Raw genomic sequence first — 72,089 nt, 5'->3', positions numbered from 1 at the left:
TTCTGCCTGTTCTGTTCACCACTCTGTCTGTGGTGAAGCCTCTCACCTCCCACACCTCTGGCCTGTACCCCAGCTCTTCATGCATAAATAAATAAATCTTAAAAAAACACTTTCCATTTAATTTTGTGATGACTATTTACTCAGATTTAAATAAAATAACCTTTCAATTCATTTGTGTTTTCTCATACATCAAATATTGAAAATTTTTCTGATATTTTGAGTTTATGGTGCAAAAGGTAGTGATTGCATTATTAAAGGCAGATTAATATGATAAAGTCGTTTTAATGTAGTAAGTAGACATAATAAACTATTTTTTGGGATACATCCAGAAAACATGGTGAAATAAATGTCAGGAAAATACTCTTTGAGGTATAATCAGAAATCAACTAAATATCTCATGCATCTTGCACCAATTGATCATCGGAGCATGTCTGATTGCCCATACACCTGCATTTTTGAATGGAGTCACTGACCTAGATCATGAGGCCAATAAGCATGGCTTCAGGAACTGACCACAAGATGATACTGTGTTCATTAATATGAAACGTGAGGATGAACATAATGACTTCCCTTGAGTGTCAGCAAGATCAAATTAAATATGATCATAATGGGATAAATATGAGTGATGTACCATCAGAGAAGATTCAATGAAAACACAGATTTAATTGTGTGTTATTCCTGCTAGGGTTTTCTTGCAAGTAACAAATATAATTGTGAAGGAATAAAATAAAACCAACCCAAATTGATGGACACTCTACCAAATTGGCCAGTAATCTCCAAAACTGTCAAAGTTACATGAAAGTCGAAGCAAGACTGCAGAATACTAAAGAGACATTACAACTAAATATAACATGATACTGAACTGGATCATTTTGTATAATGAATATTATTAAGAAAACAGATGAAATAGAATGTGGTATACTGTTAGATGATTGTAATAAATTAATGTGATTATCTGATCTGTTGGTTAATATCACTGTATGTAGGAAATTCATACTAAAGTATTTAGGATTATAGGTTACCAGATCAGGAACTTCCTATCAAAATGATTCAGGAAAATAAGTTCTTCATACTGTATTTGTAAATTATCCATGTGTATAAAGGTAAATATAGAAAATGTTAGTATATAAAGTACATTTCAAATATACAAATAGAAAAGTAAAACAATGTATAGTTTAACATACTAACCTAAGGAAATATATAGAATGTGTTTTAGATGAACAGCTGTCACATCCCAGGAAACACTAGGTTGCAGAAGTTAGGAGGCATTCTTGTTTGTGCATCATAATAGTTCTGTTCTGTTTGACTGTATAAAATGATAATATATTCATAAATTATTTACATAAAATGGGAAGGAAGACATAAAACTATCAGTCTTTGCAGATAATATGATTATATACTTGGGAAATAAAAGCAACTGGAAAACTACTACAAGCAGTAAGAATTCAGTAAGGTAGCAGAGTAGAAAATTAATAAACACAAATCAATAGATTTCATATATACCAGAAGCAAGGCAGGAAATGTAATAGAAGGGAGAAAATCTCATTTCTAATTGCAACAAAGAAGAGATAATTTCTAGGGGGAAAAATAATAAGATCTTAGTTCTCTCTTAATTAATTTAGAAATGTAATGCAATCTCAAAATTTCCAACAGGAAACTTAAAAGTTTATATGGAAAAATAGTTTGGGAAATTCCAAAAAAGAGGAGCATTGTAAAGTATCTAGAACTATCAGGTGTTAAAATAATGCATTTTTCTATAATGAAACAAGTAAAGTAGAGGTGTAGTAATAGACAGTAGAACAAAGTCAATACGGAATAAAATCAATATCTGGAGACAGGCCTATATAAACTTGAGTGGCATTTGAAATTATTGGGGATAAGATGCATTTTTCACCAAGTGATATTGGAAAATCTAGATAGCCATCTAGAAAATAAATACTGTTGGTTCTAATCTTACATTCTGTAATATGACAGATTCCACATGGATCAAATAAGTAAGTGCTTTAACAATAGTAACTACTAGAAAAAAAGTGAGCAAATTTCTTTGCAAACTTGGCATTAGGTCATTCTAACTATGATTCAAATTATAAAAGCAGGGAAAATGGGTACATTCACTGACATAAAAATGAAAGTCCCTACTCAGAAAAGCAATAATAAGAGAAGTCAAAATATAAGCAATGAACTGGGGATAGTGTCTACTATTCATACTAGAAGCATAATATAAATCTTCCTACTATTTAAAAAACTTCTGAAACTGCTAAGAATAAGACCCCCATTAACAGAAGAGGGGAAAGAATTGAAGAGACTCTTATGGTAAAAAAAAAAAAAAATTCTCGTTAAATGAGAAAACTCAAAGCTTTATTTATAAAAATAGATATGTAAATTAAAACCATTTTAGAATACTACCTTCACCTTATCACATTGGTAAAAAATTCTAATCATTTAACAATATATCTTAGTGAAGCTATGGGAAAATGGAATTTTCATTCAATGCTTGGGGGAAAAATCTGCTCTTGAGGAAAAAATCTAGTAACTATCAAAAGTGAAAACACATTTACCATTGAGCTTAGCAACTCCCTCTCTGAGAATATATCCTAATCAAAACTCTGAACACATGACATGTCAGTGTGATTCTCTACACTGCTTACAATAGCAAAGGATTTGCCTGATAATATGAAACTCATATTTAAAAATATCATCCTGGGGCCTCCCCGGTGGCACAGCTGTTGAGCGCTGGGTTGCGAAGCTGTTCGCAGTCTCTGCAGGGTCTGTTCGATCCCCGGCTGCTCCCCGGCCACCGCAGGAGGGTCCCACATGGCGCACAGACCTCTCCTGCCGCCCGCTGCTCCCCTCAGCAGTGTACTTCAGTCCTTCTGCCTGTTCTGCTCCCCGCTCTGGCTCTGGTGAATTCTCTCACCCTCCCATGCTTCTGACTGTACCCAGTGCTTGTATAAACAAAACAATCAAAGAAATAAATAAATACATAAATAAAACATGCCCCTATTAAAAAAAAGGGACTATTTAAAAAAAAATATAAAAAAAAAAATATCATCCTGAAAAATCCATCAATTGGGGTTGATAAAATAAGTCATTACCGTCTTACAATAGAATACCTATGTAATAGTACTTATAGAACACTAGAACACTTGCTAAAGAAAAAATGGAGGGGTGAGGGACAGGAAGCAAGGGATACATAAAATAATTTAAAATTATTTTAAAGGGAAGGCAAATAACAGTGAATTTGTGTGATATTGTGGTTTATAATGAAACCTATATATTTGATCTGTATCTGTTTTTGGCATAGAGCTTCTAAAACCCTTGGTATTCATTAAATTGTAGAACAACCAGTTGATGAGGGAGAATAGCTTCATGTGGGGTGTCAACATTAATATTCAGAACCTTATTTAAATGAGGTTAAAGAGTAGAGAGCTCTGCACTTGAGCATTTCAGCAAACTCCAGAAGTCATACCTAGCATTTTCCTATTGTTTCTTCCTCCAGACGAACTGTGGGGATGGGCTTGTGGAGGTTGTGTAGGTCACCTGAGAAGTAGAAAGAGAACACTCTCTCTAGCTGTTTTTTTCTCTTGTTTTATTTCCTAACAAACCCTGTCTTAGGGTTTGATTGGCTGATTGCCTTTGGAGCTGATAGGAAAAAAAAATCAAACTTTAAAACTGGTATCAGAATCATAAAATGGTATATTTTGTGATAAAAGATAAGAAAAGAATATATCTTTAATGTATTTTGTAAAGATACTGTGAAATGAGACACAATAAGCCACTAAATGGAGCATTAGGTTTGGTTGGAGATGGACATGGGAGCAAGTTTTCCCTAAATTACTAATCTGCTTAGCCACCCCATGAAGTACGGGGTTATCCTATATGAAACTGGTAATATTTGACCATACTGACCTGCAACAATGGCAACTTGTAATTGTTAATATTACTATTTCCATTTTATAGATTTGAATATATAACATTGTTGGAGGACATATTGGGGTGTTTTAATGTAACTAATTGCATTAAGAAATTAAGATTTAGAAATATGTCATTCAAGGAATTAGCACATTTTCTTTAATGGCCTAATGCTGGATTATCAGCTCTCATTTTGCCTTACATAATTAGAATCTCAAAAGTCTATTGATATTTTAATGGTTGTTGTGTTTTCTCTTGCTTTTTTATGTGTATGTTCTTAAAAGTCATGTAATATTAAGTTTATTTGTAAAACATAAAATAATTTATATACAAATAATTGTAGCTTGTATACCTGGTGATCTTCTCTATTTAGGGGATATGAAAGACCTAACTAGTAGTGGACTGTACTCTGATAAATTAACCCTTGAGTTCATAATCATATAAGAGTTATTAGAGGTCACTGAGGATACTATAATTAAAATATACACAAATTTTTTTGTTGCTATCTGGATCTCTGAGATGTTTACCTGATCTTTGGAGTAAAAACAGAAAGACAGAGGAGACAAGCTATATATTAAGGAGAACTCTGGGAACTAAGTGAAGAATGTGAATTAAACGTGAGTAAAAATACAGGTTGGATCTCCAGCTCAGGGGACTGGAGAGACATATAATCCAACTGAAGGTTTTTGTAGATTTTCTATGCCATGATTGAATTATTTTATCAAAATGACATCATATGCAAGATTGGAATAGTAGATCTCCCAGAAAGCAATAGATAAATCTCAATTTGAGAAATACTTCCCTCTCCAAGTTTATAATAACTCACTTCTATTGATTGTTAACAAAGTCTACTTTCTTTATTGTGATGTTCTAATTTTACCATTGGTTATGCCCCACTATCAAAATCCAAGTGATGTATAGGCTGAAGCTGCCTCCTTGCCTGATGTCATCAGTAGTCATCTTGTCAAGATAGACTGAGTCTTTTTCAAGTTCCAGTAAAGAGTATGGAACCAAAGAGTAACCTCTCCCAATCTTTCTTGAATGACAATGAAATCAAGGGAAGGGACCAGGGAGAAGAAGAAAGAATATAGTGAACACACAAAAAAAAAAAAAAAATAGGAAAGGATCAACGAAAACTATAGGTCTGTAACCTGTAAGCAGAAAGCCACTTAATCTGAGATAACTTTGAGAAGAGATTCTGGGTCTCCTTTTTACATGACAAACTCAAAACAATAAAACTACAACAACGAAGAAGATCGGAGATCTACTAAGCTTAAATGTAGATGGGACATTGATACATTGTATTGCATGAATCTACAATATATATAGTTATCACTGAAAGGCCTTTCCACAAATCTGAAAATAAACATTTTGGAAAAGAAGGCAAGGAATGAGTGGTTGCCTGGTTGGAAAATGCAAAAAAGCAGATGTCTGATCCAGACAGAAGGAATATAGACCACATGAGGCACATTTAATTTACAGATTAGCAAAATGCTGCAGCTTCATCTGCTTGCTCTGCCGACTTTTCATTACCAAGACTTCTAGCTTAGGAAGTTGGTTCAATATGCTTTTAAAATAATTATATCTTCCTTTAATTGATCTGACTTTGTCCACTACTTTTTTCTTTACTAATCTATGGTCTTGAAAGTCATTATTTCTTCTAAGGAAACACCAGAGGATTTGCCCTTATGAAGTAAGAAATTGACAACTGCAAAATTTTCAATAAATAAGATCACAGGAAATTACTCAATGGTGGACAACTGTCCCCTAGATGAGAACTGATCCTACTATAAATCAGTCCATTGGGCTGGCTTGCTTTTTACAGTTCTTTGAGTAAAAAAGATCACAATGGGAATCTAATTTGTTCCTTACTTTCAATTTTCAGTATGTAATTTAAAGACAAGATCTATAGTTTACAGAGATTTGCGAAGGCTGAAAATAAACATTTTGGAGAAGAAGGCAAGGAATGAGTGGTTGCCTGGTTGGAAAATTTATTCAGAATGAGCTGAATAAATTCTTATTAGAAGTTTGAAATATTACATAATAATTATTCACAATGTCAACATTTTATGTATAATCACTACAACAAACAACACTTGGCTTTTTCTCAAAAACAATTCAAGCCCATTTCTGATTTATATGATTGTAACATACATGCTTATCCTCCATTAAAAATAAAAGGAAGAGCCTCCCTCGTGGTGCAAGGGGTTAAGATGTAACCTATGATGCTATCCGTAGCCACTACAGCATGAGTTTGATCCCCTGCCAGGGAGCTACCCACATGGCGCAGCAGACCTCTCCTCACTTTCCCACTGCTCCCCTCAGCAGTGTATTTCAGTCAGTCTGCCTGTTCTGTTCCCTACTCTGTCTTTGGTGAATCCTCTCACCCCCACACTTCTGGCCTCTACCCCAGTTCTTATATGCATAAATAAATAAATCTTTAAAAAATATAAAAGACAGAAATTAAAATAAACTCATTTACACAAGTAACGGAGAGAACACCACAAACTTTTATACTGGTATCTCAAGGTCCTTTGTCCTGGCTGTCCCATTTTACTAGGAGGAAATCAAAAGCCTTGAGAAGTCCCATTCTAACTGAAGGAGAAAGTCATTAAGCACAAGGATACCCAAAGGTTTTGGCCAACATCTGCTCTAGGATTCAGCTGATCCATTACGGAGAATTAAGAGTTTACAGCTAGATACAAAAGGCAAAGTCAACTTCTGAGAGTAGCCCTGTCATTCAAGTTTAGTGATTCACTGGAAGCCTTTGGCAGTGTGTAGGGTAAGGAAAAATATCAGGCTTTTCTGCCCTCCTGCCATCAGGATAGATGAGGGAACCCTGTGGTCCTGAATACATGCCTGATGGCGGGCACCTGGAGAGGGTGTGGCATAGGTAGATGGACTAAGACTGTGCTTTTAAGGGTGGCGTCATGGGGATAGCAGCAGCAGCCTAAAGAGAAGCCGAGAAAGAAGCAGCAAAAGCCGAGAGAGAAACAGAGAACACCAGAGAGCCCAGATAGAGTGAAGATTTGCTGGGGGCTGGGAGGCTTGCCAGCCTCACCGCCCCCCCAGTGCCCCTGCCTACCATATAACTGGTAAATTCCCAATAAAAACCTGCAAAATCCCTGAGGGCTCCAGAACTCCTCCTTTACTCAGTTGCATGGGATCATAGAAAACCTGCACTGTGGCCATTCCTGACCCTACAAGTGTTAGGTGTGAAATAATTTCCTCTTGTAGAAAAAAACCAAAAACCAAAAACTATTTTAGCCTCCATTATCTCACTGTCTGGGGTATGTCAGTTTTTTTTGTTTTTTTTTTTTTTTTTAAACTTTTTTTTTATTTTTTTATAGAGGCATGTTTTTTTATTTATTTATTATTTATTTATTTGTTTGTTTGTTTTTTGTTTATACATGCACTGGGTACAGTCAGAAGCACGGGAGGTTGAGAGAATTCACCAGAGCCAGAGCGGGGAGCAGAGCAGGCAGAAGGACCGAAGGACACTGCTGAGGGGAGCAGCGGGCGGCAGGAGAGGTCTGCGCGCCATGTGGGACCCTCCTCCGGTGGCCGGGGAGCAGCCGGGGATCGAACCGGCACCGCAGAGGCCGCGGGCAGCTTCGCAACCCAGCGCTCAACCGCTGCGCCACCGGGGAGGCCCGGGGTATGTCAGTTTTTATGAAGTTTATAGTACATATAATTGAAGTTGTAAGGCAAGGTTGAAAGGGGTTGGAAGTGGGGAAAAATAGTTCATTTAGGAAAAATAAAACTGAATTAATAATACAAAATTATTAGAAAACTGAATACTTATTTCAAGCAAGAAAAAAAATTATGACAAATTACAAACTTAAAAGTTGACAAATATAGACCTCACAGTCAATATAAATAACGATGTTTTTATTACTAAATTGCCTGACACATTATATTTCTCCTTTTCCTACAATTTGTTTTGGCTGCATTGAACACTTCTTTATATTGACAGCTTTGAAAGATATTATCTCTTCAGAGGTAGCAAAAACAAAACACAGAACAAAAATAAATAAATAAAGGGGTATCAAGAAACATAATTCAGTCTGAAATTTGTAACTGATGAAATTTGTGTTATAATACTGAGTGTACTATAGTATGATAGTGTGACAGTTTCACAACTTGTTACTGGTAATAAGTACAGCATGTTGAGGATGTGGTATGACTTCACACTCAGTAGTCCTGTGTCTAACTGCCACAGGTTTTGTGCTCTTCATACATAGAAACGTTAATAAAAATTCTATCAAAAAAGAAAAAAAATCCATTGTGTATTGATAACTGTTTATGGCACATTGAGTACATTCTTACATAGCATAACTTCCATATTATCTAGGTATTAATGAGAACTGAATTCACCTTTTGCAAATTTACACATGTGAGAGTTGGAAGACTTTTGCACAGGCCATTCAACTGTATACATTTCAAATGTTTACCCTTCATTACCATAGACTTCAATGCCAGATGCAGTATTGTCAGGGGAGTTACCATTTCCCAACCCCATTTACATGCAGCCCCCTTGGACAAGAGCTATTGGAAATTATGAGTGGGGCTGAGTGGCCAGGTGAAGCTATTATTATATAGCATGGAAGGCAGGTGGGCTAAAAAAAGGGTGCTCTTGCTTTGGTGGCTCAACTCGCACCCTGGTACTGCTGGGATGGAGCCATGGTAGGAGACACAGAAAGAAGAGACACGAGTGAGAGACATGTGGGAAGGATGTATTGGAAGAAACTATGACAGTCATTACGTTGATTCATATTTTTGCACCCCTTCTTCTGTTTCAGTCTTGCCCACTGTTCAGTCTGTGGTTCCCTGCCAGAAGGCAGCTTGAACATGTTGCAAGATTTTGGACTTCAGTGACCCCACTTTTTGGCTGAGCATTTTTCAGTAAGGAGATGGGTAATTTGGGGTAATTTATTGGGACATTAATATCCTCTTTTATCTTCTTTTTCTATGCACACTAGTTCTATTAAAGATCTTTCACATTGGGGCTTCCCTAGTGGCCTAGGGGTTAAGTCTCAGTACTATCACCAGGACAGCCTCATTTTAATCCCTGGCCAGGGAGGTACCCACAAGGCCCAGCAGAACTCTCTAATCTTGTCAATGCTCTCCTCAGCAGTGTATTTCAGTCAATCTACCTGTTCTGCTCCCCACTCTGTCTCTGGTGAATCCTCTCATCTTCCCCTGCCCGCTCCCCCCACACCTCTAGCCTGTACCCCAGCTCTTGCATACATAAAATAAAATAAATCTTTTAAAAAAAGATTCTGCAAATGATGCATAAAAGGAGATTTTTATTCTATATCCCTATTTGATTATCTCTATAAGGTTCCTTAGCATCTTAACAATATGTTATCCAAAGCATAGAAAGAATTCAGAAATTACAGAAATGACATGGACATTTATAATTTCTCTTCAGATGCTAACAGTCCTCAGATATTCATAAATAAAGCTGACTTGGTTGTTCAGAGAGCAAAGAAAGAACACATCATCCAGTGACTATAATAAAGTCTTCCCAGGATAGTAAACCTGACATTAAATAGAAGAAAAAGAGAAACTACAAAAAGAAATATAAACTTAGTTTATAAAGTAAACAGTTTATAAAATAAAGTAAGAAGTAAAAGGTCAGGCTAGAATGACAACATGACAATAAAAATAACCAAAAAAATTAATGGAAATTTTAAAAAATTATAAAGATACCCCATGTTTTCATCACTGGTATACCTCAGGGAAATGCAGCTGATACTCTGTTTTCTCTTTTACACTCACTCTTTCACAGAGAAAATAGAAACAGAAAACCCTTCATTTTCCTACCATCAAACTTACGAACCTATCATCATCTGCTCTGACCCTCCTATCCGTCCCTCCCCTAAAAAACTGACCAGAGCAACTATCTTGTCTCTTTATTTAAGGTACTTGGTGAAGAAAGTGAGTGACGCATGTGTATATATAGAGGTGAAAAGTTGTACTCCCCAAATTATAAATTATGTAAATGACTGACAAACTAATAAATTTTGAGAAAAACAATACAAATAACAGAAAGTGGAGAGAAGCAAAAGGGGAACAAAATGTGAAAGGGAAATACAGGAAATATCAAAACAGTAGCTGTAAATTCAAGCATATTAATAACAACATAATTTGTGTAATGTGTTTACCATTTACACATATCCCTTAAAAGCTGTTTAGACCAAATTAAAAAGTAAGACATAAATAAATGTCATTACAAAAGATTCACTTACAAAAAACACTGATAGGTTGAAAATTAGAGTAAAATATGTGCACCTTGCTAAGCTTTAAAAAGCTGGTAAGCTACATTAACATTACTAAAGTAGATCTCAGAATATTGTCATAGATTAAAAAGGACAATTTCATAATGATAAAAAGATGGATTAAAAAATCATCACCTATTTATGACAAAACTAAGCAAGGCAGGGACAGAAGAGAACTTCCAGTCTGTAAGTCATCTATGATAAACTATAGTTAACACCATACATAATACTTAGTGATAAAATAGTAAATATTTTCCTCTTTATTTCAATGATTAGACTGATGCTTGCTCTTATTATTTTCATTCAATATTGCACTGGATATCCTAGACAATGAGTGAAGACCAAGGTATTAAAGAAATAAATTTCTACTGTCATAGGATTAAAAGCTTATTTATAAAATTCTATGGAGTATACAAACAAAACAAGAACCTCAGTAGAACTAATAAGTGAATGCAGAAGGTTATAAGTACAAGATCAATACATAACTTGTATGTCTATATATTAGAGCAAAGATGGAAACAAAATTATAAAACTACCAGCATTTTGGGCCTCCCTGGTGGCGCAAGGGGTTAAGATACAACCTATGAGACTCGCCACAGCCACTGCAGCATGAGTTCGATCCCCAGCCAGGGAGCTACCCACATGGTGCAGCAGACCTCTCCTGACTTGCCTGCTGCTCCCCTCCAGATGTATTTCAGTAGATCCGCCTGTTCTGTTCCCCACTCTGTCTCTGGTGAATCCTCTCACCCTTCACAGCTCTGGCCTGTACCCCAATTCCTGTATGTCTAAATAAATAAATCTTTAAAAAAAAACTACCAGCATTTCCACTTCCCACTAGTATTTAGATGATTGTAATAGCCTATGATTTTCACACTAATAACCAAAATAAGTCAGACAAGAAACAGTGCCATCATTATTCTAAACCCATCAGAGAACTAAGGGGAAAAAAAGTAAGCAAAGAAAGCTCCAGAAAATGGCTTACTTGTAGAAGAAATCCATGACAGTATTCACCTCTTGTGAAATGGCAGGGTAAAACAGAATCTGCCACAGACTTAAGGTGAACCTAGGCAAAATTAAAAACAAAAAAACTTACTTAATGGCTATGTGTGAACTGGAATGTCAAATAAATTTGAATTCTGAAAAGTCACAGTCACAGATTAAGTCTGGCACCAACCAACCTTCCAAATCTTTCCAATAGGATATTATGCTGTACTAGAGATAGTGCACCAAATCTGAGGGCAGGCAGGAACAGAAAGAGACACTTGCCTTCAAAGCCTCTCTAAATGTAATAAGACACCAACTGAACTGATGAGCAGAGCAGAGGAATTGAGTGAAATCAACTCAACTCAAGGTCCTTAGGGCATTTACCTATAAAGTATTGAGGTCAGAGCAGAAGAACTGAGAGAGGACTTTGACCCTCCTATCAGATACATTTCAAACTCTTAGCTTGCAAATTATGGAAGTGCAAAGAACGTTTCCAAGATGGTCTAAGGTAGAAAGAGATCTGCCAAAGAGTTAAAAGTCTGAAAAAAGACTGAAGAACAAATATAACTTTTCAACAGGCAGCTTGGCTATAAAACACAAGAAGTAGTTGTAATATTACCAGTATTCAGAAAGGAAAATCCTGATCCTATTTCAAAGTTTGTAATGTCTGTGGTGAAATGCATTAATCCAAATCCGAAAGCCAGAAAACAATCACTACAGAGCATATTTGCAACAGGGTGGTCCCCAGGAAAGGGGGAGGTTCCCTGCCCCACCCAAGGGAGGGTGGAGCTGAGCAGGAAGAGGAGAAGCTGCAGAAGAGACTGAGGAAGGAAGCAGGATGGAGCCAGGAGACCTGGAGGAGGCGCATGGAGCCTAGAGACACGTGAAGAAACTGCGCTTGTTTTTTGGTCGTAGACTGGGTGACACAGATGTGGGTGAGACCCATGGGGAGGTGACAATGGCAGTTTTTATCTTGATGTTGATTTTGCTCTTTTCCTTCGGGGCTTGTTTGGTTGTTTCTGACTCTTTTCTGTGGGTCCCCACTGGAAGATGCTTTAGACTTGTGGCAGGCTTTAGGGCCTTGCTCTGGGTGGATCCCATATGGATGGAGTTTTACCCACGAGGGGACGGGTAACTTTGGGTGCTTCATTTAAAAACTAGACTCTTTGCCTTACCTGTATTGTTTCCTAGTTTTTATTAAAGTTCCTTCCCATTAAAGTGTCATATGTTTTGTGTTGATGTGGTGGATGGCAGAACCCATTTAGAATAGGCAGGTTTGCGGGGTTTGGGCTGCCCCTTTCCCTGTCCTATAACATATTGACTTAGCTTCACTTTAGTGACATAACTTAGAAAAAGCATTCACTTTTCTGGGAGCAAATATTATTTATTTTAGTTTCTATTGTTTTTGTGTGGCATAAAATCAAATGTTACAAGAGGACTTGAGAAGATCTACTATATGACATATTGTCAAGAAAATTAATTCTCAATAAAATAGACTCAACTGTATATAGTTCATAAACTGCAATTACTAGATTTGAAATTATAATAAAAATGCTGAAGAAAGGGCCTCCCTGGTGGCGCAGGCGGTTGAGCACAGCACTGTGAAGCTGTCCACAGTCTTTGCAGCACGGGTTCTATCCTGGTCAGCTGGCAAGAATCCCACATGGCGAAGCAGAACTCTCCTGTCTCTCCCACTGCTCCCCTCAGGAGTGCATTTTGTCAGTCTGCCTGTTCTGTTCCCTGCTCTGTCTCTGGTGAATCCTCTCACCCTCCCACTCATCTGGCCTGTACCCCAGTTCCTGTATAAAAATAAATAAATCTTTAAAAAATATATATTTAAAAAATGCTGAAGAAAATGAAAAGGTGAAAATAAACATAAAAAGAACACGTTTCAGGATACTGTAATGAAAGAATCAACTAGAAATTCTGATAGCGCAAATTACATCAGTAGGTAAGTTTAATAGTAAGCTGTATTCCATTTAGGAAAGGATCTGTGCATTTGAAAATATGTTGACAGATCCTATGCAAACAAAAAAAAGATAAAGAATGGAAAAGAATTATCAGACCTTCTTCCAGACATAGATTTTCCCTTAAAGAAACCAGGATTTCCTGCTGTTTAGTGGCAGGAGGAACTTTGAACTTCGTGCAGAAGGAAGAAAAGGAGCAGTAAGAAGCAACTGAACTTATCCATGAAATACAAAATTAAATAGACTGACTTTATCAACAAGCCAATGTGATTTTAAAAGTAGAACAGAAATCTAAGAAGCTCCACCAATTATTTTTCAAGAGGCTGGAATTGATCTCCCAAATCCCAAATTTTGGGATAACATTGTCAACCATTCACAAGTGTCTCCACTATTTGGGGAGGAGGATGAAGAGGTGCTGCATTATTTGGCAAGAATTGAAGTGACAAAATCTGAACACATTGAGTCAGTTTACATGATAAGTTTTTATTCTGATGAAAACCCTTACTTCAAAATAAAATTCTCATCAAAGATTTTATCTGAATGAGAGTGGTGATCCATCAAGAGAAATATGGAATAAAGTCAACAGAAAGCATGAGAAAACAGTACTTCTCTGCTTGGTTTACTAACCACTGTGGTGCAGTTCAGATGAGACAGAAGCAATCCTCAAAGATGGTATTTGGCCAAATCTCTGACAGTGAGTCATAGGGCAAGCAGAGAACTCCTAGGGTCAGAATAGAATAGGAAAAGCCTCAGAGGAATAAAGAAGGCTCCAGAGATAAGGGAAACAACTTCACAGGGAACTAATCAAACACCCAGGACTAAGGGCAACAGGATATTCCAGAACAAGGATGATAAAGAAAAAAGGACTATAAGATAAGGGCTGGGACTCACAGACTTAGTTCTGGGCACAGAGTCATTAAGGCAGAGTGAGTAAGACCACCGAGAAATAACCAATCACAAAGAGACTAATGGGGCTTTAAAGAGTAATTAGAGAAAGAAGGTATAGAGTCTCTGAGGCACACCACAACTCCACTTCAGCTTCCATGCCCTTCCCTGGCCTGGTTCCACCAGCCTAGAAGTCCCACTTTATTTCTGTTCCTTTTCTCCTTAATAAACTTTTTCTTTCTCTAAACAAATTTGCCTTTCCACTTGCTTGCCTGAACATTAGCGAAGTTCCTACTACGGCTTTGTGAGACACCAACCTATGGTGGTCTAGTGGCTGGGACTCAGCGCTGCCTCTGCAGCCTGGGATCTGTTCCTGCTGGGAGACTAGACCTGAAAGCCTGACATTACAGTATCAACAGTACTGCTTGGTTCTTGACAGCACTAGACATTCTCCAGTCAAACTGCTGAAAACCAATGATAAAGAACAAAATTTTTTTAATATTTTATTTTATTTAATTCTTATATCATTTTTCATTTTTGCACACTGTATGCATTTTCATTTTGGTTATATTCCCCATACAATTGCACCCCCCCCCTTATTTTGACCCTAATCCTTCCTTTCCCCACCCCTCCCTTCCCCTGTAGTGTGTCTCTGGTTTATAGTTGCTTGTTGATTTTGATTTTTAATTTGTATTAATTAGTCTTTTTCCTGGTCCCTTATTTAGGTTTTCTAAATTCATGCTATGAGTGAGACCATCTGGTATTTTTCTTTTTCTTTCTGGCTTATTTCGCTGAGCATGATCCGTTCTAGCTCCATCCATGTTGCTGCAAACTGCATGTGTTTATCTTTTTTGATTGCTGAGTAATATTCCATTGTGTATGTGTACCGCATTTTCTTGATCCAGTCATCTGTTTTTGGGCATTTGGGTTGTTTCCATAGCTTAGCTATTGTAAATAGTGCTGCTGTAAACATAGGGATGCAGGTGCCCTGATAAAGAACAAGTTTAAAAGCAACCAGAGCAGGTAGAATAGACATACCACATACAGGGGAACAATAGTACTGATCACCAAAAACCACCAAGATCAGACACAAAGGCACAATGAAATAACATCTTAAAGTGTGGGGAAAAACCTCGGAACTTAGCATTCCCTATCCAATGAAATGATAATTTAAAAATGGAGAAGTAGAACCAGATAAAAGCTGAATGGATTTGTCTCCACCACAGTTACATCAGAAGAGATGCTAATTGAATTTCTTCAGATTAAATAGAAATGGTAATAGATGCAGAGAACTGAAGAAAGGAACAAGAAGTAAAATAAATATTAGCAAGTAAAAAAAAAAAAAACTAAGTAAGTGAAAATGACTTTTTTGGTAACAAATATCCATACCTACACAGAACATTTTCAATGTATTTAAAACAGTATTGTCTGTTTAAAATACACAAGATTAATCAGTGCTTAAAGAAAAATGAACATTTTTACGGGATATTAGAAAAGAATTTATAAAAATCAGTAATCTAACCTTCTACCTTAAGGAGGTTGGAAACAATAAGTGAGTAAAAAGATAATTGGGGACATCAGTGAGATAGAAAATGGACTAAAAGAAAATTAAAAGTCAAATATTTTTGACATCTAGCAAGATTTATCATGATTGATTAACGAATGTTCCTCCAATAGTCTGTGCACAAGGTACCTGAGAGTAAGAGACCTGTCTTTGCATATGTTTTGTTTTACCATCTTTGTATCCTCAGGATTTTGTGGAGACTAAGGGTACTATTGTATTACTGTAACGGAAGGTTAAATCCCAGGAGGATTCCCTTAAATCCCAAGAGGAGTGATTCAGATAAAGACTGATATTTGTGTTATCAGCTAGCATAAAAAAAGTCAGCATTTTGCTATCATTCTTTATGGAACATATAAAACAAATATATAGAATATGTATTTTGAAAATAATTACATTTCCAAGTTTTTTGTGAGGATAATTATTTCATAAGTGCTTCCATTTTCCTCTTGATTATCAGTTTGAAGAATGTGGAGTTTAAAAGGGCGTCTTTTATCCTACCTATTTATCTATCCAATTCTGACTTGGATTCCTACTCCCATGGGAAAAATAATAAAAAAAAAAAGATGTGTGTGCGCTGCACCACTGCCTTTCAGGTCTACTGCATGTCGATAAAATCATCATCCTCCCTTACCCTGAGACTGTTACAGGGCAACCCCAATGTGAAATGGTTGGCCTGACTGTCAGTCCTCACCTATGAGCTTAAAAAGGACTTATAATGAAATTCAGCTGCAGCACATACAAAAAGAATTTATTTACCAAAAAAAAAAAAAAGGGGAAATGAAGAAACGAATAACTCAGGGAGAAAGAAAAAGATAAATTAGTAAATGTTTCCTACCACTTCCCCTGAGCCGCAACCCCAACAGCATGCAGAAAACCAGCGATAAACCAAGGACCCCCCCAAGACCTGCATGCCTGTTTATATAGCAAACCTGGCTGCTTAACTCCACCCTCAGTTCCCGGCAATCCTCCCTTCCGTGGTGAAGACATTATGGGATTTGTAGTCCTGGGTGTCTTGCAGCTCTTTGGTCTGGGGTGGGGGTGGGGGTGGGGTCCATAAAGCCTATTTGTGGAGTTTGTTTAGGACATCCTTTCCCCCCAACAAGACTTCACACTCTTCCCTTTTAAAACCCCCTCTCTTCTCTGTACTTGGCTAGCAATTATACATTGTGAAATGTCCTACATGTCACCTTCCACAAGACTTTCATTTTTATTGATTTTATTAAACTTCATCAGAACAGGGCCTCTCTATTACCTACACGACACCATTTGAGGAATGAGATCTTTGCTGAAAAAGTTTTTCTTTGTGTATTTTACCTATTCCATTTGCCATACCAGTTCTGCTAGATCTTTGTCGTGTTATCTTTGTCTTCTCTTTCAGTATCTTAATTTGTTTTTTCAAAATTTTTCTATATACGCAGTGCTTTGTTTGCAACTTGGAGACTGTATAATCAATTTTAAATTCCTCTAGTGGATAGTTAAAGCTTCTAAATAATTTTGAAAAAATCCTTAAATGTCTATAACTCAAAATTTAAAAATAAGCAAGAAAACATTTTTAATTCTCTTTATGGAAGGGGAAGAACTTTGTACTTATTTTTCAGTCCTAGAGGTTGGGTACTATGCTAATATGCTATTTTATGTAATTTAAATGTCAACTTTAGGAATGGATCATTAAATAGCTATGACTTTTTGAGTCAAAATTTATTGGCACTTAAAGTATCAGAGAAATGACTTACAACTTTTATTTATTATTTGGATGCACATTTTTCTTATCTTCAGAATTTATAAGTCATGCAGTATGTCTGAGGTTTTGTTAGGGGGAACAGGATGTCCTAAAGCTAATTCCATACAGGCTTTGTGGACTCCACCCCCACCCCAGGCCAAAGCCAAAGCCACTGGAAACTCCAAATCCCATCACCACCAAAGGCAAGGTAGCTAGGACCTGAGGGTGGGGTTAAGCAGCCAGGTGGATATAAAAGGCAGACACATGGGCTTTGGGGGATCCCCATTTTGGCTCTCCGCCAGCTTGCAGCATCTGGCCAGCTCGTAGGACGCATTAAAGACTTTATTTCCCTATTTTTGTAACAGGGTGGTCCCCAGGAAAGGGGGAGGTTCCCTGCCCCACCCAAGGGAGGGTGGAGCTGAGCAGGAAGAGAAGAAGCAGCAGAAGAGACTGAGGAAGGAAGGAAGCAGGATGGAGCCAGAAGGAGACCTGGAGGAGGCGCATGGAGCCTAGAGACACGTGAAGAAACTGCGCTTGTCTTTTGGTCGTGGACTGGGTGACACAGATGTGGGTGAGACCCGTGGAGGTGACAATGGCAGCTTTTATCTGGATGTTGATTTTGCTCTTTTCCTTCTGGGCTTGGCTGATTGTTTCTGACCCTTTGCTGTGGGTCCCCACTGGAAGGTGCTTTAGACTTGTGGCAGGCTTTGGGGCCTTGTTCTGTGCCGATCCCATTTGGATGGACTTTTTCCCACGAGGGGACGGGTAACTTTGGGTGCTTCACTTAGAAACTAGACTCTTTGCCTTACCTGTATTGTTTCCTAGTTTTATTAAAGTTCCTTCCCATTAAAGTCTCCTATGTTTTGTGTTGATGCGGCGGATGGCAGAACCCATGTAGAATAGGCAGGTTTGCGGGGTTTGGGCTGCCCCTCTCCCTGTCCTATAACATTTTCTCCCTGAGTTGTACATTTTCCTTATTTCCTTTTCCCTTGTAAATAAACCTTTTCTCTTGTAAATAAACCTTTTATTAACCTTTTGTGTGTGTCTGTAGTGGAGTATTCATAAGTCCCTTTAAAGCGTGCGGGTGAGGACCCACAGCCAGGAACCTGTTCAATATCGGGGCTGCTCTATAACAGCTCCTCACCCGCCGCTTAAAAAGGACTTATGAATACTCCACTACAGACACACACAAAAGGTTAATAAAAGGTTTATTTACAAGAGAAAAGGAAATAAGGAAAATGTACAACTCAGGGAGAAAATAGGGAAATAAAGTCTTTAATGCGTCCTACCTGATCCGACGACCTGGAAACCAAAGTCACTCTCAGAGCTGACCGGACACTGCAAGCTGGCGGAGAGCCAAAATGCGGATCCCCCAAAGCCCACGTGTCTGCCTTTTATATCCACCTGGCTGCTTAACCCCACCCTCAGGTCCCAGCTACCTTCCCTTTGGTGGTGATGGGATTTGGAGTTCTCAGTGGCTTTGGCCTGGGGTGGGGGTGGAGTCCACAAAGCCTGTATGGAATTAGCTTTGGGACATCCTTTCCCCCCTAACAGACCCACAGCCAGGAACCCGTTTAATATCGGGGCTGCTCTATAACAGTTTGAATATCTGTTCATGAATTCCACCTGGAGCACTATTTTTCTCATTTTAAATTCATATAAAAAAATCATTCCAGGGTCTTCCTTGTGGTGCAGGGTTAGTCCCAGCCACTGTGGCTCGAGTTTGATCCTGGCCAGGGAGCTAACTCACATGGCACAGCAGACCTCTCCTGCCTTGCCCACTGCTCCCCTCAGCAGTGTATCTCAGTAGATGCGCCTGTTCTGCTCCCCACTCTGTCTCTGGTTCATCCTCTCACTGCACTTCCACATACCTCTGGCCTACACCCCAGTTCTTGTATGCACAAATAAATAAATCTTGAAAAAAAAATTCCAATTATTCTTTTGGCAACATCAATTATGCAAACTCTCACCCTCTATAGACTGAATTACCCATGTTTTTTTCTCCACTTCAGTTATTTCAAAACTCCTCTGTTCTTAAACCTTTGAACTCAGCAAACCATGGCAAAAGGGTCAAATCCAGCCCATTGCCTGCCTTTGTAAATGCTTCAAATACAACACAATCACATTTATTTACATATAGTCTAAGGCTGCTTTCACATACAATAGCCTAATTGAATGTGTAAAATGTTGTAGGGTAAGGTAAAAGGACTCAGGATTTTCTGCCCTCCCGCCATCAGGATAGATGAGGGAACCCTGCGGTCCTGAATGCATGCCTGATGGCGGGCACCTGGAGTGGGTACACCTGGGCTGAGAGACTGAGTTTATAAGGGCGGCGTCGCGGGGACGCCAGCAGAAGCCAAGAATGAGCAGAAGCCGAGAGAAGAAAAAAAGCAGAGAGAACGCCAGAGAGTCCAGATAGAGTGAGGATTTGCTGGGGGCTGGGAGGACTGCCAGCCTCCCGGCCCCCCAGCACCCTTGCCTGCCATATGCCTGGTAAATCTAAATAAAAGCCTGCAAAAGCCACTGAGGGCTCCAGGACTCCCCCTTTACCCGGTCTGCTGGATCAGAAAACCTGCTCAGTGTCCTTCCTGCCCTTACAAATGTTTATTACCTAGTCCTTTTACAAAGCCTTCCCTTTTACTCTAGATAACTTTACAAGGAATACAAGACACAAAACTTTCTTATACAAAACTTTTTTTTAATAATTTTTTTTTTAAAGATTTATTTATACAAGCACTGGGTACAGTCAGAAGCACGGGAGGGTGAGAGAATTCATGAGAGCCAGAGCAGGGAACAGAACAGGCAGACTGACGATACACTGCTGAGGTGAGCAGCTGGCAGCAGGAGAGGTCTGCGTGCCATGTGGGACTGTAACAGGGTGGTCCCCAGGAAAGGGGGAGGTTCCCTGCCTCACCCAAGGGAGGGTGGAGCTGAGCAGGAAGAGGAGAAGCAGCAGAAGAGACTGAGGAAGGAAGCAGAATGGAGCCAGAAGGAGACCTGGAGGAGGCGCATGGAGCCTAGAGACACGTGAAGAAACTGTGCTTGTCTTTTGGTCGTGGACTGGGTGACACAGATGTGGGTGAGACCCATGGGGAGGTGACAATGGCAGCTTTTATCTTGATGTTGATTTTGCTCTTTTACTTCCGGGCTTGTCCAGTTGTTTGTGACCCTTTTCTGTGGGTCCCCACTGGAAGATGCTTTAGACTTGTGGCAGGCCTTGGGGCCTTGCTCTGGGCCAATCCCATTTGGATGGACTTTTACCCACGAGGGGATGGGTAACTTTGGGTGCTTGATTTAGAAACTAGATTCTTTGCCTTACCTGTATTGTTTCCTAGTTTTATTAAAGTTCCTTTTCATTAAAGTCTCCTATGTTTTGTATTGATGCGGCGGATGGCAGAACCCATTTAGAATAGGCAGGTTTGCGGGGCTTGGGCTGCCCCTCTCCCTGTCCTATAACAGGACCATCCCAGGAGGAGGTGGGGATCGAACCAGCGCTGCAGAGGCTGCGGGCAGCTTTGCAAGCCAGCGCTCAATCCCTAAGCCATCGCTCAAACCCTGCACCACTGGGGAGGTCCTATACAAAACATTTTTAAAGTATAAATCTGATTCTGCAGCTATGTATTTCTCTCTCACATGTGTTAGGGCAAATTGTCCTGTCTGGCATCTAATTTCATTCTTCGTTTGACTAACACCTAGGCAAATCTACTTTTTTCTATTTTCTGATTATTATTACATTAACATATGGATACTAATTCCACCATAGTGGAAAATAAACCAAAATAAGAAATGGAACGTAAACCCCTCCGATAGCATCAGTTTCTTCCTTGCCATCTTTGTCAAACCTCCCATGTTTATATTTGGAACATCCATTTCCTCACTCAGATTGTTTCTTTCCCATTTCCAAAGATACCTTTCATTTCCTCCTTCTAAAAAGAGTTACGTTTAACTTTCATATTTATCTTCTCAGCAGTAATTGACAGCTAGCCATTCCTTCTTTTGAACCTTTCTCCAACTTCTGGGATGGACCCTTTTCTTGTTTGCTCATTCATTGTCTTTTGCAAGCTGCTTTTTCTATGTATGTTTCTGCCCTGAGTTGACTTCTTACCACACTGATTGTCATTTGTGTACTGAGTATTTCTGACTTTATAGCAGCTCACTTTCATGTTTATGGTTTTATTTCTAAACAGAGTCCCCATAGGAAACTTAAGCTCAAAAAATTCCATGACAGAAGTTTTCTCTCACCAAATTGCTGCTACTCATGTGATTACTCTATCAGTGAATAGTACTATTCTCCACCCAGTTACTCAAACAAAAGACCTGGCAGACACTCTGCTCCACTCCCTTCTACCAGATGCAACTTATTTTCAAGCCCTCACTATTTCCTCTCAAATAGCTCCCAATTTCCCCATCTCAGTGCTCTTGAGTTCACCTCTTAAGAGGGTCTGCCTGCCTTCTCCCGCAGCCCCCTCCAATTCACCTAAATATAGTTGACAATGTTATACCCTCACTTAATATCTCTCTCAACACTTGAAGGTTTGACTCCTCTAATAAGGCCTTTAAAAAAATCATGCACTTTTGACTTCTGGTTGATACTAGTTTTCTCTTATTACACACTAGGACGCATCTATGCTCATTTTCATTTCCATAAGTGCTCCATATGAAACTTAGTTAACCTCTGACTTCACATATTAAGTTGGATGATGCCTCAACAAACCTACTTCTCTTAATCTCTTCCTCAGGAAGGCCCTGAGATCTCCAGCTCCATCCCAGATTAGGTGCTTGTAAGGTCAGGAATGGACATGGTGCAGGTTTTCTATGATCCAGCAGACCGGGTGAAGGAGAAGTTAGAGTCCTGGAGACCTTGGTGGCTTTTGCAGGTTTTTTATTTAGATTACCAGGTACAAGGCAGGCAGGGGCACTGGGGGGCTGGGAGGTCTCCCAGCCCCCAGCAAGTCTTCACTCTGGGCTCTTTGACCTTCTCTTACATTCTCTCTGCTCTTCTCATGGCTCTGCTTCTCTCGGTTTCTGTTCATCCTTGGCTTCTGCTGGCGTCCCCGTGATGCTGCCATTTTAAATTCAGTCTCTCAGCCCAGGTGTACCCACTTCAGGTGCCTGCCATCAGGCATGCATTCAGGACCACAGGGTTCCTTCATCTATCCTAATGGCGGGAGGGCAGAAAAGCCTGAATCCTTTTACCTACACTACAGTGCTCCTTTTGTATGTAACAATTCACTCATTGTGTTATAGAGCAGCCCCGATATTAAACGGGTTCCTGGCAGTGGGTCTTCACCCACGCACTTAAAAGGGACTTATGAATACTCCACTACAGATACACACAAAAGGTTAATAAAAGGTTTATTTACAAGGGAAAAGGAAATAAGGAAAATGTACAACTCAGGGAGAAAATAAGGAAATAAAGTCTTTAATGCGTCCTACCTGATCCTGTTAGGGGGAAAAGGCGGTCCCAAAGCAAATTCCATACAGGCTTTGTGGACTCCACCCCCACCCCAGGTCAAAGCCAAAGACACTGGGAACTCCAAATCCCATCACCACCAAAGGGAAGGTAGCTGGGACCTGAGGGTGGGGTTAAGCAGCCAGGTGGATACAAAAGGCAGACACGTGGGCTTTGGTGGGCTCTCCATTTTTGTGCTCTCGGCCAGCGCGGTTCATCACATATTGTGCTCCAGACATAAGGAAACAGTTAGCAAAGGTAGACGGCGTCACAGAGATGAGTCCGTCCCAGGTAGTGGACTTAGCATTTAAGGTTTATAATAATAGAGAGGACAGGAGACCGAAACCTGCGACAGTTTTTGTACAAAGAGAGCACAGGCCAAGGTTTCGGGAAAACAGTAATGGACGGAGATGTGAACCCCTAGGAAGAGATCAGTGTGCTTTCTGTAGGGAAGAGGGACATTGGAAGGACAGTTGTCCCAGGTTACAGAGAAGAGGCAGACGCAGTAATTACAGAAGGCAGGATAGAACACTGAGGACACCACGACAGGATGATTCACGTAGGGGTTACAGGAGGGAATATAGGAGGGGTACACAGAACCAGGAACCAAGGAGAGAGGAAAGGAGACAGATGTTAGCACAGAGTAGAGGCTCAGATGATGATAGGGAATACGGACGGAGAAGGAATCGAGAGCCCAGCACAGAGGAAAGGAGACAGATGTTAGCACAGCGTAGAGGCTCAGATGATGATAGGGAATACGGACGGAGAAGGAATCGAGAGCCCAGCACAGAGGACAGGAGACCAGTGATAGCACAGAGTAGGGTCTCAAGTGAAGATAGGAGGGAATATAGACAGAGTAGAAGGAATCGGGAGCCAAGTGTGGAGGAAAGGAGACAAATGAAAGTTTATGGAGAAGGTTCAGATGAAGAATAGGGGTGCCCAGGGGTTCCACTAGATCTTAAACCCATCAAAATAACCCCCTCGGAGCCCCGGGTAACCCTCGCTGTGGGGGACCGTCTGATTGATTTCTTGGTGGACACTGGAGCAACATACTCAGTTTTGAATTCGAAATTAACTAAAATGAGCAAAAAGACTGCAGCAGTCATTGGGGTTACAGGGAAGTCACAACAGACACCCTTCCTGCAACCTTTGGAGTGCCGGCTAGGCACCACACAGCTCCAGCACAGCTTCCTATACATGGAAGAGTGTCCAATCCCTCTCCTTGGTCGTGACCTTTTAAGTAAGCTCAATGCACGAATTATATTCTCACCCAAAAATCAGAGGCTTCACCTACAGGTTCCTCCAGAGCATGCTCTGCGATTCCAGATGTTGCTTACTCAAGATGCTCCACCAAAAAGTGAAATTTTACCTCCAGAAATTGTTGAAAGAGTAAGTAAGTGGGTTTGGGCTGATGGAACCCCAGGACGTGCGAAAAATGCGGAGCCTGTAAGGATAGAAGTGATAGAGGGGAGCAAAACCCCGAGAAGGAAACAATACCCCTTAAGGGAGGAGGCCTTGAGGGGAATTGAGCCAGTATTGAAAAGGTTCCTTCAATCTGGACTCATTCGGCCCTGTCGCTCACCGTACAATACTCCAATTCTGCCAGTGAAGAAACCCCATAAGGCGAGTACCGTTTTGTCCAAGATTTAAGGGCTATTAATGATATTGTTCAGGATTTACATCCCACTGTGCCTAATCCGTACACCCTATTAACTGCAATACCTGGTGACTATGGGTGGTTTTCAGTATTAGACCTGAAGGATGCCTTTTTCTGTATCCCAATTGATGTCCAGGATCAACCGCTTTTTGCCTTTGAGTGGCAGGACCCTAAGTCCAAGAGCACTCTCCAGTATTGTTGGACTGTGCTTCCACAGGGATTTAAGAACTCCCCAACTATTTTTGGGGAAATACTGGCCAGGGATCTCAGGAAGGTTCAACTAAACCAGGGTGTCTTATTGCAATATGTAGATGATTTATTGATTGCAAGTCCAGACTACGAATCCTGTCTGGAAAATACCATAGTGGTACTGAACCACCTGGCAAAATGTGGCTACAAGGTGTCACCTAACAAGGCACAGATATGCAAACAAACTGTGACGTATTTGGGGTTTGAAATCAAGAAAGGCAGACGGAGCCTGATGACAGAAAGAAAACAGGTAATTTCAGCCCTTAGAATCCCCAGTAACCGGCGACAGTTGCGCGGATTTTTGGGTATGGCTGGGTTTTGTAGGATTTGGATTCCTAATTTTGGACTAATAGCAAAACCTTTATATGATGCTCTCAAAGGCCTGGACTCTGAACCTTTGTCTTGGACTCTGGAATGTCAAAAGGCTTTTGATGAAATAAAAGTAAAGTTGATTTCAGCACCAGCATTAGGACTTCCGGATCTTAGGAAGCCATTCAGACTTTATGTACATGAGAGACAGGGGGTTGCCCTAGGAGTGCTGATCCAATTGTTGGGACCAGAAATGCAGCCCGTTGCATATCTGTCCAAACAGTTGGACCACACCACTAAGGGATGGCCTTCATGCTTGCGTGCTGTGGCTGCCACTTGTGACCTCCTACACGAGGCAGAGAAGTTTACATTGGGTCAGCCCATCACTGTGTGTGTGCCACATCAGGTTTTGACATTGCTGGAGCAGAAGGGTGGGCTTTGGTTAACCACTGGGCGAATGGGAAAATATCAAGCAGCTCTGTTGGACAATCCTAATGTGAAACTGCAGGTTTCTAATTCCCTGAATCCTGCCACACTGCTTCCAAGCAATGCAGACGGACTTGAGGATGACACTTTAATCCATAACTGTTTAGAAACCATAGACACAGTGTATGCCAGCCGACCAGATCTAACGGACCAGCCTCTGCTGGATCCAGAGTGGGAGCTATTTACAGATGGCAGCAGCTTTATGGATCAAGGCCGTCGATGTGCTGGATATGCAGTGGTGACGCTCCAGAGCACCGTAGAAGCCAAGGCTCTTCCGGCAGGTACATCAGCACAGAAAGCCGAATTGATAGCCCTCACCCGTGCCTTGGAACTCTCAAAAGGTAAAAGAGTCAATATATTTACTGACTCAAAGTACTCTTTTATGATTCTCCACATGCATGGGGCCATTTGGAAGGAGCGGGGACTTCTTACGGCTAGTAACAAGGATGTCAAACACCCATTAGAAATCCTGGCCTTGTTAAAGGCAGTAGCTTTACCATCAGCTGTCACTGTGATGCACTGTCCTGGCCACCAAAAGGGTGGGTCTGACTTGGCAAAGGGCAACAGGGCAGCTGATCGGGCAGCTAAGGCCGCTGCCCGTTCTGCCCTCCAGGGTGCACTCATCCCTCTTGTGGACCTGACTCAGTATGCTCCTGAATACACCGAGCGGGATGAGGAGAGAGCTCGTGCATGGGGATTTACTGAGTTTGACCCCAGCTCTACTTGGAGAGTAAACTCCCATGGGATGATACTCCTCCCGGAGGCCCTGGTATATCCGGTGCTAAAACATCTTCACGAAGGATCCCACTATGGGAGAGATGCCTTATTAGAAACTGTGCGCCCATATTTGAAGGGACCATATTTGCATAGAATAGCACAACGGATCACCCGAGGTTGTCAACTATGTGCCAGGAATAACCCCAAGACTGACTCCCACCCTAAAGCCATTGGGGTTCAATATCGAGGCAAGTGCCCTTTTGAGGACTGGCAGGTGGACTTTACACAAATGCCTAGAACAACAGGCAACTTCAAATACCTGTTGGTTTTTGTGGATACGTTCTCGGGATGGGTGGAAGCATTTCCCACAAAGACGGAAAAAGCTTCCGAGGTTGCAAAACAGCTGCTAAAGGAGATAATTCCTCGCTTTGGGTTGCCGGATTCTATCCAGAGTGATAATGGGCCAGCATTTGTCTCTGATGTTACTCATGCAGTAAGCAGTGCGTTACAGATCAACTGGAAATTGCATGCTGCATGGAGACCGCAGTCTTCTGGGCAAACAGAAAAGATGAACCACACCTTGAAGAAAACCTTGGCGAAACTGTGCCAAGAAACACAGCTTCGTTGGGACCAGGTACTATCCCTTGCCCTCCTCCGCATAAGAGTGGCACCTAGAAGTGGGCTACAATTAAGCCCCTTTGAAATTGTGTTTGGAAGACCCTTCCAGGCATCAGTTCTGAAAGCCAGTCCAGAAATAGCTCAAGATTGCCGGATCACACAATATGTGAAGCACATCCAGGAGGTTCTGGCAGTAATTCATAACTTTGCAAACTCAAGGATCTCTATGCCTCCTGATCAACCATTGCATCCCTTCAAACCTGGAGATCAGGTCTTACTGAAGACCTGGCAGAGTGGGGATGCCCAAAACCAGTTGTCAGAAAAATGGACTGGTCCATATGACGTTTTGCTAAGCACACATACTTCTCTAAAACTTGCAGGAATAAAACCCTGGGTACATCATTCCATAGTTAAGAAAGCGCCAGAAGGAACGGACCCAGAGACGAAGTCCCATTGGTCTTGTGAACCCATTGAAGACTTGAGATATTTATTTAAGAAACAGAAAGAAACTTGAATGTTACTGACTTCTTTTCCAGTTATTGTTGCAGGATACCCAAGAACTCGTTTTTTTTTCTGAAGAAACCCTGAGAAGAAAAAAACTACCATGCTCTAACCAATCTCTTCCTTGCAAAGTTTAGGAGATGTGAAATAACATCTAGGATCATGCATATGCTGACAGTATTTTTTTTCTTTCTTTCATACAAAGGTTTTTAATCTTGATTTTGTTATTTCCTATCAACTTTTGTTTTTTTTTCACTTTGAAGTTTTTTTGTTTCCCTGCTTGTTTTTTTATTGTTACTTTGGCCTATCAGACAAACTGCAGTTGCACGGGATATCCCACGCGTGATGAATGGTAACTAAAGAGCTCTTTGTGTCTATATGTTGTCTGTCAGTATGTCCTTGTGTCTAACCGTCTTGACCTCCAGTGATTGACAAATTGGTATACATGGTGCCTATAGACATTGAAAAAAAAAAAAAAAAAAGAGTCTCCGGTTATGAGAAAAACTAAAGGTTATGGTTTGATTGTCAACATTGTGCTACTGAACTAAGCCGGTGCCTTCATAGAGATTGAATATTGTTGTTTCTGTTACTTTTCTGATATTTATGGCAAAGCTTCCCAGAAATCTAAATTCAAGTACAAATTTGGTGGCCTGTCATTTGACTGATGCAAGGAAATTTTGTGGAACCTCAGTAGAGCTCCTGAGACACTCCACGAAGTTTCTCCTTTCCCTCCTGGGAAAGCATTACATGAATTTGTTCTATTTGGCTTTTACCTAATGAAGTAAAACTGGAAGGGAAGCATTGTCACTTGGGAAAATGGTAAAAACTTTGGTATGTACAATATGTTAACAGTAGTATCGGGTATGTATGTAAATTGTCAATGGTGATTGTCACCTTGTAATATTGTATAATTCAATTGTTTCACATCTACAGAAATTGTTTCTGGAAATATAGGGAGAAAAGGTCTCAACAGATTCCTATTGATGGAACTGTTGAGAGTAAAAAACTTTCCTACAAAGGACTGAATAGACCTGGAAATACACCTGACATTTACTAAGGTTTCTTTGACATAATACTGGAAATTTTTTTTTTATGCATTCTGTCCTGAATCCACGAAATTTTTGTTTTGTTTTGTTTTGTTTTGAGTAACCAGGATCTGCAGAAAGGTTGTAATTTTTTTCCAGCAAAGCTAACTTGTCACATTTTCTCTCCCCTTGATACCAACACAGCATACAAATATTGGTAGTAATTTTTGCTACTTATTTCAGAGTCTGTTTTTGCATAACTTCCATAGGGATTTTGTCTGTTTTAACAAAAATTGGACGTGAGTTTGATTGTGTGGCTTTGTGTGGAGTTCTTCCAGAAAGTTGAAAAAGAGCTGAACCAAGAAGAGGAGAACCTGTTTCCCTTGGTTGTAGGGTTCCAGAGACCTCCAAAGAAGGTGAGGAAGCTTGCCTCCATTGGCAGGACTGGACAACCCGGCCAACGAAAATGCCCTGGTACCCTCGAGAAGAGGAAAGCCCAGGTGGAGTCTGATGAGACCAACTTTATACCTGAAGCATACATCGACTGGATGCCACCGGTTCGCTCTGATCCTGTATGGAATATTTCAACAAAGCCAGCTAAAATTGCTGTTAGTTATTTCTACCCTGTGATTTTATGCAAAAATAGGAAAAATGGTTTAAAAGTAGATTTAGTTTGCAAACTTTTGCTATGCTGTTAAAAGTTTGGGATCAAGGTTGAGAAAATTTGTGTTTTTACATCAGTTGAACCATTTTAAGATTTTTTTTTTTCCTGAAATTTTTATATATCTGCTGACTTGTTTTGGCTAACGCCTCCAGATTTTTTTTTTTTGGCTTAAACTGATGAACTATTTTTCCTGGAGTGGAGGACTTTTGCTTTCCACAATGGACAAATACCTGGAGAGACTGGTTTTCTTTCACACTGGAAGCTGACAAAACGTTCATCTGAGACTGCATCCCAAACTCCATATAGTTGATCTTCATCACCATGGAAATGGTGGCAAAAAGTGAAAGGGGGGAATTGTTAGGGGGAAAAGACGGTCCCAAAGCAAATTCCATACAGGCTTTGTGGACTCCACCCCCACCCCAGGTCAAAGCCAAAGACACTGGGAACTCCAAATCCCATCACCACCAAAGGGAAGGTGGCTGGGACCTGAGGGTGGGGTTAAGCAGCCAGGTGGATACAAAAGGCAGACACGTGGGCTTTGGGGGCTCTCCATTTTTGGGCTCTCGGCCAGCTGGGAGCGTCCGGCCAGCTCTGGGAGTGACTTTGGGTTTCCAGGTCGTCGGATCGGGTAGGACGTATTAAAGACTTTATTTCCCTATTTTCTCCCTGAGTTGTACATTTTCCTTATTTCCTTTCCTCTTGTAAATAAACCTTTTATTAACCCTTTTGTGTGTGTCTGTAGTAGAGTATTCATAAGTCCCTTTAAAGCGCGCGGGTGAGGACCCACAGCCAGAAACCCGTTTAATATCGGGGCTGCTCTATAACAATCCGACTACCTGGAAACCCAAAGTCACTCTCAGAGCTGGCCAGACCCTGCAAGCTGGTGGAGAGCCAAAATGGGGATTCCCCCAAAGCCCACGTGTCTGCCTTTTATCCACCTGGCTGCTTAACCCCACCCTCAGGTCCCAGCCACCTTCCCTTTGGTGGTGATGGGATTTGGAGTTCCCAGTGTCTTTGGCTTTGGCCTGAGGTGGGAGTGGAGTCCACAAAGCTTGTATGGAATTAGCTTTGGGACATCCTTTACCCCCTAACAATTGTATAATTGTCCTTTGTTCATGAATAGAATCCATGAAGACAGAGACCATTTATATTTTATCACTGTAAACAAGTTCAGCACATTGTTATAGGGCAGGGTGAGGGGTACCCCGGTATCCTTAAACCTTCATGCTCTATGTGGGTTTTGCCATCCACTGCATAAAGACAAACATACATTTGCTGCAATGGAAAGGAACGTTAATAAAATTAGTGTGCAATAAAGAGAAGGGAAAACACAGAATAGTTTTCATGTGAAATACCTAGTTACCCATCGCCTTGTGGGTAAATGCCCAAAAAGTGTGGCCCAAAGCAGGACCACTGAGGCCCAAAAGCTTGCAAGTCTAAGGCAACCATAGCAAAGGGGCAGAAAGGGCCAGGTAGGTCTGTAAGGAAAAGAAGCAAAATCAAAACCCAAGTCAAGATAAAGGCTGTGTAAAGGCAGGAATGAACACAGTGCAGGTTTTCTGATCCAGCAGACCGATTCCTCAGTGTTTTTTTTGGAAGGTCTTTTATTGGGATTTAGCGGGTACATGGCAGGCAGGAGTGCTGGGGGGCCCGGGAGGTTGGCAGTCCTCCCAGCCCCCAGCAAATCTTCACTCTATCTGGGCTCTCTGGCGTTCTCTCTGCTCCTGCTTCTCTTGCTTCTCTCTGGGCTTCTGCTTGGCTTCTACTGGCATCCCCGTGACGCCGCCCTTAAAAAGCAGTCTTAGCCCAGGTGAATCCCATCTACCTATGCCCACACCCCACTCCAGGTGCCCGCCATCAGGCATGCAATCAGGACCGCAAGGATCCATCATCTATCCTGATGGCAGGAGGGCAGAAAAACCTGACATTTTTCCTTACCCTACAGGCTGCCTCCCCACAGGTTTCTCACCCATGTCTCTCTCTCTTTCAAGTGTCTCCTTCCATGTGCCTCAAGTCTGTGGCACAACTCCAAGGCCAAGAAACAAGCACAGCTGCTTCACATCTCTGCTCCATGGGACTCGTCCAAGTCTCCTTCTTGATCTCCTTCCTTCCTTCTCCCAGTCTTTCTGGTTTCCCCTCCCTGCCAGTATCTACACTTCTTTAGGGTGTGGCAGGAAACCGGGAAACTCCCCTTTCCCTGGGGGATTACCCAGTCACACAATGACTGGCACTCCATTTAGCTGTTTGTATAACTAAATCATGTTCACTTTCATCTCACTATCTGGTCATTGTGATCTGGAAGCGTTTCTGAACCCTGCCTTCTTCTGACTCCAATTTCTGCTATATCATTTATGCTATTTATTAAGTTTAATGCATCTAAATTTACTTCATTTTCCCTTAAATTATTTTTAAATTACCTTTTTTTTAATTGAGGCAACATTGTTTATAACACTGTATGTGATTCAGAGTCATAGGATTGCACCTCCTTAGATGCACATTACCATCCCACACCCATCACCAAGGTGCCCTCAGCCCTCTGACATGGTCTGTTCTTTCACACAGGTAACACTACTTCAGGAAAGGGTATGGGGAAGATGGAATCTGTAGTAAAATCTTTTTTTTTCATAAATATGCTAATATTTTATACTTTTAATTTTTTGAAATATAATGTTTCTATATTTTACATCATTGTTCATTTTTCCACAATATTTGCTTTCTCCTCTCAGGTGTAGTCCCCATAGAATTCCCACTACCAATTCACCTGTGCACCATCACCATAGTCCCTTGTGCACTTCCCTCCCGTTTTTTTTTTTTTTTAAAGATTTATTTATTTATTTATTTACACAAGAACTGGGGTACAGGCCAGAGGCTCAGGAGGGTGAGAGGATTCATCAGAGACAGAGCAGGGAACAGAACAAGCAGATGACGAAATACACTGCTGAGGGGAGCAGCAGGCGAGGCAGGCGAGGTCCGCTGCGCCATGTGGGACCCTCACAGGCCGGCCAGGATCGAACCCGTGCTGCAGAGGCAGCGGACAGCTTCACAGCGCTGTGCTCAACCACCTGCGCCACAAGAGGAGGCCCCCTCCCCTGCAGAATGTCTATGATTTTTAGTTGCCTTTTACAAACTTATTACCTTTTTAATTGCATGCCACTTTCATTTCTCTTTTGCCCATTCAATGCTCAGGACCTACACATATTCTTAGTGCTTTATGAAATTACACATCAAAACAACTTCTGGTATATATTAAATCTTAGAACAAACTGAATTTTATAGTCCTCAGGGCACTGTTGGCTTTTTGTGTGTGCACTGTAATTGTTCTTCCTAAATTTTACAATTTTTTTTCTTTCTTTTTATCATTTAATGCCTCGTTTGAATTTGGGCGAAAGGGTATGTAAATAGTATAGAATTGTTTGGCAATTAATATCATAGATTGGTACAGATCCACATCTTAATTCTTTACAAAAGGATTAAAGATAGAGAGCAAGAGATTGAGGGGGAAGTGGAAAAGGAAGCATTCAACAGGGGCAACAGGTAACACTCAATGGTTGTTATCACTAACCATTGCAGACATATGTAAACTTCCTTGTTACCCCCCCAAATAAAGTAGCAACAGCATATTATGTAAAGATTTCTGCTTAAAAGTGTTTCCTGCTTAAAATAGTGATCAAAGCAAATACTGCCTTTGGCTTTCTCTTAGCAAATGATTCTTAAGTGGTGTAAGGGAAGAATACAATATTCCAATGTTCTAAGATAAAGTATTAAAGGTATTCACTGCTGCAGAGTAGGAGGAAAGATTATAGTTCACTTAAAGTTTAAAATATGATTATTTATCCTATTTTACTATAATTGCATAACAATGTTCTACATTTTTTAACCCCCCATTTATTTTTGTTTCTTTAATAGATAAATTTCTCTTTTATTTTTTAAAAATTTATCTATGCATACAATAATTGGGGTACAGGACAGAGGTGAGAGGATTCACCAAAGACAGAGTGGGGAACAGAACTGGCAGATTATTTGAAATACATTGCTGAGGGGAGCAGAGGATGAGTCAGGAGGCCATGTGGGGGGGCACCTCCCCAGCAGGGGGTGGAACTTATGCTGCTGAGGCTTTGGATAGCATCACATTGCTATGCTTAACTCCTTCACCACCAGGGAGGCCCCACATAGCTCTTTGAGTTCTTATGTTTCAAATAAACACAAAAACAACAAATCAAGTCTGAACAAGTAGTAACAACTTTATTGAACTAAACATTCTGAAATGCAAAAAATATTTCCAGCACAAGATACAAAAATTATGTATCTCAGCATTAACATCAGCTGATTAAAAATGAGGCTGTAAAGTTCAACATAACTCTTCATATATTTGAATCTTGAAATCAAATTTCCCCCAGAACTAATTTTTAAATAATTTTATTTTCAAAAATGGGGCTCACTTAAGTTATGTCTTTTATTCTTAAAAAAAAAAAAAGCAAAATTAACTGGCTTACATTATACAATGATAAACTCTAATAACAGAAAAAGATTTAAATATAAGAATTCCTTCTTAAACATAAAGTCCACATACTGCAAACAGAAGACACAGTGTGGTGATTTCATTCCTAGTGAAAAGGAAGTCTTGTATATGATAGGCACTCAATATTTGTTAAACTGGACCTAAAATTTACATCATTCCATGAATACTTAAATAAAGTAGAGCTCATAATCTGTATAAAAGAGGTTTTTGCAAAATACTCTGTGTGCTGAAAGTGCTATCTTTATAATCTGAAAACACTGAAACCCACCCACCTTATTTTGCGAGAAAGCATTGAAATATTTTAAATTTTATCTCCCAAAGAACATGAATGTCCAACTTAGGATACGTCAACTCTTTAAGTATACTTGGCATTGAGATAAGCTGATTAAGTTGGATTTTAACAAAACAACTTATTGGAGTCTCTAGTGTTCTATTTTAGTAGCAACTATGATCCACAATAGAGTTTTGTTTAGATTTTAAATTTATCCACAAAATAAATGGATAAGTAAATAGTAATTACTTACTTTTGGCCATTTAATCTAAGTCTAGTTTAACAATAAGCCAATAATGTTCATGACAACTTTTTAAAGAGTTCTTTGTTAGCATTTTAACTTAATTTTAAAACTATGTCCCAAAAAAGGCACTGTTTTCACATTTCATCATGCAGTAAATCGGTCACATTTTTGAGAATTATAATTTTCTCTGGCAATCAGTTGTACCCCAAATAAAACACATTTAAATGAAATAACTAACCCAAACTTTTAACATTTAACTTAAGTCCTATTTTCAGAAGTTCACTCTTTTGAATATACCACACTCAAGGGCAAGTGAATACAAGTACATATAACACACCACACACACACACACACACACACACACACACACCCTCCCAAATCATCATGTAACACATGCAAGTTTCTCCAATTACTATTTCAAGACAATGACACATGAGTATTCAAGGAGGTAACAATGTCGTCAAGCCATATTATGGCACCTTCATATTTGTGCTCTAAATATCCGTACATATTAAAATTAAAAAAAAGGCACAAATACAGTGTTTCTGTATCTCAATCTAAAGAACAGTTCTTCCAATGGTTACTTATAATACGTGATATTTAAAATCAGTTACTACTTTCTTAAAAAAAGAAAAACCAACCAAAATAACTGCTTAGGTGACAATAAGAAAACAGACAGGCTATTAGTTCAAAAGGCAAGACAGCTCTAGAAGCATCTGTGCCTACTGAAAACAATTTATGTAGTTTAAATAAGAAGAGGGAGAACGGGCTAGTAGAGTACTCATGTCAGCAAACATTAAGTCTTTTATCACTGCCTTAAGAACCCACCACACCAAAAATATACATAATAAATAAAAAAAACCCATTATCATGTGATGTTAGTACAATGGTAGGCATTATATTATCTGAAAAGTGGACATTTCTACAAACGTGGATAGACTCACAGCACAGTGTTTGACGTTTTTGGTACAAAATGTGCTACCAAACTTTAAAAAAAATCTTTATAATAAAACCCTTAAGAATTGCAATAAACACTAACGTGAGTAAGTAAAGACAGGCTGAAATGTTCATTATATGGTGTTATTACTGAAGTCAACTATGGTTAGAAATGTGTATTCAAGCAGTGAATTCACAATGTGGCAATGAGCATGATATAAATGGATATACCAGTATTTTCTTGATATATATGACAACAAAACACTATAGTCTAAGGAAAGTGTTTTTGTTTTCTTATAAGAATATAGCAACATCTTAAATTGAAATCTTAAAGTATGTATGTATGTCTCTGTGGGTTTTAAAAATTGTATACCGCCAAATTTAACAGGCTCAGTCTAATGGTGACAAAAGTGAATTTCTGTTTCCTAAAATACTTACACACAAATGAGTCCATTAAGATATAAGAATTTTTCTTTTAATCCAAGGGATTCTTCCAATTTAAAATTTTAGTCAAATAACAGACTCAAACTACCAGAAAGAAATGAAGATATCTAAAAATATGATCTTTTCAAACTCTAGTTTGTTATGGGTAATAAATGCTTGTGTGACAGTGTTTGTTTAATGTAGGTATAAATCACTCTTGATATTATTAAGATTGCTTCAATGAATATCTAACAAAGAGATAACAAAAAAAATTCATTTTAAAACCTTGGGTTTCAATTTTTTTCCTTTTGTCTTAAAATTAAAAAACTGAAGTAATTATACAAATTTTATTCTGGAGAATAAAGTTATATATGCATAGGTATATGCATGTTTTTTCCCCCAGTGGCACACTTTTCGCAAATATAAATCTTGCCCAAGAAATACACTGTCACTGTTACAAGAAATCAGCTTCAGTGACTTTACATTTATAACTACCGCTTCTTGGGGACAATGCAACCAAACAGGCATCTGTTGTGAACAGAGCTATCAACACTTAACATGTGTAGGTGTTTAAAGCTAAAATTCATTTGATAAGAAAGAACTGGCCCATGAAAAGCAGTTTTTAAATAGTTTATCCTGTTCACATTATGCAGAATTTCAATGTCACCCACAGTGTTAGTCACTCAACAGAAAGAGAAAGGCGAAAACTAGGAGGGGGAAAAAAGGTCAGAGTGTGGCCTCACATATTTCTAATGGTTCTCTCTTTTACACTCCATTCATTGCTTTTAGGAGAGTAGACTATCTAGGATTTGTTTATTATTCAGGTGCCTTTTCCAAACTGGGGATAAAACAGGATTGAATTCAATTATGAACATCCAAAATTCAAACCAATTTAACTATAATCAAAAGTATCTTTCTTATCTATTACCACAAACATTCCGGTTGCCTCCATTTGTCTTTTCTTTCAAAAGTTAAGACACAATTAATTATACCTTATTCTCTCAAAAGCAAAAAATACATGTACCATTCATCATACAAAAATTACACATTAAAAGTGCATATGTATTTCTTAATTGGCCCACTCATTTAATTTACATTTGGTCATCCTTACTTTTAACATGTACAGAATTCTTCTTCTAGGTAGGTCACCATAAATTAAAAAGAAAAAGAAAAATCAATTCAGCATAAAACATGCTTTCTTATTAAAATCTTAACCTCAATCAGTTCTCAATCATTGTAAACTTGAATAAACCCACAAAGAAACACATATAAACATCACAAATTTTACTAAAAATTTGGGCCAACTCATTGCATATTTTCCCCCTGAAATGAAAAATAAATTAGAAATGAAGCAATGTATTGCCATAACTTACCTTGAAGGTAAGCAGGTTCTCCTGTGTTCATAAAACTTAGATTGGAGATACCATCAGTCATCTCCAATACAAGTGCTTTTTAGGAGACCCTAGTTTCAAACATTGAGATAACATAGGACAAATCCTATAAAATTCATTTTGCTTTTTTCAAACTAATGGAAGATCCTTTTGAAACTTAATATCTTCAGGTATCAACATTACTGCATTATGGAGCTAGTGCAATCTTGCATAGCCTTGGTCAAAATGACAAGGCACAATAAAAAAAAAAAATTAAAGTATCATATGAACAAGAGAAGTCACTGAAGATAATTTAAGGCCTTGAAGTGAATTAGAGTATAATCAGTCAAATTTAAAGCTGAAGAATAAACCATACATTATCCACCTGAAATGCAAGCAATATGCTTTTTCATTTCTGTCCTGTGACCAAGACAACAGAAACAACTCTTGCTTGTGGTTTGTGTATTAGAATCCTTCTGGACCTGGAGGAGTAAAAGTCAATTCCATTTTTTCTACAGTTCATGGAAGATTTCAGGACTGTTTTAGTCGTTTGCGTGGAATGCCAAACTGTGGACACTGTGCCGATGCCAGTGCTCGGAAGGCTTCTGCTACCAAATGAGGGTGAGACTGAATCATGGACTTCCATCCTGATGTTTCCATTATGTCTGCTGCTTGGCTGAAAAATAAAATTAAGGGACATTTATTAAAAAGTAGTTTCTAAAATGCACTGTCAATTTCTTGCCTATTGCTCCATGTATTCAAACCATTTGAATTTATTGAAACATCATCTCTACCTTACTGGTATTTTCTGTTGCAACTGAAAACAAACTTCTGCACTTATTTCTATAGTTCTGCTCCCATTGTTACCATTCCTCCCCGGGTCTCTCTAGTGGCACAAGGAGTTCAGCGTCAGCACTGTGAAGCAATCTGCAGTTATTGCAGCAGCATGAGTTCGATCACAGGCCAAGAAGGTGACCCACATGGTGCAGCAGACCTCTCCTGTCTCACCTGCTGCTCCCCTCAGCAGTGTATTTCAGTCAATCTGCCTGTTCTGCTCCCCACTCTGTCTCTGGTGAATCCTCTCACCCCCTCCCGCACCTCTGGTCTACACCCTACCTCTTGTATGCGTAAATAAATAAATCTTTAAAAAAAAGTTCTTTTCCCAACATTTTTTATGAAGGTTTTCCTAGAGTTCTTTTTTTCTCCCTTATTATTATCATCTTATCCACTCTTCCCAATTTAAACTATTATATTCAGTGATGATAATTACTATTGTGCTAAGTCTAGGCCTGCCCACAGGTTGGTTTCCAACCACTTGTTCTCTTTACATGGATGTGCCTCAGGACCCATACATTCAAGCTTGTCAAAACTTCAACTTAACCCCAAATCCAGGCGAGACAGGAGAGGTCTGCTGCACCATGTGGGTATCTCCTGGGCCGGCCGGGATCGAACTCGCACTGGTGAGGCCGCAGACTGCTTCATAGTGCTGCACTCAACTGCCTATGCCACCAGGGAGGCACTTACATTTGTATTATTTTAACAGTCTCAATGTTAGCCTTCTAGTCTCCCATCTTACTGCTCTAAAACCAGCTTCCACAATGCCTTAATAACACATATATGACTTACTCCCCACTGCTGCATCCAGGTTCTTTAGAAAAAGAAATAAGGTTTCATACTTATGCTTTTAGCTTTCCACCTCTCATTTCTATGGTCTGACATTTCATATACTGATGCTGAACTGCTTACTCGCACTGAACAGAGTAAATACCTGATTTTCAAGCAACAAATCTAGTTACCTTTCCTTGTCTCTTCTCAATTATCTCACCCATCATTCAATATCCAAATATTAGACTGTCCCTTCAAAATGATATTCTTTGCTTTTTCTCTAGCCCCACTGTTACCAATTACTCTTAATTTCACCATTAACCTTGCTCTTCAACTGTGACAACTGCCTCAACCTCCCTACAATCCACTCTATCCTGCATGCAGAAAGATAGCTAGAAACACAAACTTAATCATGTCTATTACTCTACAAACAAAATCTAAAAGCCCTAATATTATTTATATGGCCTTCCAGGATCTGCTCTCTTCCTGCTTTCTCCAACTTCTTATAACCTTTCTCTTACTCTATAATATCACCCAATTTTATATACCTGATTCCTTTTCTCTGGGATATACTTTCCCAGTATTAAACACCTACAGAAAACTTGAGGTCTACATTTATGTAACAGTTTCTTGAAAAGGTTTTCTCTGACCCCTAGATTAAAGTCCGTTTGCTATATGTTTGACTGGGTATGCAATATACTACCTAGCATCACACTTTAATTCTTGTTTATTTCCTATTTATTGCCCGTTAAACTATGAATTCCATGAAGGCAGGAAAAACACTAGGTCATATTTACCATTATGTTCTCTGTACTGAACACTCATATTTATTCCCGGATAATAATTTTAAGTATCTGTCAAATGGTCAAACACTGCTTCATGCTTCTAGAGTTTTATACAAGCTATCCTTTCTGTCTGCTGTATTTGCTATTTCCTCTTCATTTCTCCTAAATCCTATTCAGTTTTAAGACTCAGTTCAATTGTCTCTAGGAAGCTACCTAAGCCCCCAGCCTTAGTCAAGCACCGTGCATATACCTTTTTAGCACCTTACCATATTATAATGAAATTATATATTTATGTATGTTTCTTTCATTACATAAATTTGTCAACAACAAGGATTCTTTCCCCTCTTAATTGTTTTTATATGCTGCACCCTAGCATGATGCTTGAGACACCATAGATGGTAGGTAAATGATGAATTAAACAGTAGCTAATAACTTTTTTTACTAGTCTCACATAAAGCATCAGAGTGTCACTGTGTATAATTTCAACTAGTTGTTTAGAATCATACAGATAACTGACATTTTCATTTATTTAACTCAACAACTATCTCCAGGATAGTTGTTGATAAGTTATACAATGTAAAAACATTTCCCTAACGGAACAAAACTAGAACTTGAAAGGGGCTACGTTCAAAGGGATTATAAATATGTCATTTGCTGTTAAATACAATATATTCTTAACTCAAAAAGATTTTTTTGCTAGACTCACATACCATAACATATTATCACATGGTGACCAATTTACAGAACAACAGAAACCTTACAGGTAGTTATTAAGCTTTACTTTCAGAAAGCAAAATTCATAAACTAACAGTAATTCAATTAGCTAATGTCACATATATCAAACAGATGTAAGCAGTGGGAAATAATTAAGTCATTAACAAACATCCATTTTATTGTCTCTAACACTTTTTTTCACTTTTTATATTAACTTTTGGTAACTTGTTGAAATGTACTTGAAGGGTTACAGATAAAACCTAATCAAAAGCAAATGTATATTCTTTAGCCTATTGACGCTTTTCTCTTTTTGACTTCAAATAATCACAAAGAGTAGAAAAGCTACTTTAAAACTGGGAAAAAAAAGGAAATAACTGATAATAGTTCATATCCAGAAGATATGGCCCTTATAATTTTACCATGGAAAGATCAAATTGCTATTTTTCTTCTTTTGGACTGTAAGGCAACTAGTTCAATGTAGCATATGATGCTAGGTACTTGGCTAACCTAAGAGGCAGTAGGGTAATATTCAATGTAAGGAATTTCTAGAAAAATCCTGAGGGTATATTCCTCATAGAATAAAGTGAATTAGTTCTCACATTTTAAGAAATATTTCCTGAAGGGTGACAGGGACAGAATCTATAGTAACCAATGCAATATTTGTACTCAGCTATACATTATGTGAGCATTGTTTTAAGAAATTACAGCATCCATCCCAACTCACATTAGAAGCTGATCTACAAGGAAGCAGAGCCTTAAGAATCCATTAATAGTGAAATTATTATTTTTTAAAAGAACAGGCAGTTTATTTCATGTGGATTCACATTTATTTAGATGAACAAAGGCCATATAAACATTTAATTTCATATATGCAGATAAACTTTTAAGTCAGAAACTAATGTGACCTTACTTGCTATTCCAGTTTTTCCCATCTTTACACCCAAGCTGTCGAAGTACACTGCACCTGCATTGAAGATTTAAACATACTTAAAAAAATGTCCAGTGAAAAAATGTTAAATGCTCACTGAAATATAAACATAGCTTACCTGTTAATAAAGTCTATGGCTTGTGCTTTCAACTGTTCTGCACTGTGCAAATCTGCAAGGACAAGGGTATCAGCAACATTTTCTACTGAGAGGTTACTACACAAAGCTTCTTCACACATGACCTTCAGTCGCTCCAGTGCATACTATTCAAAAGGAAAACAGAATCATTAAGCATTTTCTCAAACTATCCAGTTTAAATACATGATATTTGTAACTTAGAAAGAGTTAAAGTACACTATAATTTAAACTGAGGGAAACTTAAAGGTTTTAAAAAACTTCAACCTATTATGAGGAAAATATGAATGCATGAATTGAAGAGAAAAGCTACTTTTTTTAAATTTCAATTTAAGTGCAAAATGCAGTATATTTAAAAAGTAGAATTTTATTCTTTAAAAAAGCTTTATTATTTATGAGAGTGTTAAGTATAGAACATGTTGCCAATACTCAATCTTGAAGAATGAATTATAAAGCTAAATAAATCATAGTCATAACCACTAAAAATTCTTAGTTACTAGGGCATATTATAACTTCAGCAGCTTTACTGAGATATAACTGACATACAATAAACTTCACATAATTAAAGTGTATACTTTGGTAAGTTCAAAAAGACATATAAGCATCATTAAATCAAGAAAATAAAATATTCAACATCTTCAAGCTTCCTTCTACCCCTTGGTAATCCTTCCCTCTTGCCCCAGCCCAAACAATACCCCAGGTATTCTTTTTTACTAGAGTTTGCATTTTCTGAAGTCTTCTATAAATGGAATCTACAATTTACACTCACTTTCGTCTGGCTTTTCCACACAATATAATTATTTTGAGATTCACTCATGTGGTTGCCTGTCTATCAGCAGTTCAAAGTTATTTGTGTGTGTGTGTATTAGTATGTTTTGTGAACCCAGGTATTAGCAGTACGAGTTCAACTGTTTACAGTCATACCATAACTTTTCTATGCATATGTTGGCAAATAGCTGTTTGTTGGCGAATAGTGTTTCCAGTCTTTAGATATTATAATTAACGCTGCTGTAAACATTCATGTATGAGTCATTATAAGGCTACATGATTTCTTTCCTCTTGGGTTAAAAACTGGAACACACACCAAGCATAACACTTTGTTTTTTTTTTTAAGATTTATTTATTTATTTTTATACAAGAACTGGGGTACAGGCCAGATATGCGGGAGGGTGAGAGGATTTACCAGAGACAGAGTGGGGAACAGAACAGGCAGACTGACGAAATGCACTGCTGAGGAAAGCAGTGGGTGAGACAGGAGAGTTCTGCCGCGCCATGTGGGAACCTCCCAGCTGGCCAGGAATGAACTGGCGCTGCAGAAGCTGTGGACAGCTTCACAGTGTGGTGCTCAACTGCCTGTGCCACCAGGGGAGGCCCAAGCGTAATACTTTTTATGGAGCTGCCAAACAGTCTTTCAAAGTGCTTGTACCACTTTATAGTCCTGTCAGTCATGTATGGGAGACCTAATTCTTCTACATCACTGACCATACTTAGGGATAATCTTTATAATATTAACTATTATAATACATGTATAGAAGTATCTCATGATGGTTTTAATTTAGTTTCCCTAATGACTAATGAGGTTGAACATTTTCTGATATACTCAGTTGACATTATTTCTGGAAGTATCTATTCAAATATTTACTGTAATTGGAAATATAGCAAGTTTTCTTATAAGTGAGTTTTAAGAGTTCTCTGTACAGTCTGAAGACAACCCAAGTTCTTTATCAGAAATATTCTAGTTAAAAGTTACTCATCAGATTTAAGTTTTACAATTATTTTCTCCCAGTCTTTTTTATTCTCCTGTCTTTTTGAAAAATAAAAATAAATTTTAAATTTTATTAAAGTCTAATCATTTCTTTTTCTTTTATACATTATGCTTTTGATGTTTTAGCTAAGAAGTTTTTTTACCTAATAAGAATATGAAGATTTTCTTTTAGAAGTTAATTGTTAGGTTTTTAATTCATTTTTGTGTAACTTTTCTGTATATAGTATGAAGTCATATGGAAAACTCAGTTTTTCAAAGGAGTTCAAAGTTCATTTTGAGGGGCTTATGTATATCCATTCCTGCACCATTTGTTGAAAAGACTAACCTTTCTCCACTAAACTGTCAATACACGTTTATCAAGAATTAAATATCCATATAAGTGAAAGTCTATTTCTGTATTCTGTTCCAGCGAGTTATCTTTTTAACTTGTCACTGATACAACACTGTTTTAAAAGTTAAAGATTTGTAATAGGTATCAATATCAGGAAATGACAGTCCTCCACTTTGCCCTTCTTTTTCAAAGTTATTTGATAATGCAAGGTCCTTGCACCACATGTGCTCAATTTTTATCAGCTTAACAATTGAAAAATAAAAAGGCCTGCTGGGATTTTGATAGAAGAACTTGTTTTTGAGAATTACAATTTTTAACTATACTGAAACTTCTAGTTCACTCACAAAATTAATTTCTCCTTTTAAGACTACCTGATTTTCTCTAAGCAATACAACACAGGTCTTGAAGATCTCTGATATATGACTATATATTTGATATTTATGATGCTATTGTAAAAGGCTTTTAACTTAAATTTTTATTGAGACAGTTATAGATTTATGTGCTTTTGTAAAGAAATAATAGATTCTGCATACACTTGGGCCAGTTCCCCCTCCGACCGTAACATTCAAAACAAGTAAAATACCACCTCATACACACATATGAACATACACCATCATGATATATACTTTAAAAATGCATACACACAGATATACACACACACACACACACACATGTGGGGATGGAAATAGCATGGTTATCAATTCCTTTGGATAAAGTACCCAATGTGCGTTCAGGATTAAGAACCACCGCTATTTTTGTACTTTTTCTGCTATTTTTGTGGTATTTTTGTACTTTTCCCTTACCTTTAAGAAATCATCATTAAAACAGAGTATTATAAAATTAACATTGTTTTCTCCTTTCTATATGCTGTCATATTAAAAATAAATATATGCTGTCATATAAAAATTTTTTTCTTTTTTATAAAGGGTCATATATTCTATCTTAAGACTAAGAAATTATGAACAAAGTTATCTTCATTTATGCGTGTGTACCTATAAAATAAATATACATTCAAAACTACTATAGTTTACTCTTCCACAAAAATTTCACTTTCTTCCATATACTCTAATTGCTTCAAGGTATGTTTGTGTTTTGATTTTTAAAAACTCAGTACCTCAAATTAGTTGAGATTTTCATTTGATGATAGCTTTCCCTACATCAAGCTTGAGGACATTTTATAGCTCTTTAAGACATAATTACTTACTTTGTCTGCAGCTGCCAACAAGTTGTCAGCCATTTTGTCAAGGTTTGGTGCTTTCCCTGTATATATGAATCTCATCATTTCTTTAAAAACCTCAGGGTCTACATCATTTATTTCCACTCGATTCTGATATTGGGAGCAACAGAATAAAGTTATATATAAATATACAGACACAAGTGAACCAAACCTAAACTTTGATAGTAATTTGAGAGCCCCAATTTTGCACTCAAGTGCTATACAAGTCAAATATACATTAAACTCTATTTTAATATTAAGTAAGTATTCAGTAAGTTAAGCAGGCAAAGTGAAGAACATAGGTCTAAGAGAAATACATGCAGCCAGGCAAAACCATTTAAGAATATAAACCCTAATTTGCAATTTAAGAGTAAAGCAAAAACAAAAATAACATTGTAGACCACACAAAATATAACTGTGTTCAGTTTATGACCTTTATCTTAGAAGAAGATGGCTATTAACTTTTTCTTTGTTGAATTCCTAAGTGATAATATAGTGCCTAAGACCCTATAAGCCAACAGTCCTATTCTCAATTTTAAGAAAGAGGCAGAGTCTAGGGCCTCCCTGGTGGCTCAGGGGGTTAAGATGCAGCACTACGAATCTATCAGCAGCCACTGCAGCAAAAGTTTGATCCCTGGCCAGTGAGGTGACCCACATGGTGCAGCAGACCTCTCCTGTCTCACCCACTACTCCCCTCAGCAGTGTATTTCACTCATCCTGCCTGTTCTGCTCCCCACTCTGTCTCTGGTGAATCCTCTCATCTCCCCCCATACATCTCTTGCCTGCACCCCAGTTCTTGTATGCATAAATAAATTTAAAAATCTTTAAAAATATAGGATCTAACATTTGATAAAATCCAGAATCCACTACTTCAGAACTACCCTTTTTGAAAAAAAAAAAAAGGAACATACTATTTATTATCTACTGTCACCACATCTGTTTGTTTGAGATGTACTGAAGTCTAGAGAACTAGTTGCTTTTTTAGTCCTATACCTTTGGCTTCTCTTCTAAAATCAGTTAAGCTAAATGTCTAGCAGTAAATCACGCCAAATTTTACTGATCCTTTGCTACCAACCACATGTGACATTATTGATGTCTCTTTACTTGTAAGTAATCAGAAGGCTGATCACTTGCCAACACCAACAAAGGGAAAAAGCAGCTATTTTATTGGTGCTTCTAGTTCTGCAGAAAGAATAAAGCTGAGGCACAGCTTGTCTACTGGAGTACTAAGGTTCACATGTAATGTAACCTGCAAAGAATCAACCTCTGATCTTTTAATCTGACTACATTTCAAGATAACAGGTGAAAGGGAGACATCTGAGAAAACCAAACAGGCAATTTCCTGCCTACAGTTAGTATATGATATTGCTGTCAGTTATGTCTTTTTTTTTGCTAAATCTAATATATAACCTCTTAACTTTTAGTGGTATAAAGAAAAGCAACACTATTTTTGTTCTAGAAAATAAATTCCAGTGTACTTTATAAAGTCCAGAAAGGGGGGAGACACACCTTAATCAGAGACCTCTCAAACAGCTATGCAGTACGACAGTTCTTTTGACTGACTATCCTTCTGGATACCATTTATTTAGCCACGGGTAGTTGCTGGGTGTCAAATAGCTGTTATTTGGAATGGCCAACTATATTAAGATCTATCCATTGTTCTACCAAGTAACACATTATATCCTCTATTTCTTTCTAAAATCATAGTATATGGTCTCACTCATAGCAGGAATCTAGAAAACTTAAATAAGGGACCAGGAAAATGAATAACTATAAGAAAGTGAAAATCAAAATCAACAAAAAACTATGAACCAGAGATACTTTTTGGGGGATGGGGGGCGGGAGGGGAGGGATTGGGGTCAGAATGGGGGGGTTGCAATTGTATGGGGAATATAAAAATAAAATTTATTATTTAAAAATAAAAGAAAGAAAATATCAAAATCAACAAATAACTATGAACAAGAGACACTCTATGGGGGGTGGGGGGCGGGGAAAGGAGGGCTGGGGGTAAAAATAAGGGGGTTGTAATTGTATGGGGAATATAAAAATAAAATTTAAAGAAAAAAATCATATAAAGAATGAGAACATTTTACTGTTACTTTTAAAACACATTCCACTATTCTAGATTTGTATAAATTAAATATTATCCTTTACATCATATTTACCTTTTTGCTTTCCTCCATTTCATGTTCAAACATTGCATTAAAAACTGGGGATCGAGCTGTAAGAAGATTAGGTATCATTATTTAACGCAAAAATGTTTTGAAAGAAATGTACTGTATTACCCAAAAGAAGAAAATACCTGCAAGTACAGATTTATGAGCTTTAAATTCTTGTCCTCTCACAAAAAAAATGCAATCTGTAAATCTTGTATTTTCCCAGAGATTACCTAAATCTTCTGCAAGTCGACATTCAGGCACCTTCAAAGTATTTGTATTAGTATGCCCTGATATATTTACTGAATCTTGGACCACACTCACCTAATAAAAAAAGAGATAGCAATAATTAGTTACTAAATCTATAGTTAAATCTTTTATTAAAATCGTTTGTAATTCAGTGTACTCCTGATCAGAAATGCTAATACCTGGGAACTTATTTTAAGGATATACTTTAAAGGAGAGAAATAATATAGAAAAATATGAGTTCACTTTCAAGCAACATGCTATGTAAATTAAACTGTTTATTAGTTGGTTGGGTTGGTTCGCTAATACCTGGGAACTTATTTTAAGGATATACTTTAAAGGAGAGAAATAACACAGAAAAATATGAGATCACTTTCAAGCAACATGCTATGTAAATTAAACTGTTTATTAGTTGGTTGGGATGGTTGGTTATTAAAGTAATTATAGAAATGATTTTTCAAACAGTATAAAAGTCATAGCATATACACTGTCAAATTAAAACAATTGGAAGACTTTTTTGTGAGACAGAGGAAGAAATTTCTTTGATTTTTATTTTCTTACACTTCAGATCTATCAATTTTTAAAGTTCATAATATATACAATAAACACAGTATCACTCTCAGAATGACTTTCCGCAGTATTAAAAAGGTTATAAAAACTAGTTTACAATATGCAATTTGGGAAATGTTTTAAGTGTTTTTATGTGTTGCAAATATAGTACAATTGATTTAAATGTGTAGTAATATCTGTTTAAATTTTAAATTATAAAAATTCACACAAAAGCAATTACAGTTAATAAAGTTCATGTCTATCTTCTAAAAAAATCAAAAGCAAGAATACTACAAATGTAACAGTTCAATTTGCAAACCTTTTACTTACATATGAAATAGTCAATTAAAATTGGTATGAATATAACACTGCTTTTATTTAGATTCCAGTATAATATGGATTAGATAATCTCTCATTAAAGATATATACTGAATAAATCTTAAAACACTGTTGACTAAGTCTAGCATACCATTTTTTTAAAAAAAGATACTCTATAATTACTAGAAATTTTGCATTGCATTTAATGAACTGAAGAAAACACTACTTCAACTAAAAAAACAAATGTGTCAAAGTAAATGAACCATTTTTAACAAAATTGCTGTATTAGTTATATATTGTTTTAAGCTGCTAAGTTTAAGATCATCTGTTATGCAGCAATAGATAATGCTTCTTTTAAAATATTTTTCATAAGATTTTTATTAAATAAACATAGGTATAAGTAAGGGCATATATAAATTCAGTCTTACATAGTTTAACATAGGAAATGAAAATTAGAAATGTGTAAATTGGACCAAACTACTAATAGAGTAACATACAATATATAATAGTGGTCCAATATAAAATGTTTGGAGAGTATTAAATTTCAGAAATCCTAATTTGGGCCTTCCTGGTGGTGCAGGGTTAAAGACACATTGCTATCAAGCTATCACTAGTCACTGTGGCATTAGTTCAGCCAGGGTGATAACCCATATGGCCAAGCAGTCTTGCCTGCTGCTCCCCTCAGCATTGTATTTCAGTACATCTGTAGGTTCTGATCCCCACTCTGACTCTAGTGGATGCGCTCACCACCCCCCCACCAACTCTGGCCTATAACACCAGTTCTTGTATGCATAAACAATCTTAAAAAAAAAAAAGGAAATCTTAATTCGCCAGATGTATAAATGTCTTTCATGTGAATGAAAACTTTCAATGAAAAATTATTTTCTGAGGATATTTTACTAGCCATTGTGCTTTATCATCGTGCATTATCAACTTTTAGAATCCTATGTGCCACAGAAATCATCTAATCGAATCATTTTATTTCATAAAAGGATTTAAAAGTGAGATTGAGAAAAGGTAACTATCAAGGAAGACTAGACATATATCCAAATCACTTTAGTACTCTTTGTACAATGTTTCTTAGGATTTTTACGTAATTAATAGTCTACCTGAACACAATTATGGTTCATAAAGGATTTATTACAACAAAGTATTGAAATATTCTAAATAGGAGTCAAGATATGATGTACATAATATCGTCTATTAATTAAGGTTCTCACAGTAATCCAGTTATTCAAGTTGTTTCTAAAATTTTAATAACTACAAAATGGGAAAATCTTTACTCTTTATCATGTAATATTTATTTGCTCATAGCAACCATTTCTCTTGAAATTTCCTGACAGCAGGAATTAGATCAGTTCAATTACTTGCATAGGTATGCAGTGAAGTTGTATAGATAAGATTATATATTTACTTCAGGAAAGGATTTCTGAAATTCATTCTATTCTCTATTATCCTAACTCAAAATAATATGTAAAAAATAAGACAAAAATCAGGTGATAGAAAAAAATAGATGGATCAAAAAATAAGGCCATTATTATCAGACAAGAATAGTCAAAATGCTATACTTGTACTTTGTATATAATCATCTAATTCAGAAGTATTTATATCATTGACAAACACATCTACATAATTTAATCATAGAAACAACATATTTTAACTAAGACATTATTAACATTTCATATTCCGAAGAGTATCCAAGGGACTATACAGCAGATATTAATGGCCTAATTAAAAATTAATATGCAATGAACTCTGGTGATTATTTTCTTGATACCTTTAATTAAGAAACTGGTAACATTTCAGTTTTCTCACAGTAGATATTCAAATGCATGTACATTATATTTAAAATAAATACATGTATTGAGCATTCTTACTGAAAGGAAACTAGAGTGAAAAATTCAGAAAAAAGGCTGAGATTCTTTCCTGAGGTTAAAATGTTCTTTCAAATTTAAAAGGTAAACACATCATACTCAAAACTGACAAATACTACAAAAGCAGAATTCAAAATCACTTGACAACTCTTTTCCAAAATTGCTTTTGGTTCAACTCTGAGGATATAATTTAGCCTAAAGATGAACATGTGCTGACTCTAATCAACTGTGACTAATTTAGAAATATGGGTCTCTTCTAATATGGAATGAAGATGACTACTAGCCCCAATTTTTAAAAATTTCAATTCTCCAAACTAATTGTGTAAGCTGGGAAAGCAGTTCTATAAATTTTGTTATTTGACTCAATGGCTCCATTGCAATTTCTTGTCTTCTAGAATAGTGGGCCTTAAGACTTTTTGACTATCAACAATATGAAATTTGGATAACAGAAATAAGCTGTCAATTCTTCATTTTGCTAGGAAGAGTTTTTTAAGAAAATATGGCTCAACTTACAACCATTTTCATAAGTATACGGTAGGGGAAAAGTATGTCCTTCTGAATGAATACAATTTAAAACTCATCATATATTTTACCTATACATATGCTTTTTCCTGTATATCATGGAACAGCATGGTTTTGTAGACTTCAAGATTTTTAAAAATTTGTTGAATTTCAAGACAAATCAACTAAACAATTTTCTGTTTCTCTGTTATTCCTCGATTTCTGTCTTCTGTACCACTTTGGAAAGAAGAGGTAGACCTGCTTAAACATCTAGAAATTTCTACCACTAGCTACTTGATTCACAATACGGAATTTGCAAGAGTAAGCTATTTCTTGCACAAAAAGGGTAACACCAAACTGCCTTACCTGTCTACAGCACCACTTGCAGGGGAGGGGGAGGAGGCAGTTCTTTAGGTAGGGCAGTGCAATGCTTCCTCCTCTTCTGCAAGCAGTGCTGGAGATGCTGTAGAAGGAAGGGCATCCATGAGAGGGGTGGAAGATATGGTGGAGGGCATGAGGAATGTTTGTTCAAAATACTTTTTGCCCGCCTATGCTAAATATGGTGCCCAGGGTGTAAATGTCTACATTGGTAAACAGGTATACATTTCAGTATCCAAAACTGAATTTGATCAATGACAACTGAAAAACATATGTCATAGTGGGTTCTACTTTTAGGAGATCACTTGCATGTATACTGTAACGTGGATAAAAAGCGTACTTCAATAAAATATATCAAAAAGAGATCTTAATATCAGCCTTTGTTCTGAATTTATTAATTGTCTAGGTTCTAATACAATATGCTTAGGAAAATATCTGTAAACAATATTTTAATATTGAAAAAAGAAATAGTATCTTTAAAAGCATTACAAAAACACTTCAACTATAGTATTGTTTTTCTTTTTGTTTTCTTAATTAGATTACATATCCCTTAAGGTTCTTTAAATTCTAAGATTCCATAAAAATTAACAAACTGAAATTTAAGATTACTGCTAACATTCTGAAAGAGTCTATATTAAAGATGGCTCAAGTTTTTAAATAGCACAAACTATAATTATTTAGAATACTAGTTAGAGCATCTACTAGCAACACATGCTTTATATTTGTTTTCCAAGTTATTCAATGATAAGCTCTGCTCAAGACACTTGTGGTATGTGCTTTATCAACCAAATAATTGTATTCATAACAAATTCATCATACAGTTCATTTAACTTGTCTAAGTGAAAATAAGATGCACTATATTTGCACCATGTAGTCTCTGGGCCATATTTCAATTATTCTTCAGACACAGCATAATGTCTTACAATTAGTTTGCAATGTGCATAAACAGCACATATTTTTTTACATAGATTCAAGCCAAGTGAGTAGCAGTTAAAGAAGTTATTGTTTCCAAGTCACTCATTTATCTACTATAACCTGTTGAAATATATTTAATGTTGAGTTTACTTGATCATAACCTTTTCAACAGATGCTACAAAAATTTTCAACTATCTTAAACATTTTAATAGAACTACATAACCAATGCATAGTCCTTATATTGGTAACATTATCCTCAAATTTACCCCAAAGATGAATCTCAAAAATTTGTATAGTTAAAGCTACATAATGAGAGTAATGAGAGAAGTGCATCTATACCTCAAATTAAAACTAATTGGAGGTAGAAAGTATTGACAGGGGCAATGTTGATAATTTTCAAAATAAGACATCTGATACATTAAAAATATACCTTATAAGTTTGTCAACAGACACGGGAATATCTAAAAATCTCAGGTACTATTGCTTAGAATGCTAAAATTGACTTGATTAAAAGACATCAACTGCTTGAATAAACAGAAGCCCTCTCAATCTTTTCCAGGCACTTTTATAATCATTCGAGTTTAGTTTCAAATCAATAAACTGTTAACCCTTTGCACTCCACTGTCCTCTCTCAGGGGACATCGGAATTCTAGCATATCACTCGGATGTCCCCTCTCAGGGGACATTGCAATTTATTAGTGATTTTGGGGAATTGAGGATATTTCTTTTTTTTTTTTAAATTTGCTAAAGTCATTTTTATTGATTTTTTTTTAAATAATAAATTTTATTTTTATATTCCCCCATACAACTGCACATGCCCCATTCTGACCCCAATCCCTCCCCTCCCGGCCCCCACCCCCCAAAAAGTGTCTCTGGTTCATAGTTTTTTGTTGATTTTGATTTTCACTTTCTTATAGTTATTCATTTTCCTGATCCCTTATTTAAGTTTTCTAGATTCCTGCTATGAGTGAGACCATCCGGTATTTTTCTTTTTCTTTTTGGCTTATTTCGCTGAGCATGATCCCTTCCAGCGCCATCCATGTTGCTGCAAATTGCATGTGTTTATCTTTTTTGAATGCTGAGTAATATTCCATGGTATATATGTACCACATCTTCTTGATCCAGTCATCTATTTTTGGGCATTTGGGTTGTTTCCAAAGCTTAGCTATTGTAAATAGTGCTGCTATAAACATAGGGGTGCGGGTGTTCTTTGGAATTGATGTTTCTGTGTCCTTTGGGTAAATACCTAGGAGTGGAATTGATGGATCATATGGAAGCTCTATGTTTAGTAGGTCCAGAAATCTCCACACAGCTCTCCATAGTGGTTGGACCAGTTTGCATTCCCACCAACAGTGCAGGAGAGTTCCTTTTTCTCCACACCCTCGCCAACATTTGTTGTTGCTAGTTTTTTTAATATGTGCCATTCTCAGTGGTGTAAGATGGTACCTCATGGTAGTTTTGATTTGCATTTCCCTGATTACAAGTGATGTTGAACATTTTTTCATATGTCTGTTGGCCATTTGCATTTCCTCTTCAGAGACGTTTCTTTTTAGCTCTTCTGCCCATTTTTTGACTGGGTTATTTTCTTTGTTGTTGTTGAGTCTCATCAGCTCTTTGCAGATTTTTGTGATCAGTCCTTTATCATTAGTGTTGGGTGCAAAAATGTTCTCCCAGTTGGTGGGGTTTCTCTTTGTTTTTGTTATTGTCTCTTTTGCTGTGCAGAAGCTCTTTAATTTGATGCAGTCCCAGCAGTTTATCTTTGCCTTCACTATCACTGCTTTGGGTGATGTGTCTGTAAAGATGTCTTTGATATGCAAATCACGTAGTGTTTCACCTATATTTCCTTCTATGTATTTTATGGTTTCAGGTCTTATGTCTAGTTCTTTAATCCATTTTGAGTTGATTTTTGTGTATGGTGTGAGGTAGTGGTCAAGCTTCATTCTTTTGCATGTAGCGACCCAGTTTTCCCAGCACCATTTATTGAACAAACTTTCTTTGCTCCAATGCATAGTCTTTGCTCCTTTGTCAAAGATTAGTTGACCATAAATCTGTGGGTTTACTTCTGGATTTTCTATTCGATTCCATTGGTCTGTATGTCTGTTCTTGTTCCAATACCATGCAGTTTTGATGATTATGGCTTTGTAGTATAGTTTGAAGTCTGGGAGTGTGATGCCTCCATTTCCTTCTTTTTTTTTCAGTAGAGCTTTGGCTATTCGGAGTTTTTGGTGATTCCATATGAATTTCATCAATAATTGTTCTATTTCTTTGAAGAATGACATTGAAATTTTGATTGTAATAGCATTGAATCGGTATATTGCTTTTGGTAGGATGGCCATTTTAATAATGTTTATTCTTCCAATCCATGAGCAGGGGATGTCTTTCCATTTCTTTGTGTCTTCTTCTATTTCTTTTAACAGTGTTTTATAATTTTCTTTGTATAGGTCCTTTACCTCTTTTGTTAGATTTATTCCCAAATATTTGATTTTTTTTGTTTCGATAATAAAAGGGATTTTTTTTTATTTCTTCTTCTTCAGATTTATTGTTTGTGTATAGGAAGGCTACTGACTTTTGCGTGTTGATTTTGTATCCTGCCACTTTACTGAATTGATTGATAAGTTGAATTAGTTTTTCTGTGGAGTTTTTTGGGTTCTCTATGTATATTATCATATCATCTGCAAATAGTGATAGTTTGACTTCTTCTTTTCCTATTTGGATTCTTTGTATGTCTTTCTCTTGTCTTATTGCTCTGGCTAGGACTTCCAGTATTATATTGAAAAGCAGTGGTGAGAGTGGACATCCTTGTCTTGTTCCAGATCTTAATGGAAATGCTTTCAGCTTTTCACCATTGAGAATGATACTGGCTGTTGGCTTGTCATAGATGGCCTTTATGATGTTGAGGTATGTTCCTTGTATCCCAAGAATTTCAAGGGCTTTTATCATGAATGGGTGTTGCACTTTGTCGAAAGCTTTCTCAGCATCTATTGATATTATCATATGGTTTTTATATTTCTTTTTGTTGATGTGTTGGATAACGTTGATTGATTTTCGGATGTTAAACCATCCTTGTGTCCCTGGAATGAATCCTACTTGGTCGTGGTGAATTATCTTATGGATACATTGATGGATTCTGATAGCTAAAATTTTATTGAGGATTTTTGCATCAGTGTTCATTAGGGAGATTGGCCTGTAGTTTTCCTTTTTTGTGTTGTCCTTATTCGGTTTTGGTATTAGTGTAATGTTGGCTTCATAGAACGTGTTTGGTATTGTCCCTTCCTTCTCAGGAATTGAGGATATTTCAACGCAACTTTTTGAGACATGCATGTTTCCCTGAAGTTTTATCTTGAAATGGCACAAGAAATTAAATCAAAATATCGTAAAATGGTTCGGAGTGCAAAGGGTTAATAACGCTTATTATGATCAATCTGAATATGACAGAAAATAATGACTATCTATGCCAGTTATTCAGAATAAGAAGGTATTTTAATTTTTTTTATAAATATACACACATCCATAATCTTCCTAGAAGAAAGATTTAGTATGTGGTAACGTAACTATACAGAAATTATAGTTAGAGACATGACAGAATTTTTTCACACTGAGCTATTATATTGATTTCTTAGTTCAATAAGCTTTAACTGGTAAAACATTTACAGATGAAACCTTATCAATTACTTAATATCAATTATTTAGTAGTACTCCTTTAACACTTAGGTATTCCTAATGTTATTCTAGTTTATATTTTTACTTCATCACCAAAGATAATCGGAGTTCCTTGAAATAAAAAAATGTACCCACCTCACAAAATAATGTAAGCTTGTCATCTGGTAAAAGACCATTAGCTTCATCAAGCAAAAAATCCCTTCGAATGAATTTTTTAAAGCCCCAGTCCTTCCCTTGTACAAACCGATAGGCTCTTTGGCTTTCTGGTGGAAAACAGAACAGAAGCTTGAATGAAAAAAGCATCTAAAAACCATTTTTCTTAATGATAATACAGCTAAATGAAATGTACAGAAATAGAATTTAGCCAGGATAGCCATCCTAAAATATAAACATGTGTATTCATAAATAAAATGTCTTAAGAGTTTTGTCAAGTAGAATCAGATCACTCCACAGCAGTACTCATTATCAATGAGCTTACTTTCAGATTTCTGGATCTCTAAATGGAAGAAAAGTTGGATCAAATCTCATGGAGAAGGAAGAGGTCTTTCTAGCAATATAGGCCCATTAGTAATGGAGTAGGACCAAACTACCTTGGTATAGGAATACTACTCATTTACTATCAGAACACGACAAGGTTCTGATACTTATCAGTAACTGCTTCTCCTTTTATTTATTTTTTTCAAAGATTTATTTATTTATGCACACAGGGCTGGGGTACAGGCCAGAGATGCGGGGGGTGAGAGGATTCACCAGAGACAGAGTGGGGAACAGAATAGGCAGACTGACTGAAATATACTGCTGAGGGGAGCAGCGGGCGAGTCAGGAGAGCTGTGTTGCACCACAGTTAGCTCCTTGGCTGGGGATCAAACTCATGCTGCAGTGGCTGAGGTTGCATAGGTTGCATCTTAACCCCCTGTGCCACCAGGGAGGCCCTACTTCTCCCTTTGAAAATTGATGTGCTAAAATCTGGCATCTGTTCAGTTTTGCTGGGATAAATTTTGTTAAACTGGAGGGGAAAAAAAAAAACACTTACTGGTTAAAAAAGAAGTTAAATAATGTCCCTCATCATTCCTGTATCTCTAAATAAAATCCTCTCACTTCCAAAGACAACTTCATAAAAATCCAAAAGTTTTTAGTGAAATTTGTGAAACAATTAATGTCTGAAAATACTTAACAATACTATGTAACAATCACCTACTATGAAAGAAAACAAGATTCTCTACAGAAAATATTTATTCTTATACAAAGAATAAATTATAGATGGGAAACCAGTAATAAATATAAGTAAAATATTCCATGATAGGGACTGAATGTATGTATCCCATCAAAAATCAGATGTTGAAATTCTACAGTATTAACAGGAGTTATCATGATTAGATTAGGTCACCGGGGTGGAGCCCTCCTGAATGTGACTGATGCTCATATGAGACAGGATCCCTAACCCTTCCCCCATATGAAGAAAGAGGGAAGTTGGCAGTCTAAACCCTGGAAGAGGACCGTCCCCAGAATCTGACCACATTGGCACCCTTATTTTGGACTTTCAAACTACAGATTGGTGCAAAATAAATTTGTTGTTTGCAAGCCACCCCACTCTATGGTACTTTGTTACACAACCTGACTAAGGTATTCTACTATCTTAAATGTTAGACAACATGAAAATATATGTGAAACTGTATTACTTTGGCAGTAAAAGATACTTTCTTAAATGTCTGTCTGGAGGAGGTTGTTTTATAACAACATTACTGGATTCTGCGATGTATTTCCTACAATGTATGTATTTCTGGATCTCTAAATGGAAGAAAAGTTGGATCAAATCTCATGGAGATTTGTATGTATTTCCTATAATGTATTTCCTACAATGTCCTACTATGCAACTTCAGGCTACATGGTTTCTGCTAGCGACCTATGAAAAGCTTAGACTGAATTTAATTGGCCCTGAGGTAGAGAAAAAACTGATTTCCTTTCAGTTAGTATTTAGTCATTGCACAAAACACTTCTATTGACAAAATACCAGGACAACCAAATCTCTTTTCACATTGTTCTTCAGTGTTTAGCTGGCATAAATGACAAGGAAGAGGAGTAATATATTGAACACACTGTTTATGCCAGACAGTGAAAGAGGCACCTTCCTCAAATGGCAACTATTTTTCCAAATATGAGTATCACATTAGGGCATGAAAAAGTTGAGTTTTAAACTACTTTTACATGTTTTAGAAAGCCTAAGATGTAGTAAAACAACTATAGTTCTACCCTGTCATTTAAAATTAAATGATGGCCAAAGTTTTAGATTAGCAAATTTTAGTGAAAAAAAATTCCAAGTTTGTCTAGGTAAAACTGTGGAAGACATAGTATGGTGTTACATAGAGACTTCATCACTTCGTTTGCAAATAAACCACTTACCCATTGCCTTTGTTTCTTCCCTTTTAGCATTCAGAAGGGAAAATTTGAATTTTGCTCGAACTTCACTTTTTGGACAGCTGACTAAAAGCAAATATAAGGACAAGTAGTCTTTACTTTCATCATCTAATCCCTTTGGATTTACCCTCAGGCACCTAAAATAAAACAACAGATTCATATGGAGGAACATAATACTATAAACATTCAAGAGAGAGGCAATACTGAAGTAATTTTCTAAATAATATCACAAACAGCGTTCCTAGCAATATTTCCTAGACCAATACCCAATTAGGAAAAATAACCACAAAACCATATAGTCATCAATGATAAGATTAGGAAAAAACAAAAACAAAACCAAAAAAAAAAAAAACAAAAAAAACAAACCAAAAATCTTACCATTTCATTTTGTCACTGGGGCTAGATGAGAATGTTGAACTTTTTAACACTTCACCCATTTCCTCTCTACAAAAACTGAAGTTATTAATGGTCCACATGTAGGAAAATTTTACCACTTTAACCTATGAGATTCAAAATATTAATGACTTTTATGTTGTTAATCTGTCATATGTTAAACATTTCATAATACTCTCTTGAAAAACCACTTACAATGACTATTCCAAAGTGCTTCATCACATATTCTTAAAATACTATAAAAATGTTTTATGTAATAAAAATATAAAAATTTGTTTCATTGACACAAAAAAAGGCATTTTTAACAGCACGTACCTGTGTGTAACACCAGCTCTCTGCTATAGGACCAGTAGACATATCTCCAGGGAGTGGTGGGGTGGGTTCGCGAGACATTACCCCTTATTTGTAGTCTTCCACGATTTATGTAATATCCTACACAGTTGAGCACTTTACTATAAAGAAAAGAAGTTTCACTTACTGATCAAAAAGCTTAACTGAGTGAATCACAAGGAGAGAAGTATTTAAGTTTCATAAAACTATTATTTTCCCAAATTCGATTATGAGGGCACATGTGAAGATTTCATCATAACTTTTAAGAAATAAAACTGTAAGTCTTTGTGGCATCTGATGCTTGAAAGCTAAACAAATTTAATTTATATTGATGAAATTGACAATCCATCAAGACATAACTATACAACAGACAACCAACAATAGAGCACTAAACTGTGTCAAGCAAAAATTAACAGCACTGAAAATAGAGTTCATGATAAAAGCTAAGAGATCAATATTAGACTTTCAATAATGCATATAACAACCAGCAAGAAGATCAATGAAGAAATAAAGAACTTGAATGTTATAAAACAATTGAACATAAAAGACATCCACCTGTCAACAGCAGAATGTATGTTCTGCACATGGAACATTCTCCAATTAGACCATATGCTAGACACAAAGCAAGTCTCTAATAAATTTGAAAGACTGAAGTCATACAAATTATCTTCTCTGAACTCAATGACATAAAACTAGAATAACAGAAGAAAACTGTAATTGACAAATTTATAAAAAATTAAACACCTTCTTAATCAATCAATGGGCAAGAGAAGTCACAAGAAAAATTTAAAAACATTGAGACAAAATGAGAAAACACACCAAAATTTATAGAATGAAACAAAGGCAGCATTCAGAGAGATGTAGTAGTAAACACCTATAGTTATAAAGAAAAAAGGAAAGGTATAAGCTAATCTTATACCTTAAAGAATAAGAAAAAGAAAAATAAACCCAATGTTTATACAAAGAAGGAAGTAACAAAGATTAAAAGGAAGATAAATGAAATAGAGAACAGAAGAACAAATGAAAGAATCAAAACAGAAGTTGATTCTCTGAATAGATCAACAAAAGTCACACACATTTAGCTAAAATTATCAAAAAAAAAAAAAAAGAGTGACGATTCAAATGACTAAAATCAGAAACGAAAGTGGAGATACTACTATAGACTCTAGAAAAATAAAAAGAATTATAAGGGACTATCATGCATTATTATACATGAACAAATTAGATAACCTAGAGTAAATGCATGAAATTCCGAAAATACTACCAAGACTGAACAAACAAAAAGAAAATCTGAATAGACCTATAACCAGTAAAGAGATTAAGTCAATTAAGTGAAAAAAATCGCAGCATTACAGCTTGAAAAACTTCATACTTCATAGATTTGTTCTCTAGTGAAACTGGTAAAATTATAAAGAACACCCACTTAAAGTATATGGAAATGGTGAGTGGGGTATAGAGCAAATGAAGAAAACATACTTATTAGAACTGTTATAAAAGTTTACTCTATAAAGAACCAGGATCTGTCCTTTACTCATTCCTCGCCACTCAGTGGTGGAAATTCCAACCCAGACAGGTATAGCAAAGACTGTAGGTCACCTTTTTCCCCCAGGTCCCACTCAGGGATCTTTCTTACTGGAAGGGCAGCAAGTCAACATTTCTGTCTTCTTTTCATTCAGAATAGGAAAAGCTATCTATTCTGAAGCTAAGTTCCCAGGTGCATGTGGCCAAATTGGTGTGGGTTTCCTTCTTCCATGCAGTCCCCATGGTAGGATGTTGGTTCCACCTTGGGTGTGGTACTGCTGGTATACAGAATGCCCTTGTTTCAACTTGTAAAGTTCCACACCAGGATAGCAAAAGTCAAGAAGTCCTGAGGGTAATATCCCTCTTCCCTCCCACCACTGACCAAATGCTCAGCTTCTAGAACAGACATGTCAGAGAGAAATGCATCACTGTCCCCACTCCATATTAAAGAGACTTGGCTGGGCAATACTATGTAGAGAGGAGGACATACAACAGTGAGGTCCAAATCTCCTTCCCAGAGAAATACTGACTTTATTTGCAAAGGAATGGGCAAAGATGATCTGAAAAATACACAGAGTAAAACTGATGGGAGTAGTAAAAGTTAAACTGAGGAGAGCTGGAGGAATCACTGGACATAGAGGCTAAATTGTACCCTGATTTTGTCTGCCAGAGAGACAAGAAAGGAAGACAGTCAGAAGAAGCCTGCCTGGGGTAAAAACAAATCTCAAGAGCTGATGTAGGGAATTATCTCTTCAAAGGAACTTAAATTTGATTTGTTAATTTGTGGACAAATTCATACGTGGGAGCACTGCTGAAAAAAAAATACAGCAATTAGCACTAGATTAGTGGACATTAACAGTTATATGCAGTCAGGAAAGAGACAAAGAGAGTCCTGCCAAAACCTTGGTCATTCCAGGTTAACTATGGGAAAATGCAAGACTGTTTCCCTTGAGGAGCAGTTAGGCAGAGAGAGAGAGAGAGAGAGAGAGAGAGAGAGAGAGAGAGAAAGAGTAGAAAAAGGAATGAGGGAAGGGAATAAAGTGTAGAAAGAGGAAAATTAACTGTTAAAAATCCTGGTAATGAAATCAATACTTTATAGACATACAATGATGTAAACCCAAAGTTACTGCAATAAAAAAAAATTTAAAAAAGCGAGCCTGCTAGAATGCTTGGAAAAAACAACCTCAGTCACTAAATAACAGCAACATTCATGAGAAAGGAGAAATCAGCTCCAAGAATTTCTACACTATATAAGTAACGTCCAGTTTCAAATAAAAGTTATAAAACAACCCAAGATGGAAAAATCTGAATTATTCATAGATGAATGGATACACAAAATGTATTATTCACACAATGGAATATTATATAGCCATAAAAATAATGACATTCTGATACATGTTAAAACATGAAGATGAAAATGTCATGGTAAATGGAAAAAAAACAGACAAAAAAGGCCGTTCATTGTATGATTTCACGTTTATGAACTGTCTGGAATAGATGGATATATATGAACACAATGCAGATTAGCGGTTGCAAGGGCTGGTATGAAAGGGAAATGGAAGTGGGTGCTCAATTAGCATGGGGTTTCCTTTTAGAGTAACAAAAATGTTCTGGAACTAGATAGCCGTGCTGGTTGCACAACACTGTGAATGTACTAAACAACACTTAATTTTACAATTAAAACTGTTAAAATGGTGCATTACATGTTGTATTTTACCAAAAAACAAAAAGAGATAAGCACATACATGTTCATGTCCACATAATTACACATTTCGTCATTAAAAAATAATGAAAGTGTGATTATAAAGTTTCTTCCAAAGCCACTGAGCTGAAAGTAGCCACTATTAATAAAATACTAAATATTATTTTTCATTACTCTTAAATAAAATCTCTTAAGATTTTTAAACAACTGTCTTAAATTCTGTATTAGCATTTTAGCTATCAAGCGTCCAGATTCAATGGAATGTATAAAGTATCCAGCACTGTCTGAAGAATATTATCAAAATTCTATTCAGTTATAAAGTGTGACTAGCATGTTTATGAGATACTACTTTCGTGCCGTCTTCGGTAATCAGCTCAAGCCCTCTAGGAGCTAGTTTAATCAATTGCAAAGTTAATAGTATAATATTTATTCTTCAACTTACAAAATGTAAATCACTATACTGTGAAATATTACCATATTTTCACTAAAAGTTCTTTGAACTGCTTTAGTAAGTTACAACTGAAAATACTGAGATATATATGTATATGATTATGATTACATAAAGAAATGAGTTACTCTGTAACAATATATAACGTTCAACAATTTTGCTAAGACTGTTTATCAGATAGAATTATGAGACTTCAATAAATGTTGATAAATGTGATAAAACACTAATAATACATATATCATACATTTCTTAAGCATATTATATGAATTAAGCATACCATGGTTTCAGGGGAGCATAATAAACAATAGTTATTATATGCTTAGATACAATGTACACTCTAATAGACCTTGGAGTACAAAGATGAACAAAACACAGTCACTACTCTGGAGAAGATTCTAATATATTAGAGGAGCATGACACAAGTGAAGTTAGTTTCAATGATAATATGATAAAGTACAGAATAATAATAAAATACTTTCAGGAAGGATGTACTGAAGATAATCCCTGAACTGGAGTCTAAAAGAAGCAAACAAAGTATAGAAAGAACACAAACACACACAGATTTTAGTAGCAAGAGCTTTATACTGAGAGCAATGTGATGGTTTTGTCAAGATTTTTGTAATCTCATAGACATCTGATCTTCCCGTTGCCTATTAAAATTTTCTAGTACTTTATTTCCCAATGGTTGGTGAGTGGACACCATGAAATTAGGTAGATAGTTGCTTACATTATTTATTATAACTTCATAAAAGTACACACAGATAAATGATACAATTATGAGTATTATTTACCGGCTTTCTATGAGCTCAATAATGCAAAGAGTTCCACCAGCAGGTGCTTCCTTAAAAGGGAACAAGAATCTCTTGTAACAAACCCCTGCAAAAATACTTGCCACTGATTCCAGCAAGTTACCAACAAACTTTTTCACCAAAGATTCTCAACTCACATAATAGGGATTTTTCTCTACAGATGCATCTTCAGTATTACAAAGAGAATCACTAAGAAAATTTACTTTCTAATAATCCTGTTCAGAGTCAAATATGCAGAAGCATATTTGTTCTGTTAAGGAAAACGCTATTTAAATATATAAATAACATGTTCCTAATTAGAAGTAATTTAAAATACCAAGAGCTGGTATTTTGTAAAGACTTTCTGTATATTAGGCTTAAGTATTTATCTGATTTGATTCCTAAAAAACTCTTTATGGAAGGTAATTAATTGACAATGTAACGGATTAGCAAACTAGAACACTAAAAAGCTAAGTAAACTGCCATTATTAGAATGCTAAAATTTGGCAATGCTTGCCTGGATTAGAGCCTACACTTGTACCAATGTTTTAAAAGTATCTTTTCCAGTATGTTTCCAGCATGTTGGGAGTGGGTAAGGGGGCGGGGGATTCATACTCTTCCAAACTCATGTGACAGAAACACAGTCTACTATTAGTTTTCTAACTTTTAGATACCTGGATCACATATTACAAATTTCTAATGGAAATATGAAAATAGCACACAGTTCAAGGCACAAAGAGCACATTTACCTGCTTATTTCCCAACAGAACAGTGAAATAACAAATTTTTATGAAAGCATGAAGCCACATTGTGGCTAAAAAATAAGAAAGGTTGATATTGGTTTGATATTCAAGGCAGATAAAGGGGAACAAATTCACAAAGAAATTAAGGGAGAAAATCATAATTGAAGGTACTAGATATATTCACATTTCTATTAAGGATGTGCAAAGAATCAACCTTTCAATGAAAAGGAAGAATAGGAAAAGGCCAACTGGTGGTCTTTGGGTTATTTTAGAAACGGTATTTGGGCTAGCTGAGATAGTCAGGAAAACTTCCCTATCCCAAAGCTGGCAATTGTGACTTTCATCATCATGCCAAAGCCTGAAAGCGCAGGTTCGATTCCCGGCCAGCCAGAGAGATTCCCACATGGCGAGGCAGACCTCTTCTGTCTCTGGTGAATCCTCTCACCCTCCCATGCCTTTGACCTGTATCCCAATTCTTGTATAAAAATTAATCTTAAAAAAAAAAAGACACAGGATAAATGCTTATAAAAAAAGTGAACTAACATGTCCCTAGTAGCTTGCTATGATTGTATAGTGGTTAGTACTTGGTGTTGTAAACTTAAAATTTGATGCTCAAATTTATTCAGGAGTGAAAAGTTAAACAAATGGATATTTTCAGAGAGCAATTACATGAAAAATTTCCCCTCCGATATTAACAATTATGCAATGAAGTATTTTAAATCTGACGAACTCCAGACTTTCTCGTATAGTTGAAATTTATGTCCTTAGTGTACATGTTCAAAAAATAACATATCATTATACTAATATATTTATTACAAAGCACACTAAAATAAAAATTAAAAATCAGATAAATATACAAATAATAATTTGGTTTCTAATATATTCTGACACACTGTAAAATGATCTTGTGTATATTTTAATGTGGATGCCTTATTTTGAAAATCACCATTCTAATTAAATGAAAAAAACATGAAATTGAAACCACAGAATTGAATATGACTCAAGGAAAGTGAAGAAAGTTAAAAAAAAAGTAAAGCGAATCCACTAGAAGTTAACAGATTAGAAAATTTTCAATTGGTAATGTTTCACTACAGATAGACTTAAAGTTTGTTCTCTGTGAGACCATTTTACTTTGTTCTATAGTGCTTTTATATAATAACATTCATATTTTGAACTTTAAAATTTTCAGAGTTGATCTGTAAATGAAACTAAAAAATTATAGTTACAGAATAAGATGCAAATAACTCGATGTACAATTAACACGTAATTGAGAAGTTGAGGGAATAAAGACAGGAACAAGATTATTATTCACAAAGGTAGGTAGTATTCTCTAGAGATAACTAAAAAAAAAGTCACTAATAGAAACCACTAGCAGAAATAAAAGCAGCACAATTTATAGTAGGAAATGGAATTAGGAGTAGGAAAGTGACTTTCTATTCTTTTCACTTTTATGTAATGTGAATAACAACTTGTATTTTAACAAGAATTATATGTTGGAAGAATCAACATAACACAGTATGTCCATTTAGAAAACTGAAATTGGTTACTGATTGCCATACTCAACCCACACTGAATACTCCTACCACCTCCATCACCCCCTTTCATCTACTGCCTTCTGAATTTTATGTGCACAATTATTTTTACCTAAACTATTATCTCTATAAAGGTTTCTTTTTTGTTTAATTCTGTGATGGGAAGCCTAGAACAATGTTCAGCATTAATTTAAAATAAGAGGGAGAGGGACTAATTAGATAGTCTCAGGAAATTAATAGTTAAGTCAGACCTAGACACCAAAACAGGGAAGTTATACTGTAGTTCCAATCACTTGAATTCAGTTTATCTAAAGTTGACTAAATTGTGTGTATCATTGCTAGAGAAAGTCTCCTTTATGATACAGAAACAGTTGTGACTTGCAGTATGCTGACTGGACTCACTGGCAACATATCTTGACACAACTACTATCTAGAAGAATCTCAGAGAACAGGAACAGGGAGTGATGAAGTCTAGAGCAAGGGCATATTCTAACCTCAAGGAAGGTTAGACCAGATGGAAAGACCATTTCTCTTTCCAGGCTATACCCTCCTCCATTGCTATATAAGGAGAAAGCCAAAATGGTGGGTGGGCGGATGGGAGGGAGGGGAAGGGATTGAGTGCCCAGGACTCAATGCTGATGATGAAATTACACAGGGCCTCAGTTTAAAAAAAGGAAAAAAACGAACGATAGTTAAGCAAATACCTTCATCTATTTTGTGGTCTAAGCCCTTAATTTTTTCCTACTTTGTTTAGTAGGCAGAAGTGAAATGCTGTTGTACAGTCTGAACTCTGTCCCAAAGAAAAGGTGACTTCACTTTTTTAGTTTTTAAAGATTTATTTTTATACAAGAACTGGGGTACAGGCCAGATACGTGGGAAGGTGAGGGAATTCACTGAAGACAGAGCAGGGAACAGAACAGGCAGACCGACGAAATACACTGCTGAGGGGAGCAGAGGGCGAGACAGGAGAGGTCTGCTGCGCCCTGTGGGATTCTCCCCAGCCTGTCGGGATTGAACCCACACTGCAGAGGCTGCGGACAGCTTCACAGTGCGGCACTCAACCGCCTACGCCACCAGGGAGGCCCAGAAAAGGTGACTTTAAAGTCTGACAAATTTCAAGTTTTTCTAAGTGTAAAGCATGAGAATATGAATAATTCCATATGGTCCAATCTAATAGCACCAGCATCTATGTTTATATTTCCTTCAGGCAGTGATTTTCACATTTAAGCATGCATTAGAATCACCTGGAATACTTGTTTAATCAGAATGCTGGGCTCAACTTCAGTTAATGATTCAGTGTGTCTTGGTTAGGCTCTTGCATGTGTAACTAAGCTCTCAGGTGGGGCTAAGGCAGCTGGTCTAAGGATCCTACACTGAGACCCAGTATTCTAGCCTGAAGATCAGACCAGGAAGTTGCTTCCTGGTTATACAGCAGTGTATTTCAATGGATCTGACTGTTCTGTTCCCCACTCTGTCTCTGGTCTCTTGTATGCTGGTACTATTAGATTGGACCATATATATGGAATTACTCATATTCTCATGCTGTACACTTAGAAAAACTTGAAATTTGTAAGACTTTAAAGTCACCTTTTCTTTGGGACAGAGTTCAGACTGTACTTAAAACTAGAAGAAAAATTCATCATCATTTGCACTAGTTATCCATTTGTCCTCTATCTCTAAGTCTTCCATTTGACCTGAGGACTATTCTGGAGTTGGACTAACTTTTGAAACACAGAAGCAATGCGATTGAAGGTCACAGAAAGAAAAAGGGAAGAGGGGGAGAGAGAATGGCCAATTTGTAAGAAATTGAATTCTGGATTTTTCATTGAAAATACTATGATTTTTCTTGAGCCTCCCTGGTGGCACAGGGGTTAAAGTCTCAGGGCTATCAAACTATCACAAGCCACTGTGGCATGAGTTCTATCCCTAGCCAGGGAGTTAAGCGACAAGGTGCAGCAGACCTCTCCTGTCTCGCCCACTGCTCCCCTCAGCAGTGTATTTCTGTAGATCTGCCTGTTCTGTTCCCCACTCTGTCTCTGGTGATTCCTCTCACCTACCCCTGGTCCCTGTACCTCTGGCCTACACCCCAGTTCTTGTATGCATAAATAAACAAAAATAAATCTTAAAGAAAATACTATGATTTCTCAAATTCATCAAAATTGCTAAAAACTTGACATTACTATGTTTTCATCTTTACGTAAGTACTGCCTAGCAAAGATATACTGACTGAATTTGAAGCCAACTACTGGAAAAGTATTACATATTAGAAAATACATAATTTACTGCCTCCTAAAAAGTAAAGTGCCAAACAGAATTCAGAGTTATAGAATTATCCTGGGAATATTGTCAGGGTTAAGAATTTGTTTTCTGACATTAGAGTCAAATTCTGAAGGAGTGTGATTACTGTGGGCCTCAATTTTCTTGTTTGTAAAATGGGGTTAACATTATCTCAAATAGCTGGTATATTGAATGAGAATGTATAGAAAACTCTTGAGAATAGTCTCTGGTATATAGAAAGAACTCAATACAATAATGTGTATAAGTATGAATAATAAACTCAAAGACAGAATTAGTTTACAAAAAAATAATCTCATGAACTATGGAGGAGAGGAGAGTTAAATTTTTATAAATATGTTTTTGGAGGTTTTATTTTTGCTTTTTCAACCTTTAACACTTGGCTCTCCATGGACTATTACATCAGCTATTAACTCTACTGCTCTCACATTGCTTATTTTTAATAGCTTCTATTTCCCTTTTAATGTGAGCAATGTGGAAGTATAGTCAGAAAAACCAGGCTGATGTTAAAATGTTTCTGAGAAATTTTGTAACCTCAAGGGAACTTTCTGGAGCAATGGAAATAATCTATATCTTGACCGATTGTTGGTACAAAGGTGAATACATCTGTCAGAAATCAATGAAATGTATCCCTAAGATTTGTATATTAAAACAAGGCAAATAAAAATAATTTTTAATAGGCTTTTATGACTCCTAAACAAGTTATTTTCCTTCCCTGGCCCTTAGCTTTCTCATTTCCAGGAAGGTAACAATTCCTCTCTCAGAAATTTTTAGTGATTATTAAGGATATAAGATCTGTAAAGACCACTGCACCACAAGTTCGATCCCTGGCCAGAAAGCAAACCCACATGGCACAGCAGATCTCTCCTGACTCGCCCGCTGCTCCCCACAGCAGTGTATTTCAATCAGCCTGTTCTGCTCCCCACTCTGTCTCTGGTGAATCCTCTCATCCCCCCATATCTCTGGCCTACACCCCAGTTGTTATATGCATAAATAAAAAAAATCATCCACTAATTCATGTAAGATGTTATATAATTCATTTCCTGTTATCCCTTCAAATACAAACACATCTCCTAAAAATTGGGGTAATTAATTCCTTATTTTGAAAATACAAATGTGTTAAAATAACAGGTTTGTTTTTTTTTTTAACTAGTTTCCAAATCACATTTTTAAAGTGTGTAAGCAATGCTCTTTGTTAAAGAACTGCAGGACACTGGAATAATCACATTCACCTAGCATTTACTGAACAAACATTTATTAAGTACTAAACAAATGAGGCACTGGAGACACAAAAATGACAAAGATAAGGACATAGAGTCAAATAACTAACAAACATAGATAAAGCAGAATTGCTAAAATAGTAACCTTTTCTTATACCAGTGAAGAATGTGGAGGAAAAAAAAAAAAATAAGTAGGGCTCCTCTGACTTACCACTGTTGCATTTCCACCCTCTTACCAAAATTTTTGGCAACTGCATGAACTGAATGTTCTATTCTCTTGCCCTATTTTCCTTTGCTATCATCTACTCATCCAGTTTCCTTTGCTACTCATCTCTCTTCCAGTTAGGCTCCTATCAAAGACTTCAACAATTTTTGTCCATTGTCTTCTTCATTATTTCTGCCATTACCTTGAATGATTTCACGCCTGTGGTCTTCCCACCAACTATCATCAAAGCTGCTTGATCTTCCCGACTGATCTCACCTCTTTAACATTTTAGCAACCTTTTCAAAAATTCTGAATTTGAACTTATTACATAGAAAAGCTTGACCAATCATGAAAATAAACCTAAGTTTTGTAACTAATTCCCACTATTTCATCAATTTAATCCGATACCTCTTATTACCAATATGTCAACGAGTCCTCCCCATTCATCTTAAATCATTATCCCCATTGTTATTATTTCCTTCCCTCTCAAACTCAAAACCCACAGTGTATCACCTCAAACACTCTAACGATTTTGCTTAGCCTTTTATTCTTTTACCACAACCATCCTGTAAACCTCCCACTCCATATCCACCCAACCACCCACTGTTTGCTCCTTTATTTGGGTTCCTGAGCAGTAATATAGAAAGTCTTTAAAAAGCAAAACAGCAGCTTAAGTGCTTTCATTAAATGTGTACTTCTGCTTTTTTACTAATTGCTGTCAAAAGAGTTGCAAAATTTAAGTCCTACTAAATAATGAAGTATGTTGAGTTACAAATTCAGTTCCTCAGTTGTACTACACTCATTCTAAATACTCAATTGACACAGGAGGCTAGTGATTATCATAATGCAAAGTATACACTAAACATTTTATCATGGCACAAAACTTTTAAACAAAGCCGGTCTATATAGTCAAAGACAGGACTGCTCAGTCACTATTTCAGCTCACATAATCAATAATTTCCCATTTACTTCACCTATAGCCATCCTTGTGACTTAATGAATCTTGCAAAATGAAGTTCTGAACATAGAACAACTTGCTGGTACACCAACTGGTAATGTTATCAAATCTCTTACTATCACCCATGATCAAAAGGAGCTAGCTGTCTCTATTCATCTGAGTCTCAGCCCAATTTCAATTATGGAGATTTGTCCTGATACTATAATTAAAGGAATGTATAAGTTACATTTTATCTGAGAAGAGTTAGGAAAAGTGAATTTAGCAGTAACCACAGAATCAGTAACCATAGATTTTACCATCTATCACAGATACAACTCATTATTGCATATGTATACATCTATTACTAGACCAGAGCAGCAGATGAAGTAAAAGTCCTACCTAATCCACTCAGGCTCATTTTTATGCAACTATTGATAACAGCATTTCATTAAAAATAAGTATCTATTATAAATGCTAAATTGGACAGGATACTGGGACAAAATGACATAAACTAGTGCTGCTCTAGGCAAAAGTAGGACAAACCATGTCTTAGGAAGGTAAAGAGTAGTACAGAAATGTATGTCTATGTCATTTAATCCCACAATGTTCATAACCATTAAAATGACCTAATTCTTTTAAAATAATCTCATTTAATCATATAGCTGCTTAACTGGGGGGGGGGGGGGATGAAAAGATAAAAAATCAAAGCAAAATGACCCAGGAAGAGCAATGTATTAGGAGACACTGGATTTTAATCCACTCATTTCTGAAATGATGTAACACGTGGTCAGAATGGAAACTATTGCCATCCACTTACCATTCCTAACTCTTTCACAATGAAATGCTTTGCAAAAACTTGAGTTGTTCCTTTTTTTTTTTATTTAAGATTTATTTATTTATACAAGAACCGGGGTTACAAGAGGCCAGATGTGCGGGAGAGTGAGAGGATTCACCAGACAGAGCGGGGAACAGAACAGGCAGACTGATGAAAAACACTGCTGAGAGGAGCAGCGGGTGAGACAGGAGAGGTCTGTTGCGCCATGTGGGTTCTCGCCAGCTGGCCAGGAATGAACCTGCGCAGCAGAGGCTGCGGACAGCCTCACAGTGTGGTGCTCAACCGCCTGCACCACCAGGGAGGCCCAACTTGAATTGTTCTTATACATCATGGGAACACTTTAAGGACATGAATGCCATCTCAGCTCTTCTAATGATATGCTAATATTTCCAAAATTCTTGTAACCAGCAATAATCAGTAACCACTCATGAATATGTAAAGTACAGATATATGCAAAATGGCTACTCTACCCAAGAACTGTACTTTTGAAGAAGTAGGAAAAAAATTCAGAAACATAAGTATTAGCTATGAAAAAGCACATAGATTGTTAAAAATCATGGATTTAACTATAGTTATAAATCCATAACAAGAAAAACACCATAAATATGGGCATAGGGTAGAATTTTCTCATCTCTACAGTTCTGAGTAAGCTCAGCTGTATAGAGAATATTTTCTATTTCAGGGGTAAAAGAATCTCAAAAAATAATGAATGAACACAACCTACAAGTTGAACTGTGACTTCATGAGTCTTGCAAACTGAAGCACTGAACATGGAACACAAAGAAGGAAAAGCCTCTCATGTGGAGACTGAACAACACACTACTGAATGATGAATTAAGGGGATGAGGAAATCAATGAAGAAACAGACAAATGAAAATGAAGACACAACCTATTAAAATATATGGGACATATCAAAAGCAGCACTAAGTAGCAGTAACACTCGTGTATCAATACAGGATCACAGCAAGAATCAAGTAAATTCAAATAAATAACATAAAATAGTAAGAAATTAGAAAATGTAGAAGAATAAAAGAAACCAAAAGCCAGTAAAAGGAAGGAAATAATGAAAATATAAATGGAAATACACAAAATAGAAGTAAAAAGGGCAGCTCAAGAGATCAATGTAGCCAAAACATTGTTCATTGAAAAAATAAACAAAATAGACAAATCTCCAGCTAGATTCACTATGAAAAAAAGATGAAAACTCAAATAAATATAACTAGAAATGAAAGAGAAGTCACTAGGCATCTCAGAAATACAAAGAAGCATAAGAGACTATGGTGAATGCCAACAAACTGGAAAGTCTGGAAGAAAAGAACAAATTCTTAGATCATACAACCTTTCCGGATTGAATCAGGAAGAAACAGAAGACCTGAACAGACCGATGATAAGCACCGAAATTGAAATGGTGAACAAAGCTTACCCAAAACCATAATTCTAAGTTGAAAACTATTTAGAGGAAATTCCCACTATAACACCAAAAATTATATTTAGATTACAAAAAAAAAAAAAAGTCTTGAGACAGTACCCCTTTTAACTTAAAAATCACTTAAACTACCAGAGAGAGGTACAAAGGGGTTATCAGACTAGGAAAAAACCTGTTTAATTTGCTTCCAGACACATCCAGACAGGAAACAATTTTATCTTCCTTGTCAAAGACTGTCCAATAATATTTAAAAATCATCATACTACTTTTCTGTTATACCACAACTTTTCAGACCTTGGATTACCTAAGAACGAAAACACTCTGGTTTCTAATTATTATTCCTAATTATTTGTATTCCTATGCCTAACAAAAGATGAAAGCAAACACAAAACCCAAAATGAATAGGGGTGGGAAGGAAGAAGTGGGCATTTTTAAAGCATATTCATATTTCACAGTTGAATTATTTTC

The 72,089-nt window shown here is 36.9% G+C and overlaps 1 protein-coding gene across 3 annotated transcripts; it reads right to left on the bottom strand.

Annotated features, from left to right (window-relative positions):
- Positions 1 to 37,288: 37,288 nt before the first annotated feature.
- On the bottom strand, positions 37,289 to 58,032 carry SPOPL (speckle type BTB/POZ protein like; the record flags this gene model as incomplete). 3 transcript variants are annotated; one of them, XM_084239230.1, is made up of 10 exons in its annotated part: positions 37,289 to 37,433; positions 40,772 to 40,825; positions 40,908 to 41,050; positions 44,223 to 44,345; positions 46,400 to 46,455; positions 46,537 to 46,714; positions 54,967 to 55,094; positions 57,232 to 57,383; positions 57,625 to 57,746; positions 57,955 to 58,032. In XM_084239230.1, the coding sequence occupies 10 exons, from the start codon at positions 58,030 to 58,032 to the stop codon at positions 37,289 to 37,291; spliced, it is 1,179 nt and encodes a 392-aa protein (XP_084095356.1). The 3 variants fall into 3 exon arrangements, with proteins under 3 accessions (XP_084095356.1, XP_084095357.1, XP_084095358.1); XM_084239231.1 differs by lacking the exon at positions 40,772 to 40,825; XM_084239232.1 differs by lacking the exons at positions 57,625 to 57,746; positions 57,955 to 58,032 and adding an exon at positions 50,245 to 50,341 and having other exon boundaries at positions 57,232 to 57,261.
- Between the last annotated feature and the right edge of the window lie 14,057 nt (positions 58,033 to 72,089).

Source organism: Talpa europaea (genome assembly GCF_964194135.1).
Source record: "Talpa europaea genome assembly, chromosome: 1".
In the NCBI taxonomy this organism is placed as follows: Eukaryota; Metazoa; Chordata; class Mammalia; order Eulipotyphla; family Talpidae; genus Talpa; species Talpa europaea.
The sequence above is the reverse complement of the archived record's forward strand: the minus strand, read 5'-3'. Positions and strand labels throughout refer to the sequence as shown.